This window comes from Mesoplodon mirus (assembly GCF_964341445.2).
Source record: "Mesoplodon mirus genome assembly, chromosome: 3".
Classification (NCBI taxonomy): Eukaryota; Metazoa; Chordata; class Mammalia; order Artiodactyla; family Ziphiidae; genus Mesoplodon; species Mesoplodon mirus.
This window is the reverse complement of record NC_138978.1, coordinates 173,486,421-173,547,368: the sequence shown is the minus strand read 5'-3', so window position 1 is coordinate 173,547,368 and position 60,948 is coordinate 173,486,421. Positions and strand designations below refer to the sequence as shown.

At 47.0% G+C, this 60,948-nt stretch overlaps 1 protein-coding gene across 9 annotated transcripts; it reads right to left on the bottom strand.

The window, feature by feature from the left end:
- Positions 1 to 531: 531 nt before the first annotated feature.
- On the bottom strand, positions 532 to 51,104 carry GPR161 (G protein-coupled receptor 161). 9 transcript variants are annotated; one of them, XM_082612464.1, is made up of 8 exons: positions 49,878 to 50,100; positions 48,556 to 48,680; positions 47,544 to 47,590; positions 23,605 to 24,022; positions 14,944 to 15,668; positions 9,067 to 9,171; positions 5,631 to 5,747; positions 532 to 3,329 (listed from the first exon to the last, which is right to left on the bottom strand). In XM_082612464.1, the coding sequence occupies exons 3-8, from the start codon at positions 47,566 to 47,568 to the stop codon at positions 3,064 to 3,066; spliced, it is 1,656 nt and encodes a 551-aa protein (XP_082468590.1). In that variant the 5' UTR covers positions 47,569 to 47,590; positions 48,556 to 48,680; positions 49,878 to 50,100; the 3' UTR covers positions 532 to 3,063. The 9 variants fall into 9 exon arrangements, with proteins under 9 accessions (XP_082468590.1, XP_082468592.1, XP_082468588.1 ...); XM_082612466.1 differs by lacking the exons at positions 47,544 to 47,590; positions 48,556 to 48,680; positions 49,878 to 50,100 and adding an exon at positions 51,064 to 51,104; XM_082612462.1 differs by lacking the exons at positions 47,544 to 47,590; positions 48,556 to 48,680; positions 49,878 to 50,100 and adding an exon at positions 50,842 to 50,946.
- Between the last annotated feature and the right edge of the window lie 9,844 nt (positions 51,105 to 60,948).

The window sequence follows — 60,948 nt, the reverse complement described above, 5'->3', positions numbered from 1 at the left end:
GAACTCCAGTCTTGGTGCGTCTGGCCTGGGAAAAGGCTAGGGATTGAGCGGTGTGCTCGGTGGCGTGGGACTCCGGTGCCTTCTGGGTCACACTAGCCCCCAAACCTGGTATCTGAGGTATAGCAATGGGGGGGCACCCGGTCAAGTGGCAATCTCTATGAAAGAAGCAGAGATGGGCAACAGTCCTAAACGTGGTCCTGTCAAAACCAGAAGATGCAGGACTGAGGTTTTTACGTGAACAAGTGGCCAAGTGTCCCCACCTGCCACTGTCCACGTGGCCCCCTCAGGAAGTCCTCAGGCTGCTGCTGCACAGCAGGATAAAGCTAACGGGCCTGGGTTCAGCGGGGGCAGTTGGGGTTCTGACCTTCTGCGCTAAGGACAGGGGTCCTCAAAAATCCTCTCAGAAACCTCAGCGTGTGTGGGGATGACGTCCCTGCCCCCTCCACCCTCCACCTCCTTTCGCTCTCCTTCCTCGCGCTCAGGCTGAATCAAGGAAAATCTGAATTCATGAATATGCAAAACATGGTTCCAGCTGCCAGACATCCTCCAAGGCTTGGCTCAAACAGTCACCTCCTACATGGCGCTACCCCTAACTCCTAACTGGAATTAGTCACCTCCCTCTGGAGCCCACAGTTCTTTCTACAATCACTAATGGACTTTGCAATTTATTAGCCTCAGACTCTCCCAGGTCTCTCCCTATATTAGAGTGAAAACGCTTTAGTGTTACTACTCACAGAGCCTAGCTTGGTGCCTTGCACACGCTGGATGTGCAGTGTCTGGTAGCAGAATAAATAAATGGACTTCAGTAGAAGAGAGGAAACGCACAGAATGCTTTCAGGAAGTGCAGTATTGCTAGACTGGCTTAGATTAAATCCTAGTATATCTGAGCTAGTATGGGATCAGCCAGTGAGGACTTGGGTGGGTGGTGTCTCAGGACTGTCTCCCTAGAGCCGAGCTAAGTACAGTCCAGGGGAAGCACTCTCCAGCCCCTGGGTTGCAAGTCACTTTGCGGCACTCAAAATGCCCTAAGGGGTGGGGGAGGGGTGGCATCCTGGGCTATTCCAACCTAGAGGTAAAGGTCCCTGCCCTGTTCCACCTTGGTGCATAGTAGAAGCTCAGGAGTACGGTCCCTTTAGAAACGAGACAAGGACAAGTGCTAGGAAAAATTACATGCAGAAAACATAAAATGCCCTCAGGTTTAGGAATGCCACCCAGTCATAGTCTGACTGATGTGCACGTCTCATCAGCAGAACCCAAGGGTTCTTCCCACTCCCGTCCAGAACGCAGACCAGTGGCTGGCACCCAGCGGACCCACAGGAGTTGCTGATGAGTTTTGATCACCGGGAAGGTAGCAGCCCCCAGGTCTCAGGAAGTCTTCTGTAAATTTCAGACCAGGGGACCAGCCAACCACTGGGTCTCTGCCACACAGCAAAGAGACACTGCCTCACTGAGAGCTAGCTAGACCCCAGTGGAACGCCACAGAAGTGATCCCCTTTCTGGGATGGCTGCCTCCTAGCAGACGCAGGTAGATCTCCTCAGAACGTACCCTCTGCTGACCCCCAGGAATTCTGAAGGTGGGGAAAGGCCTGCACTGGGCTGGTCTAATCACCCAAGCTGAAGGGCAGGCACAGGTGGTTCACGTCACCACAGCCACCGCTCCAAGCCCGCACGTTCAACTGCCATCCCAACTCCAAGGGAGGGAGATCTAACATACAAGTCACAGTGCGCGGCCCACTTCCGCCTCTGAGGAAGTGAGAGGCGCCCTCTGCCCCCATTTATGTGTCTTGCCGGCTGGCATCCTGTCAGAACTGTGCTCTAGACACATCGGATCAGCCCACGTACCCGGGCTTGCAGTGCTTCACATGCCCATTAGAAGCCACACTCAAAAGCTGTGCAAATGTTGGTCCGTGGGTCACTTTTTTTTTTTTTCTAACTTACAAATTCAGAGAACATCAAAGATCAGAGTTAGACATGATCCTGGCCACCATTCAATCCAACCCCTCACTCCCTTATCTTATTTTCCAGATGGCCTAGAGGTGACAGGGAGTCCCAATGACATGAGGAAGGTACGGCAGAGCCGGGCCTGCACGCAGGTTGCTGACGCCAGGTCTAGCGTTTCTTCAAGTGTGTCTCGTCTTACACTGCTCAGGGCGGGGAAACAGTAGCTGCTGCCTACGGGAGTGTTCCCTGGAGGCCAGCTAATCGAAACAGTCCATCAAACATCACAAGCAGAGTCTATTCCATGAGGTCTTCCTATGTGAAGGGGATTCCCTCCAACGATAACAGTATCTCTAGTTCCCAGCAGCGCTTGGCCCCATGGCCCGTTCAGGCTCAGTAACATCGTGGTTTCATCCTAACCAAATGGATTTTTTTGTTTTTTTTAATTCTAGAAATGAAACATCTGGTATCTGCTCCTTCCTCCTGTCTTTTACAGTGGTTTCTCCCTTCTTACGAAATAGCAAAGACTCAGTCACCAGGGAGGCGGCCCCGTCCTCAGCCACAGCAGCCCCAGGCCTGGTGCGTCGGCCCAGCGGCCCGTGAGCTGTCCCTACTAGCACCAGCCACCAGAGGCAAGGTCATAACCAGGACCCCAGGGCGCAGCACCTAGATCTGGGGAGCTCGGCTCCTGGGCTCTCCTCTGGGGACCATTTAGTGTAAAACGGACAGCCTCGCAGGGTCCACATCAACCACCCAGAAGAAGCGCCATCCTCCGAAGGGCACTGGGAAGGGCTAGCCTCCTGAGGCCTCCGGGACAGTGCGTGGCTGGAGCCCCAGGGCACAGGTTGTGCAGAGGAAGTGACCCACGCGGCGGTCTCCTTCTAAGCCGTGGTCTCTAGTTCCCCTCTACGGCCCACCTCCCACAAAGTCTCAGCCACACCTCCGTCGGCTTTGCTTTGTGTTCTAGATGCCTCTGGTCCCATCACTGGGACCTCAAGGAAGCCCACGTGTGGTCTCACAGAGACACGGAAGTCACTTACAGACACTGTTTTCAGTGTTTTTTCTGATGGCTGCACACCAGTGTTGCTCCCGGGCCCCGGCACAGATGGTAACGGGCATCCGCCCTCACGTCTGCTCCGCGGCTAAAACGTTCCCCTCTTCGATGCTCTGCAGCTGCAGCCTCTGACTCGCGAGAGTTCTGCTACCTCGGCGGCTCCCAAAGCCAACCCCGGGAACAGTCCGTGCTGCAAGCAAGACCCCAGGCAATGCCTCCTCCCCAAATAAGTTGACTTTGGCTTCAGCCTCTATGGCTTTGGCCAAGCTGGCTGCGTAACTGTCCAAGGACTTGTGCACTTCGGCTTTCACGTGAAGAATAGGGTTCTTGGCAGCTTCTGAGAGGGAAGGCAGAAAAAAAGGTTAGCGAGGGACCAGGACCATGGCTGTCCCGGGATAGGCCTGCTCTTGCTTCACTGCCCCTGGGAGGGGAGGCAAACTGAGGTGAAGGGTGTGGGTTCTGGAGTCACAGTCTGTAAGGTGACAATCCTTGACTCCCCTACTGACTATCTGGGAAATCTTAGAAGTAATTTAATCTAATGTCAGTTTCCTCATCTGTAAAGAGAAGATCATGGCACACCCCTTACATCATCGGGTTCCCGTGATAACTAGACAGCTCTTCCTAAGGTGCTTTAGCCTAGGTCTGGCTCACAGAAAAGGCTTGATAAATACTTTCTATTAATGACATTCAAATTTTTACATCTTTGAAAGAGTTCTCTGGTCTTTCAGCTCCCCGGAGTGTAGAATAGCTTCGGCTCTAAACTTCCACAAACCTGAATGTGGTCTCCGTCCTCTCCACCCTCGCTCAGAGATTCCCCAAAGCCATGGAGAACCTCAGGACTGGAAAGACATTAAAGGTTCGGGTGCCCCTTCCCCCAGGATTAGGACTCCTGACACCTAAAGTGCACAGGAGGGAGGAAAGGAGGGAGGAAGGGAGGGAGGGAGGGAGAGAGAGAGGGAAGGAGGGAGGGAGGGAGAGAGGGAGGGAGGGAGGGAGGGAGGGAAGGAGGGAGGAGGGAGGGAGGGAGGGAGAGAGGGAGGGAAGGAGGGAAGGAAGGAGGGAGGGAGGGAGGGAGGGAAGGAAGGAGGGAGGAGGGAGGGAGGGAGGGAGAGAGGGAGGGAAGGAGGGAAGGAAGGAGGGAGGGAGGGAGGGAAGGAAGGAGGGAGGAGGGAGGGAGGGAGGGAGAGAGGGAGGGAAGGAGGGAAGGAAGGAGGGAGGGAGGGAGGGAGGGAAGGAAGGAGGGAGGAGGGAGGGAGGGAGGGAGAGAGGGAGAGAGGGAGGGAAGGAGGGAAGGAAGGAGGGAGGGAGGGAGGGAGAGAGGGAAGGAGGGAGGGAGGGAGAGAGAGAGGGAGGGAGGGAGGGAAGGAGGGAAGGAGGGAGGGAGGGAAGGAGGGAGGGAGGGAAGGAGGAAGGAGTAGGCAACTTCCACCCCACGCTCCAGGAGGGAAAGAGGGGAGGACCTCTGCCCTGCCACTCACTCCCGGGAGGACTGACATGGTCTTAACACACGTGCCTGCCCCCTGCCCTGCATGCAGAGAAGGCACCTTTGGAACTGCCATCCCCCAACACGTAGGCTGGATGGGGCAGGCTTGGCCCTATGCGGGCTGGGTGGATTGTGGAGGGCTTCAATCCATTTTTTTTAACACGAGAGTAACATATTATAAAGCCCATGAAGCTGCTAATCCAAGCTCCGTTCTTGAATCCACTTTGCCCGTAAAGCAGACCAGCTGATATCTGCCTCCTTGACGTCCACAACCACCCCTCCATTCATCTGGAATCAGGGAGGGGGTGGTAGAAGAGATAGGACAAATTATGAACCTAAAACTCTGACCCAGCCCATATTTATTTTGGTACTCAGCATTTCTGAAGAATTTATATCTTAAAGTCCCTGGACTCTTCCACCACATCCACATCCGGCCATGTCGGTGGCTGTCCTCACCACCAGGTGGGATTCAGAAGAAAAGAGCTTCTTCCATCTGTGGGCAGCCTGGATGGCTCCTTTGTCACTCTTCTAATCAGCATATCTGGATGGGAAACTAGACCCCAAGTTCCAGAGGCACCGAGAGTGCTGAGGGTTGAATTCAGAACAACTGGAGCAGAAAAACCTAGGGACTGGATTATAGCAGAACTCATTCCTCTCACAGGATCCCAGCGCCCCCATCAGCTTCAGAGGCAACAGGCCAATCAAGACGGCGGCCTTTGCCTCCGGTGAAGTCGGCGCACTCATTGGGCAATTACTTCCATTTTCCACATGAGGAAGCTGAGGCTCAAAGAAGGCAGGTTCAGATTCATAACCACACATCATCCATAAAGGAAAGAAACCATGGAGGGCTCAGAAACTGTTGTATCCAGTCGGGCAACTTCCTGAGGGAGGAGATGGGAACTGTGTGTGTGTGTGTGTGTATCTGTCTGTCTGTCTGTCTACGTAGGCCACTGCTTGCCCAGTCTTAGATGCTGCTTGCTCTGAGAGTTGGAAGCCTAAGGACTCAAGTGAGACTGGCAGGTCGGGAGCGACATGGGGCTGGGCCAAGGTGGGAGCCCTGGTGTGCCGGGGATGGGAGCAGGCTGGGCCAAGGAACTTGCCTAAGATCCTTTCCTTTCCCCCGTTTCCCTGAAGACATCAGTCACAGAAACCAACCTTTGATTTGTTCCACTTCATCTTCGAACGTCACTGAGTTCCTCCTCTTGGGTGGGCAAGTGTGGGAGGGAGGGTGGTCATCCGACGTGAAGTCTTCAAGCAGCATGACATCTGTTCCTAAGACCAAGGGCAGATTGTGCGCCTACAACAGGCAACGCCAAGTCCTGCTCGCCACCTTTCTCGCCCTCGCTCACACCCCTGGCATCCCTCTCTCCCCTTTCATTTGTTCAAACCCACAGTCGGGTGCAACCAAGTGCCCTGCATCATTTGCCCAGGACACACACTGTCTCTCGTCCTATTTCAGGGAGTTTGCAGCCAGCCACTGGGGCTGCTTCAGACACACCAAGAATACAGCAGCGTTATCCAGGCGGACGGGTTACCGGCCACAGCGAGCGGACTCACACGTGATGAGTCTGCCAGACTTGGAGTGGGGAAGCGCAGTCGGGCTGAGCGGACGAGGGGGCCCTGTGAAAGGGGCTTGGTGTTCAGAGCGATTCTTCTTACAGTTTGAATTTCTATCATTTGAGTTAAAGTATGCTGTGCTAAATAAACATTTCAAACCTGAACATGTAAACTTCTTTGGGGGCCAAAAAGGGATTGAGAAATATGCCCCCCAAAAAGTGGGGAAAAGGCAGAAAGGAAGGAAGTCCTATGAGAGAGAGCTGGGCAGGCGGGGGCAAGGGGGACCAGGGTGGGGAACGGCAGGAGGGCTGAGCAGGACCCGGACCCCACACTGGGGCAGGCGCTGGGACCAGTCTGGTTCTGTCTTAGTCTCGAGCTATCAGTCCTTCAAGGCCTTGGTGCTCAGGAAATTAAGAAGAAAGGGGGAGCTGGGAGCTCCTCATATGTTTTGTTTGTTTTGTTTTGTTTTGTTTTTGCGGTACGCGGGCCTCTCACTGCTGTGGCCTCTCCCATTGCGGAGCACAGGCTCCGGATGCGCAGGCTCAGCGGCCATGGCTCACGGGCCCAGCTGCTCCGCGGCATGTGGGGTCCTCCCGGACCGGGGCACGAACCCGTGTGCCCTGCATCAGCAGGCAGACTCTCAACCACTGCGCCACCAGGGAAGCCCCCCTCGTGTGTTTTTGCAGAACAACCTGAAAAGGCGTATTCCTCTAGCGGACTTCACAACATGGTGGTTAAGCACACAGCTTCCCAAATCGGACAGATCTAGGATCACAGGCAGGATATTTAGTCCCTCAGCATCCTTCCACGTCTACAAAATGGGGATCGAAATTCTCTCTACCTCATAGCGTTGCTGGGAGGATTCTGAGTCGAGACGTGTGAAGGTGTGACACGTTGCCTGGCGCACAACAGGTGCCTCATCAGTGGAAGTCATCACTCGTGAGGACACGGCTAATAAACAGCGGGGCTGAAGCTCACACTCCGGTCTGGGTGACCCCGAAGCCCATGCTCTTTCTTCTGCCTACAACAGGGGTTCCCAAGCCCTGGGCCGTGGATCAGTGCCGGGCTGCGGCCTGTTAGGAACCGGGCCGCACAGCAGGAGGTGAATGGCGGGCACACGAGCGAAGCTTCACCTGCGGCTCCCCCATCGCTGGCATCACTGCCTGAACCACGCCCTCCCCCGTCCGTGGAAAAATTGTCTTCCAGGAGACCGGTCCCTGGTGCCCAAAAGGTTGGGGACCTCTGGCCTACGACATTGTCCCCTTACTCCTTTTTGCCTGGTCACCCCCTATTCCCTCTTAAGGTTTTAACATCACTTCCTCAGAGAAGCTTTTCTAACGCCACCCTCCCCCCCGCCAAGTTCTCCCCAACGGGGGGCACATACAACTCCGTTACGTGTCCTCACAGCACTCGGCTTCCCCTTCCATAGCTCTCATCACCCTTATAACCCTTATTAAAAGCAGAATTATTGAGGTATAATTAGCATCCCACACAATTCACCCATTGAAAGCACATGGGATGGCCGTCTTGCCCACCAGACGGAAAGCCCCACGAGGGCAGTTTACCACTACATCTCCAGAACCCAGCGCGGTGTCTGCTCAAAGCAAGGGCTTGGCAAGTAAATATCTGTTAAATGAATGAATGTCACTCTGCCTCTGGATTCCTGCTGGCTGTCTGAGAAGAGGGAGAGAGACAGAGACCCTCCTGTCCTTCAAGTCACAGCAGGGACTCAGGCCTACAAGGGAGGGTGTTACCAGTGGCTCAAGCCTCGGGGCTGCCAGTGGGAGAACATCCTCAGGGAATGTTCTGCCTGCGGGGAAATGCTCCACGACAGGAGGCCTGGTCTGGGTCCCTGCCCACGGCCGGTCCCCCCAGAATTCCGGGACACAGGCTCAGGCCAAGAAACACACAGGTCAAGGCAGAGAGGAGTTTTCCAAAGGTGCCGGCAGGAGACATGGAAGAGCAGGGAGGGAAATGCCCACAGACAGCCTGCCGTCGAGGTCCAGGATTTAGCACCCTCCCTTCATCCCAGAACATGGACAGACGGCAGCCCCGGGATGGGGTGCTTCGTCAGCTCCATGAATGACTGACGTAGGGACACCACCCTCACGAGTGATGACTTCCACTGATGAGGCACCTGTTGTGCGCCAGGCAACGTGTCACACCTTCACACGTCTCGACTCGAAATCCTCCCAGCAACTCTATGAGGTAGAGAGAATTTCGATCCCCATTTTGTAGACGTGGAAGGATGCTGAGGGACTAAATATCCTGCCTGTGATCCGAGATCTGTCCGATGTGGGAAGCTGTGTGCTTAACCACCATGTTGTGAAGTCCGCTAGGGACGTAGGCCTCTGCCCACGAGCCTCTCATCCAGTCATGAGCTGGCAAGCACGGGGTGTGGCACTTGGGTCCCCAGAGCGGCTGGCAGCAGACTGTGACATCACAGAGCCTGCCGCTGCGGGGAGGAGTCCTGGGCCGGCACCATCCCCTGGGCAGCAGCTACAGGGAGGGTCTGGGGAATGCCGGTGGAGATGTGTTTCTTTGGGGAGACCGAGTTCCCCACAGGCAGGTCGCAGGGCATCTAATGATGGTGACAAGGTATCCAACCTGGCTGGAACTGCCCTTGATTGAGGGACGGCTGCCCCAGCTCACAAATGGAGAAACTCGAAGGTTTAGAAAGAGACTGAGGAGCTGGTCTGAGATAACACAGCTCTTAAAAGTCAATTTGAGACTGAAAACCAAGCAGGTGGACTCCGGAGCCTGCACTGGACGATGCTTATTATAATTCGAGTAACAATGGACAATCATTTAGCATTTTAACTTTTCAAAGGCTTTCACTTAATTTGAATCTCACAACAACCCTGCACGGCAGAGAGAACAGGAGCCGAGATCCCCAGTGTAGGGAGGAGGAAACTGGGGCACAGAGATGCTGAAGAGCCGTGACTCTCGCCCCTCCACACCCTGGGAGACATCCCTCTCCCCACCAGCTCCCACCCGGCAGGCCCTGGGGAAACGCGACAGGTGAGGGGCTTACCTGAGTCCTGAGAGCAGCTGAAGCCGGTGTCTCCCGTGCTGCTGCTATTCCCCAGGGGCTGCCCGCCTGCCATGAGTGCCGTGAGGTGTGGGGACAGGCCCAGGTCTGCAAGGCAAGGTCGGCACTGACTGCACAATCCACGGCCCGCCCAGTCCCCAGGGGCCTTGCCCCGGCGCCCCTGGCCGCCCTGTCCCCCTCGCAAAGCCCTGAGGACACGAAGCTCGGGGCCGCCCTTCCTTCACTTCGCCCCTTGTTCCAATCCCGGGGAGTCGGTGACAGGATTCACTGGGTCCCCCCAGAGGGGAAGCGCTCCTGACAAACGTCAAACACCAACAAAGCAGGTGGGAGAGAAAACGAGGTGAACAGGCCTGGGAGAAGACCTTCCAGTTAAACACGGGTGCGTGTTTAACGCCTGAGATCCCACCTGAATACCAAAAGGGGGATGTTTTTTGAAGACGCCGAAACCCCCAAATGAAGAGGATGTTTGTAAGTTGGAAGGTGGGAAGTGGGCAGTGAAACTGGCCCAGGACAGAGCTGAGGCTGGCAGAGGCGGAGGCCTGGAAGGAGGCCCCCAGAAGCTCAGGAACTGGATGCCCGGAGTCTCTGCAGGCAGGTGGGGCTTGATGGAAAGGCTCTACAGGAAGCAGTGGGTCCCCTCCACTGCTGTTCCCAGCTCGGGGTCCAGGCTCCTATTCCCCATGTTGGCAGGAGAGCAGACAGAGTGAACTGGGGGACTCTGGCCTTAGCGACACCAGGCACATGGCAACGTGGCAAAAGCCGAGGGAACAATGAGAGGCTACATAGTGACCAGTGGGGGCCCCGCCCCATGGCCTCACCTAACCTGGGCAGGAGACCAGAGGCCCCATCCCCAGGGAAATCCAGCCAGCCAGAGAGAAAAGCCCCGCAGACCCCAAGAGGCGGGCGCCCCGTGAGATGGCCCAGTCCCACCACCGCCCAGGGCTTCCCGCCGGCTTTCCTGGGCCGACTTACTAACCGTGAGGGACAGCGGAGATCACCGGATACTTAAGGAAAGGCACTAGCAGGGATGGGGGAATCAAAAAGGAAGGGAGGAAGGAGAGAAGGGAGGAAACAAGGATGTCTCGGGAGACGATGCAGGGAGCTTAAGAAAACAAACAGAATTCTAACTGGGTGCCCTTAGAAAACGGAGAAAATAATGAACCCATGAACAAAAGAGCTGGAGCCCATAAAGACCATGGAGTTAACAAAAAAGGCACTCTTAGCAATCAAAAAAAAAGCACAGAAAAGTCAAACTCCTCTGATCTCACGAGGAAGATCTACCTACCTGCCACGAAGGACCACCAGCGTTCCCCCCCACAGCAAACCTACAGACAGGAGACACCTCCAGCCTGTACCTTCATCCTAATTCTTCTGAGGGGACAAAGCAACATGACACACATGCTGTCCTTTCTCCTTCAGAGCCACGGAGGAAATGATGGGGGGTGAACCCGTGCAGTCAGAGCACGCTGCTCTCAGAAGCCCCTGTCATGACCTGTGGGGAAAGCACTTCTGCAAGGAGCCTTCCCCTCTCCTGGGGCTTGGTGTGGAGGTCTGGGGCCAGAGGAGACCCCAAACATGATCGCCCACCTCCAGGGTCTTGGCCTCAGAATATGACTAGGTCTCAGCTGGAAGCCCAGCTTGCGGAGGGGTGGGCCGCTGGGGGAACATCCACTGCCAACCGGGACGGCCGAGGCCACAGTGGGCTCTGGACACCATCTCTGAGGCTGCAGTGAAAGCGAGGCACGAGTCCTGGTCTCTACCAGTGGGAGAAATCACTGGAGCCAGACCAATGTACCTCGGCTAAGAGATGTGGAAACAGGGCAACCAGGCGGCAACTCTCTATTCTGTGTTTATCCAGCATTTTACCACTGGGGAGTACACTCAGTTACCCTGAGTTTTTTCACGTGAAACAACAACACATCTACTGGGCTGGGCCCAATCCAACCCCTTACACAAAATTTTTTTTTAAAAAGAAAGAAAGAAAGAAGGCACAAAATGACAGGCATGGGGATCAGATCAGAAGCCTGGAGTGGCCAGAACAGTCCTGAGTGCCTTTGAGAGGCTAAAAGAACAGAGTGCAATTCTGGGGTGACACTGGCACTCTGAAGTAACCAGAAGACCTCTAGGTGGCACCAGGAAGGGAACTTGGTAAAGCAAAGCAGGAAAATTCAAAGGCCCCAGGGTCTCCTTCCTTCCCTCCAGCCCAGACCTCACAAGGGCCCTGAGGTGGGGCATTTCCTCTGAGCAAATGGGAGTCAGCGTCCTTCTCTGCAGAAGACAGCTGGGAAGGCTCTATTCCCAGTTCCAGGAACTTCGAGCATCACACGAGTGCAGCATTTGGAGAGGCTGCCCTCCCACCATGCGCAGGCCTCCCGCGAAGCCTGGGTTGGGCTGATGTCTGGGCTGTCCACCCCAACTGGGTTGGCAAATGGCAGAGCTGTTGGAGAAGCCTGTGGCCCTTTCTCCTGAAGGCCCCTTCTCTGCTTCGACCACCTGTAGCCACCTGTCAGCTTCGGATTTGTAGTCTGGCCTCCCAAGACCAAACGTAAGCATTTAGGTCACCTTTCAGCACTAGAATCAATGTCCACTCCAGGGTTGACCTACCCACCATGAAGTGGCCCTGCCTGGCAAACCCCAGGGAGGCCAGAGATCTCAATTCCTAGGGGAGCCCCATGGGAATCTGCTAATGAGACCTCACAAGCAGAACGTATTGTGGTGGCCCGGGGACAGCTGGCACCCAGGGAAAACCCAAGCTGCTGCACTTCTTCAGTTTGGGGCTAAGAGAATGAGAAAACCCAAATCCATGGTTTATGGCTGAAATCTGTGTATGAAATAAACATGACTGCATGGGTAAAACTCCTGGCCTCCCAGAGTCAGCAGGAAAGCTCCAGGTGTCTGTGGAATGCCACTTCCCTGCACCTGCGTTCACAAGCACTGTTAGGAAAGTTTATAATTCTATGTACTGAATCCTTTGGTGAAAACTTTGCAGATGCCTATGCAGACGGAGAGGAACAAAACCGAGACAGGCCCTCCGAGCCTCTTCTTGCTTTGGAACAAATCCTACCATCCTTCTTACCAGGGGTGCGAGGTGGAGGGCAGAGTTCTCCCTCCTGACCAGAAAGGCCGTGGGCATTCCTGGCGTGGCTGGAGTGGAGCGCGGAGCTGGGGTGGGCACTGCATTCTGCTCTTTCCAAGACTCCTGCTGATGCTGTTGCCCACCTCCTGAAGTCAGGACGTCCCGGGAAGACACAGCAGGGATGCCCCCGGCTCCCATTCAAGGGGAAGGTCAGCACCTCAGAACCCATCATCCCACAGGCTCTTCAGCCCAGACACATCCCACAAGACTGCTTTTCCCTCAGTGAGGAGACTGCTCACCGTCTTGGACTTGCCGACCCAACCACAGCGGGTGTTTTCCGCCTGTTCTCACAGCCCCACACACTCTTCCAGGATAATCTCAAGTGGCTTGCATGGAAAATCTTGGCCCCCAAAGCAGATGTTTCTTTCTGTTCTATCTACCCTCTCCTTCTCCATTCTCCTTCCTCATTTTTTTCCCTTCCTCATTCTTAACTTCATTGGAATCGAAAACATTTAATTTTTTTTTTTTTTTGCCTAGAAGGTAAGTGATTTTACAAAATCTGAACAAATAAGTTAATCAGTGAAATGAAACCAAACCCTGAATGTACTCTTCCTGGCTCACAAGTCACACTTGGAATCATGGTCTTGCCAGTGGCAGGGCGTGGGCATTTCAGGAATTAAAATACTGGGGTCCTGAGAGATTTTTTTTCTCCTACAGTCAAAATAAAAAGTCCCAGAATTCCTTCCTTTCTCAAGAAGGAACACGCCATCAGTCCCTGAGATAAATCAGTGACAGTGGTGTGTTTAATTGCCACATGGAAAAGACTCCTATCATCACTACCACTGAATATTCATGATAATTAAGAGTTGTTATTTCTTTCCACCCTCTTGAGAGGGTAGGTGGAAGACCTATTTCCTGAGGAGGAAAAATTATCTCGAGCAGCCTGAGTTGCCCGAAGTCATCTGGCAAGAGACTAGAACTGCAGTCTGAACTGGCGCTTTCCTTGAATATGGTCTGATAAGTGCCCTCAGAGTCTCTCTTCCAACAGCCTGTCCAGATGACAGTCTCCCTCAGACAACACGGTCATAACTGCAGGGGCAAGCTCCACCAGTGCATGCTACAAACGGTGGGAGCCTCAAAATATCTCCTATGTTGTACTTATTAATGACAATGGAAAAAGAAGTGAATTTACAGTGGGGAAACCCGGCAGACGCCACCTTAACTGTAGGGACTGAAATTCATACACTGGAGCCCTAACCCCCAATGTGATGGGATTCAGAGGTGGGTCCTCGGGAAGGTACTGAGGTTTAGCAGAGGTCACGAGGGTGGGGTGCTTATAAGAAGAGACTGGAGAGCTTTCTCTCTCCTGTCCCTCTCCCCAACCCTCCGCCACGGGAGGACACAGCAAAAGGACAGCCTGGAAGAGGGTCCTCACCAGAACCCAACCATGCTGCCACCCTGACCTCAGACTTCCAGCCTCCTGAACTATGAAAAAATGAATGTCTGGGGTTTAAGCCATGCAGGCTACGGTAGTTTGTTGTAGCAGCCCATGCTAAGACATCAACCAAGAGATCAGGGTAAAAACTAGCTTGTAAGAAGACCTACTGACATACGTACCCCTGGCATGCTCATTAGGAAGAGCACATCACCCACCCAGCCTTGCCTGCCAAAAAGGTATTACCTCACTGTGACCCTGAGAATACATGAGCTACATGCAAATTGAGGGGCCTTCTACAAAATCCCCAATCAGGACTCTACAAAAAGTGTCAAGTCACGGAAGACAAGGAAAAAAAAAAAAAAAAAAGACTTGTCAAAGACTGAAGAAGACAAAGGAGATGTGACAACTGAATACAACGTGGGATCCCGAACTGGATCCTGGAACAGAAAAAGGACATCATTGGGAAAATGGGTGAAATCTGAGTCAAGTCTGTAGTTGTTAATAGCGCTGCACCCCTGGCGATGTCTTAGGTTTGACAGCTGTGCTACGGTTAATAGCACTTAGGTTTGTTAATGTCTTAGGTTTGATAGCTGTGCTACGGTTAGGCAAGATGTTAGCACTAGGAGAAGCTAGGTGGATGGGTATTCTCTGTACTGTTTTCCCAAATCTTCACTGAGTCTAAAATTATCTCAAAATAAAAAGGTTTTAAAAAAAAAATCTATCCCCCACTAGAGTAATTGCTCTGGGTCTCATCAAAGGGGATGGGATCACGTCCAGAAACTGTTAGTTCTGAAATCAATTACCAAATGGAGGAGCAGCTGTACACACACCAGATAGTGACATTTCAATGAGAGAGTGGAGGTCCGCCATCAACACGTCCTGAATTATTAGGGACAATACAAGGAAACCACTGACCCATGAGGAAAGGCCCAAGATGGAGTATGTCCAGGAGGAGAACTGAGGAGGGGAGGAAGTGCTTTAAAGAGGACCCTGCCTTCAAGGAACACTGAAAGGTGAAGGTAGCCTGGTCCAATGCTTGGGTTCTTTTTTCTCTAGATAGATCTATCGATATACTCTCCAGGCCAGCAGGCCACGGCTGTGGTCCCAGAACACGGATTTCTGAACTCTGGTGTACCCTGCCTTCAACTGCCAAACTCAGGAAATCTGCTTGGGAATCACAGTGGACACTCTGGGATGTTCCTTCCCCAGAGGAAACCTGTGTTTTAAGCCCTGAAGCAGCAGTCAGTCTGAGACCTCGCCCATCAACCTGCCCAAGCGCCTGCAGGATCACAGGCTCCACCCGCCTGAGGGTGGGCATCCCTTCCCTGACAAGTTCCCAAGTTACCTGTGATCCTGTTGGAAATGCTGAAGAGCCTGGAAGTCCTCTGCCGCTGCACAAACGGTTCCCGGTAATACCGATCCCCAAAGCACATGCCCAGTAGTTCCTTGCGAACCGTCTTGTTCCAGAGTCCGTAGATCAGGGGGTGGCAGATGGCACTGGTAAAGGACAGCCAAGTGGCCCAGGTCTCCAGGGTTGGGGAGACACAGTTCTTCCCCCAGAGGGCCTCAGAGGTGATGACGACCATGTAGGGGCCCCAAGTGACCATGAAGGCACCAAGGACCACCAGGATGGTGATGAGCGCTTTGCACTGGTTGGCCGAATAGACCACGCCCTGAAAGGCGTTCTTCCTACTGCCCGAGGAAGAGGTGGAGGTGCTGGAGTTCTTCCTCCCGCTCCTGTGCGCGTCCTCCTCCCCGAGGACCACGGTGCCACAGTGCACCTTGCGTGCCTTGACCCTGGCCACGCGGAAGATGAAGCCATAGCACACCAGCATGACCACGAAGGGGAACAGGGCACACCAGATCTGCCAGAAGGCGGTATAGCCAGGCTCCCGGTGCCACGCGGCCACACACATCCACTTGAACTCATCAAACTCCACCGATGACCAACCAAATAGAGGTGGCAGGCAGCCGATGAGGGAGTGAAGCCAGATGTAGGCAAGCGCCACCACGGCTCGGTTGCCTGTGATCTTCATGGGGTACACCATGGGGTACAGGACAGCGTAGTAGCTAGAAAAAGAATGGAGGCAGGTGAGGCAGAGGAGTGAAAATAGAGAAGACACACCAGGAGGGGCACCCACTGCTTTCCTAGGTAGCGAGCTCTGCTGGACTTCTCTCATCCCACACTGCCGTGGGGTGAATGCTTCTAAAAGTAGCACCTTCTCTCAACCCTCCCCGGATGAGTCACAGACTGGCCATGTCACACAGCTCCGCGGAACTCTTCATCGGAGAACGGCTGGACGCCAGGAAGAACAGAGCTCAGGCGGCCCTGTTTCCAGAGCCCACTCATATTTGGGGGTGTGGCTAGTCTTCAGGCATCTACAGGAGTTCTAAGGGATCATGCATCAAGCCAGATCACTTCTGTGTTTCTGACAGTAATCCTTTTAGATCTGTTTTCAGAGGGTCCTCAGAAACCAGAAGAACATCTAAGGATTATGGGATACATTCATTCAGTGAACGTTTACGGAAGGCCTGCCACATGCCAAGCACTGTGCTATGCACCGGAAATACAGGTAAAGAGGTGCAGGGGGAGACAGACACATAAGCAGAGTACGAGGCTCTGGAGCAGAAAGGGCTATATTTAATCCTCACAAGAAGTCTTTAGAGTGACTGGCATTATCATTATCCGCATCGTCACAGCAGAGAAAGGATAAATAATCTGCTCTAGATAAGGAAGGGGAGGAAACAAGATAAAACCCCAGGCAACCTGACTCTACAGTCCCCAGCGCACACACGCCAGCAATTCCCTGCAAACCGCCCTGTTCTGGAGTCCACAGACCAGGGGTGGCTCCTAACCCCTCAGCTCTGTGAAGAAGGAGAGAGGCCTGGAGAGCTACTGATTCATGTCAACGGGGCCTCGGATCCAGACTGCAGGGTCAGGGCGGACTTCCTGGACCAGATGGCACACAAACTCAGGCCTTGAAAGATCAGGGGCACTGGCCCAGGAACAGCTGAGGCAGAACGCCAGCCCTGGCGAGACGCGAAGATGTACCTGAACACCGGCTCAACGAGGAAGCTGCCTGTAGCCCAACCAGGCAGGCGCGGGGTGATGGTGCGCGGGGAGAAAAGGAGCCAGGGGGCCGGGGCGTGCCGAGCCTTGCCAGCCAGCTGAGCTCTGACCCTTTAACTGGAGTGGGTGGGAAGATTTAGACCATGGGGTTGAAAGTAAACCACCAGCCTCCCCACCGGGACATTTTATCCAAAGGAAATGTTCTTTAATGATGGGGCTTCTGCAGGAGGGCAACGTGTGGCAGGGCAGGGGTGACCACACTGAGGCTGCCTGTTACAGGCGGGACCTTAGGAGACGACTATGGCTATGAGCCTCACACACCACCTGTGAAGCCACCTGCTCCACCAGGACCTTCCTGAGTCACCCCTGGGCACTAGAGCTCAGGGACAGGGGCCATGGCCTGAATTACCACCTGCTGCCTGGGGCAAACTCTCACGGAGGGGCCCCTGTAGGAAGGGCCTTCCAAATCAGAGGCAAGACGGGGACTGCTGGTCTCAAGCCTCGAGGCCCCACCAAGGTTTAGCCTGGAAGGAGTGTTTCTGAGCGTGGAGCCTGATGAGAGGGAACCACCGTGATTATGGTATGGATTACAGAACCCCTGCACAGAGCCTGGGGTAAAGCAATTCCTGTCTTCTGCGGACATCTGGGTTCGCGTCTTGCAAAGGCCGTGCAGCCCTGTGAAAGAGGCATGCCTTTGGAGTTGGCGATCCCTGGGTTCAGATGGTGACTCTGCTGCCCACTAGCTGTGTGACCTTGGGTAGCTGATCTAACCTCTCAGAGCTTCAGTTCCTTCACCAGGAAGATGGGAATCACAGAACATCTGGCATAGATCTGCTCCAAGGACAGACTGGGCTCGAGTGGGGGGAAAAGGCTGGATGGGGCCTCTCTTTAGATGGCAGCGGGGACAGAGCTGGGACATTGTGCGCTGACCTTTCCCCCTTCCTCCTGAAGACAGAATCCCTGTCTTGCTCCTGCAAAGCTGCTGTGACCACAGGGGACGCTGGGCCCTTCTAAGCACCAGGGGATGAATCAGGCCATGCTGGTGGTATCCCCTTCCCTTGCCAGGTGACCAGCTGAGGCACTGACCTGGGTGACATCATCTGGCAAATGAAATGTGAGGGGAGTTTGCTGGGGTGGGATTGGGGGCACTTCCAGGAAGGTTTTCCTCACTTTTAAAAAGAAACAAGGTGGATATTTCTACTTTCTTCTGCCCATTTAAAACTCATGCAGGCCCTCTGACCTCAGGCAGCACTTCAGGAGCAAGTGTACAGGTAGGTGTGGGAGGCCAGGCCTGGGGGACATGAGCTGTCCCCGTCTCCTCTGACTGGCCACGTTCATCAAAATCATTACGACGAGGCTTCCCTGGTGGCGCAGTGGTTGAGAGTCTGCCTGCTGATGCAGGGGACACGGGTTCATGCCCCGGTCCGGGAAGATCCCACATGCCGCGGAGCAGCTGGGCCTGTGAGCCATGGCCACTGAGCCTGCGCATCCGGAGCCTACGCTCCGCAACGGGAGAGGCCACAACAGTGAGAGGCCCGCGTACCACAAAAAAAAAAAAAAAAAAAAAAAAAAAAAGGCATTACGACGAATCAGTTGTCCTCTGCAACATAGCCTTCTGGCTAATCTCAACACCGATTAGTATTATTATTCAATGGCAAAACTTCTTTATTGTAACAAGTGGTATTTATATCACTCACTGTCTGAGGTTCTGGGCACCAGCAGTTCCTGTGGGATGTGACAGTGATTTCTCCCAACTGAGTCCGGAGGCCCATCGGGACGCCTGGGCACGGGGTTGGTGCTGGCTCCTGAGAGCTCAGTCTCCTAACATCAGAAGAGCCCCCCAGAGGCCAGAGTGTGCTGCCTGTATATATCCGCACCCTCCAGGGGTTGCTTTGGTTTTAGGGTTCTTTTGGCTAAATGTATATACATTGCAATGCTCAAATCTACACCTTTATCAAGATATAAACATACCGGGCTTCCCTGGTGGCGCAGTGGTTGGGAGTCCGCCTGCCGATGCAGGGGACGCGGGTTCGTGCCCCGGTCCGGGAGGATTCCACATGCCGCATGGCGGCGGGGCCCGTGAGCCATGGCCGCTGGGCCTGCGCGTCCGGAGCCTGTGCTCCGCAACGGGAGAGGCCACAACAGTGGGAGGCCCGCGTACCGCAAAAAAAAAAAAGATATAAACATACCAACATCTGTCCACAAAAAGAATTTTTTCAATGGGTTTCATAGATTTGAAACTTCATTTTTTAAACTTAAGCCTCATTTAGGCCTAGTTGCAGGTTCAAAGGAAAATATAGAACAAAAGCAACTCCCTATTCCCTGCAGGTTAATACAGGCCAAAACGGAGGGCTTTTCCTTTGTTTTCCGTACCCTTAGTTGTCTTCTGAAGCTCTCGATCTCTTCTCCAACAACTCCTTTTTAGACACCAGCCCAAGCACCACCCTTGGTCCCAAAGAGCCTACTGTGATGTCACCTGTAACTTCAAAGTGGTAATGCCCGTAGGGGCTCCAATGCTTAGCTCTCCTGCCACGAGATCACCCACTTAGATAACGACCCCTGTTTTTTAATAAGATGACTTCACTAAAAACGTGAACAAAATCTAAGCCAACTACAGCTACCTTGGAGTGAACATGTTAACTTAACGTTGAAAAATGTGCCGGCTGCGCTATAACTAACCATTCCATAGTGCTAGCTACTTTCATTTAAAATACTATTTTTAGAGCTGGAGTTTCAATCCACGCTGGTGTGGAATGAAAACATTAGAAATGTCTTAACAGGACCTGAAGCACTGGCAACTTCAAGGCTAAGCCAGAGGTGACCACGTTGGACTCAGAGTGAAAATCTTCCCGGGTCGAATGATGTTCCCCACCTGGACCTGTTTCCACATGGCTGCTTTAGGACACTGACATCTCGATGGTGAATTTCACTCCAGCCAGCTATTCTTTTTATGCTCTGCCTTTGCTCTGCCTTCACGGGGCTACAGGACGGACTCTTTTGGCTCATCTGCCAACCAGTCTGACAGATTTCTTTAGGTAGCGTTCTTAACTGGGGCCGTGTGGCAACGTCTGGAGACATTTTGGGTTGTCACAACTGGGAGGTGCTGTTGTCATTTAGTGAGTAGAGGCCAGGGATGCCACTCAACATCCTACACAGGGCAGCTCGTCACAACAAAGAATTATCCGGTTCAATAGGTCAATTGTGCTAAGGTCAAGAAACCCTAAGCTAAAGGAACTGGTTGTTGGATTTGACTGACAATTGACTTCGCATATTGTGTAATGGTTAAGAGCACAGCCTTTAGCATCTCAGAAATTGGGCGAGTTGCTTACCAGCCATGTGGACTTGGGCGAGTTTGCAAAACCTCGCTAGGCTCATCTGCAAATTGAGCTATTTGTAATGAGGTGGATGGACTTAGAGTCTGTCATACAGAGTGAAGTAAGTCAGAAAGAGAAAGACAAATACCATATGCTAACACATATATATGGAATTTAAGGGAAAAAAATGTCATGAGGAACCTAGGGGTAAGACAGGAATAAAGACACAGACCTACTAGAGAATGGACTTGAGGATATGGGGAGGGGGAAGGGTAAGCTGTGACAAAGCGAGAGAGAGGCATGGACATATATACACTACCAAATGTAAAATAGATAGCTAGTGGGAAGCAGCCGCATAGCACAGGGAGATCAGCTTGGTGCTCTGTGACCACCTAGAGGGGTGGGATAGGGAGGGTGAGAGGGAGGGAGACACAAGAGGGAAGGGATATGGGAACATATGTATATGTATAACTGATTCACTTTGTTATAAAGCAGAAACTAACACACCATTGTAAAGCAATTATACTCCAATAAAGATGTAAAAAAAAAAAAAAGAGGACTGATAGGGTCGTTGTGAGGATTAGCTGGGATAAACATTTGTTAACAGCACAGTGCAGTGCCCGGCAGGTGACTAGCACGTAACACATTCCAGTAGAGATCATGCCCCCGCCTTGTTTTCTTCGACTTCCTTAACAGGTTCCCATCTCTTTCTTCCACCCCCATTCTCTTATTCTTCTCTCCTCACTTATCTTTTACTACTGCCTGTTTCCCTCCCTCCCACTCTCCCTTCCTTCCTCCCCACCCCCTCCACCTCTGTTTCTCCCTCTCTTTCTCTCTCTCTCTCTCTCTCTCTCTCACACACACACACAGACACAGACACACACACACAGCTGCATCTTTAGGTTTCCAACATAGAAGGCAAATATGTAACCTTCAAAATCACTAACATCAAGTAAATTTAATTCCCTAAAATTAATGGGGACAGGGGAAGGGGTGTTTGAAATCCTGATCAGATGGTGATCATTTATATGAACATGACCCATTCACTGGTCCAGTCCATTTGTATTTTTAGCCGCACGAATGACCAATAATAAAAAAAAATTAATCGCACCTGCCATGAAAATATTTGAAGACACCAAATTTTACAGCAGTCTATATATTATAGTCAAAGATCCGGGCAAAGCACTGTGATGGCCAAATCCACCTTGCTACACTTGCAAGAGGAAATGATCTATTTTCCAGAGACAACCAGGCCTTGGTGACTTGTCATCGCAGGGAGAGGCAGAAGCCCTTTCTCGACTCACGGCTCTGTCACTGGGTGACCATGGCGCAGGCTGCGGGGTCTGGGGTGCCTGGATTAAACCTCTAGTGAGATGACCTGTGACGCCAATTTGTTCAGGTGCATCACCTCTTCCATGACCAGCTGTTTCCCCTGGCCTCCAGCTGTGTCCCACGCGCCACGCTTTTTCACCACGTCCGGTCTCGCTCCCTCCTCTGCGTTCTCACAGCACCCTGAACGCACTGGCTCTACGTACACATCACATGGTCCTAAAATTACCTGGCCACATGTCTATCCCCCCAGCACTGTGAATTCCTCAGCGTGTCTGTTCATCTCCTTCAGCTGCGCATTCCCAGCACCAATCCCCTTGCCAGGAGTACGTTAGGTGCTCCATAACTGTTTATCAAATGAATAAATGGAGGCGGCTTCTTCATTCGGAAGGGCCCCTGCAATCCTATTCACTGTTAGGACTTAGCTCAAATGCCACCTTTTCCCCGGAGCGTTGCAGGCCCTGCTACCAGAAGCAGCCACGGGAGCTGTTATAGCGCTTAATTCTGCTTTGTGTTCACATCAGCACCCACGGGTCAGCCTCTGCCATGAAACTGTGAACTCGTGGTGGGCAAGGGCTGCGTCCTGCTCATGCTGTATCCTACCATCCGAGGATTGAGCACAGGGCCTTTCACAGAGTAGACACCCTGCAAATATTCCCAGCGTGAAAGAGCGAGGCATCGAAAGAGGCAAATGCTCTCTCGTTTGATGCATTCTGATGGCATGATTTGAGAATCGGTCATGCTTGCTGGTGAGAAATCCACAAACATACATCTTCATCAAAGTGCTATACAAAATAGTAAGCTAACAGGGGACTGTAAAAATAAACTACAGTCCATCCAGAGGACGGAATACCATGTAACCATTAAAAATCATGTTCTCCAGGCATAATCTGCAAGTGGGGAAAATGCTCACAATCACTTGTTAAGTAAAAAAGCAGGTCACAAAACCACATGTGCCTTGAGCCTATTTTCTAAATTTACTGCATGCAGCCAAAAATCCCTGGAGGCAAGTATACTAAAAAAATGTAAACAGTGGTTGCCTCTGATTGGTGGGATTATGGACATTTCTTATTGTACTCTTTCTATTTTTGGTATTATTTTTTTGTTGCTGGGGGAAAGAAGATATTTGGAGAAGCCACCTGATTAGCTCTGACCAATGGCTTCCTTCATTCTAACCCCCCTCAGGTGCAGAGGGCCGAAAGGATTCTGGCCTTGGCCCTAGTGGAGGCCTGCACCTTGGGTGGACCATCCAGCCACCACTCGTCGGCTCAAAAATGGACGATCCCAAGGGAGCCAGGGGACTTGTGTCACCCAGTGACGACAGCCCTGGGGAACCCCTCTGTGTTTTCCCTGACTCCTTCCCCAATTCTACAAATCACAGAGAATCTGAATCTCCCCCCTCTGCCCTTGTACAGTTGAACCCTTGTCTAGGATGAATGAAGTGACCATTGGCAAAATCCTAATAAAGAAGACTCCAGGGGTCGGAAACTCGCTGTCAAAGCCTGCAGGACTTTCACAACTAAATCTGACAGCCTAACGCAGGAATCTGGAAGAACCTTCTAGATAGAGCTGAGGGGCGTCAGCAGTGCTATTCCTTGCTGTTAGAGCCAGCTATGCCACAAGAAGGGACAGCCCAGACGTTTTGAAGCACACACTGTCTCTCCCAGGTGCCACCATCTTTACTCCCTGCATTGTCTTCCCTTCCCCTGCTCTCCTTCCATCCAGGACTGAGCTGACGTTCAGGCCCTTGCACTGTGGCGGGTAGAGAGTATTTCCTCTTTGGGCTGCCCCGGTCCAGCTCTGGCCCAACCCAAAGCAACAGAGAGCAGGCAGCACTTTGGGCAAGACATGGATCTGATACCTCCTCTGCCACATCACCTTCCTCAGCTTCTGTTTCTCACCTATCCACTGAGAAGCAGAAGTTAATAGAACTTTTTTTCTAATTTGTTTTTCTCATTTTTTTTTTGGCCATGCTGCACAGAATGTGGCATCTTAGTTCCCTGACCAGGGATCGAACCCTCGTCCCCTGCAGTGGAAGCGCACAGTCTTAACCACTGGACCACCAGGGAAGTCCCCAACTACATGCAAGCTAGACCAGATAAAATCAGAGGCGCTCTGGTTGAGGGGATAGGAGAAGAGGCAGAACTCTGCTTTCTCACCCTCCCCAGCACAGACCCGACACCCTCCCGGGGAACCGAGGCAGCTTGGAAGGCACAGCCCACATGATCTCTCAGGTCCCCCCTTTGCCCACACTCCTAAATCCTTCCATTCTCTGAGCGTGACGCAAACTTACCGGTCGACAGCGATGACCCCGAGGGTGAGCATGCTGGCCGAGCTGATGAGCAGGTAGAGGAGGGCCGAGAAGTTGCACCAGACCACACCGAAGATCCATTCCCTCCGAATGGAGCTGGTCGCCACGAAAGGCAGCACCAGCACGGACAGCAGGAAGTTGGACAGGGTCAGGCTGAAGACGAACTTGTTGCTGAGGGTGAGGAGGTAGGACTTCCTGTACAAGGTGACCACGATCACCAGGTTGCCCAGGCAGACGAAAATGGTGATGACGACAATGGCGACGAACTCGGTGACGACGACGCCCCCTTGGCCGCCGTCCTCCTCGGTGAGGTTACTCAGCTCCTTCCTGTGGCCGAGGGAGGAGTTGAGGCTCATGGTCAGCACGCCTCGGCGGGGGGTGGGCAGAGCATGCTGGACGACTGGGAAGACAAGACCCAGAGACAGGAGAGCAGGCATCAATCCATAGTACATGCACTTTACAGAAGAGCTGCAGAGGCCCCAGGTCACCCGGCCAGTCGTCCCCACGCAAGCTCTACAGAAGTGGCCAGCTTTCTACAACCAACTTTCTATGTGACTCACTGTGTCCCTGTGAAGATGTGTTCCCCCAATCTATCTATCTATCTATCTATCTATCTATTTATTTAGTTAACTTTTGTCTGCGTTGGGTCTTCGTTGCTGCGTGCGGGCTTTCTCTAGTTGCAGCGAGCAGGGGCCTCTCTTGTTGTGGAGCACGGGCTCTAGGCACACGGGCTTCAGTAGTTGTGGCCCACGGGCTTCAGTAGTTGTGGCTCACGGGCTCCAGAGCACAGGTTCAGTAGTTGTGGCGCACTGGCTTAGTTGCTCCGCGGCATGTAGGATCTTCCCAGACCAGGGCTCGAACCCGTGTCCCCTGCATTGGCAGGTGGATTCTTAACCACTGAGCCACCAGGGAAGTCCACTCCCACCCCCCTGAGTCTAAACCACCCTATCCATTCTCCCCAGGACCAGTGGTTCAAAAACCTTTAATGTGCCTAAGAATCACCTGCAGTACCTGCTCAAAGAGCTGATTCTTGGGCTCCATCCCTAGAGATGTCTGGTCCCAGAGAACAGAGGTACAGCCTAGGAGTCTGCATTTTAGACAACCACAGGGCAGGTGATTCTGATTCTGTCCACCTGGTCTAGGCGGACTGCTGCTTTTGACTCCTGCAATGCAGAGTGGACCCTGAACCAGCAGCATCAGTATCACCCGGCACTTACTAGAGATGCAGAATCTCATGCCCACCTCTGAGCTGCTGAATCAGAACCTGCACGTTAATGCCGTCCCCAGTTGATTCATGTGCCCATTAAAGTTGGACAATAAGGCTATCATAGGAATCATTCTGAAATCCCTAAGCAGGGTTTAAACAAGTACAGTTCATACTGAGGCATCACTACTGCTCTCATCAGCCACGGTGAGGGAGGGCAAGGAGCCGACACTAATGATATATGGGTAAGAGGAGGCACAGTTTGAGGTCTTTGCCCACAAACACCGTTCTCAACAAGGGTCAGTCCCTGCTCTTGGGACGCTGGCTCCGGATCTTGCTGAAAACTCAAGGTTGACACATTTTAACATTCAATCCTACAGACGAATGTTTCTCCAAAATTTTCATCTACTTGAATCAGCCAAAAAAATCCCACAGATCACTTTCCCCACCTGCTCTTGTTCCCAGCAAAGAGAATACACTGGAAAGGAAGGAAAGATTGCTTTCCCCGAGCCAGAAAGCAAGAACCCTGGTGCCTAGACTGCCTACACACAGCAGCAGAGCCTTCCCTGCAGTGCCCGCCTGACCTGCACCCCTGTCCAGACCTGGCACCTTTGGCCACAGGGAGCTGGCAGGTGAGGAAGGCAGCTCTTCCTCTTCCCAGAAGCCCTAAAGGCCAGTTAGAAAGTCTCCCTTTACCAACAGGTGCACTTGTAGGTCACAACCACAGATGCTGCGAGCTTGAGTAACATCAAATAATTCTAATCCCTCCTCCCCTTGACAGCCTTCAAATACTTCACAGATTACTTGCTTTCTTTTCTCCAGATTAAAACTCCCAGGTTCCTGACGCGACTTCTAGACTCTTTACTGACTCAGACTCCCTGCTTTGGACTTGCTCACAGATGTCAACGACCCTCTTGATTTGTGGACCCCAAAACTGAACGTACCGTTCTGGACATGGTCTAGTAAGTACATAAAGGGGCAATTTTCTCCATGATCAGGATAATCTTCTGATACTATTCACTCTAGGAGTGCATTTTCTTTTGGCAACCATATTACCCTGCTGGACTTACATAAATGTGTGGTCAGTTAAAACCCAAAGTTTACACACATTTGAGTTTCTGTGAAGGCAGGTGTCCCCAGGCTTAAATTTATGGCATTAGTGTGTTTAAGCCTAAATACAAAACATTATGTCTACTAAATTTTACTTTGTGCCTTTTGACCCGTATTTCCAGGCTGCTAAAATATTCTGAATTTTGATTCAGTTATGCGATACGTTAGGTACTCTAGCTTTGTGCAGTAAATATACTTTAGAATTATACCTTCTATGTCTGTGTCTTTGTAAGCTTATTTCTGGGTTTTGCTTTTATGTTTTGAGTTCTGAATTTTGTTCACTCTTATAAGTAAATTATTAACTGGTGACTCAAAATAAAGTCCTACATAAGCATGTTATACTTAACTGCCTAAGTGATAACAGTGTGGTAAAGAAAACAAATTCTGAGTCATTAGACAAATGACAAAATGGGAGAAAATATTTAAAACTTATATCACAGAAGAACTAATCATTCTAACTTAAAAATAAAGAGAAAAAGATAGAAAAGTGAGTAAAAGACATTTTAAAAAATTGTAACTATATGAGATGACGGATGTTAACTAAATTTATAGTGGTAATCTTTTTGCAATATACACGTATATCAAATCATCATGCTGTACATCTGAAATTATACAATGTTATGTCTCAATTATATCTCAATAAAACTAGAAAAAAAAGACAGAGTTCACAGAAAAAGATATACCAATTGTACTTAAACACATGAAAAGATGCCCCATTTCTTCAAAATAAGAGGAATGAACTTTAAAACTACACTGAGGTACCATTTCTTTCCTTTCAGGCCACTAAAGATTCAAAAGCTTGGCAACAGTCACTGCCGGTGCGGCTGTGAGGAAGCAGGCATTCTCCAACGCTCCACATGGGAACGCAAAATGTAACAGCCCTAGGGAGGGGGATTTGGCAATACCTAACCAAGCTACACAGGCACAGAGCCTTTGATCCAGCAATTCCATTTTAGATATTTATCCTGAAGACATAAGTTCGTAATATTAAGTAACAGATGCCCACGGTTATTTTATTCATTGAGGCAGTAGGTGTTATAAAAAGAAAATATGTGAGAAAAAGGGGGAAATAAAAATACATTTGCCCATAAAATATACATAAATATATGCTTACTTATACAAAAAGAAAAATAGGAAAGATAACCAGAAACAAAGATACAGATGGAAGTGGACTTCTCTCAGTATGTTTTTCCAGTTTTGCCTTTTGAACCAAGTAAATATTTTACATACTAAAAAGGTTAAATAAAAAATGGATGCAAAAAGTAGAGATAAAATTGATTGCAAACTGAAAAAAAATAAGGCTAAGTATATATTAGATTGATAACATAATCATACAGAGAAAAGAATTAAGTCAAGTAGCTTTTAAATATGATATTTTGACTGTAAACTCTTAATGGTACGTATTGTAAAGACAAGAGAACAACTAAGTTTACTTAGTAGGTTAGATGTTGTTAATGGTGTTTTAAGTTTACAATTCTTTTGAGTGTACAGCAACTGAGTATACATGCTTATGTTGGGAAACACATGTCTAATCATGGGAGAAAGGAGATACGAACTATAGAATAGAGAAAGGTGAAGAAGGACCCTGTGGTGTTAGCTTGGTTATTGCAGGCATCAGTATGAACTCACTCTTCAAATATAAATATAAAAACAGGTTCGGGGCTTCCCTGGTGGCGCAGTGGTTGAGAGTCCTCCTGCCGATGCAGGGGACACGGGTTCGTGCCCCGGTCCGGTAAGATCCCACATGCCGTGGAGCGGCTGGGCCCGTGAGCCACGGCCACTGAGCCTGCGCGTCCGGAGCCTGTGCTCCGCAACGGGAGAGGCCACAACAGTGAGAGGCCTGCGTACCGCAAAAAAAAAAAAAAAAAAGAAACAGGTTCAAGGAAATTTCCCAGAATGCAGTCAGAAAATTAAGAAATTAAAAATATAATATAGAAGGCAAATGAGAGAATGAACAGAAAGTACTTTATAAGGTATAATTACTTTTTCCGAGCAAAGCACAGTGTTGCCCTAATATGTCTTGTAATCACCAGCACGCTCCTCTTTATCCCCAGTGGACTGTTTGCTCCCTGGGAGTGAGGACAAACCATGCCTTTCATAAAAAACACAGTACAGTTAAATATGGTTAAAACAGTATGTTTTATATTATGTGACTTTTACCACAATAAAAAAAAAAGAATGGGGCTTCTCTGGTGGTGCAGTGGTTGAGAGTCTGCCTGCTAATGCAGGGGACACGGGTTCGAGCCCTGGTCTGGGAAGATCCCACATGCCACGGAGTGACTAGGCCCTTGAGCCACAACTACTGAGCCTGCGCGTCTGGAGCCTGTGCTCCGCAACAAGAGAGGCTGCAACAGTGAGAGGCCCGCGCACCGCGATGAAGAGTGGCCCCCGCTTGCCACAACTAGAGAAAGCCCTCGCACAGAAACGAAGACCCAACACAGCAAAAATAAATAAATTAATTAATAAAAAATTCCTACCCCCCAACATCTTAAAAAAAAAAGAATGTAAAAAAACCTTACTTTTATTACACTAAGTGAAATAAGTCAGAGAAAGACAGATACTATATGTTATCACTTATATGTAGAATCTAAAAATTAAAACAAATTAATGAATATAATGAAAAAGAAGCTCAACTCAGATATAGAGAACTAGTGGTTACCATGGGGATGGGGAGGAGCAGGGCAATATAAGGCTATGGAATTAAGAGGTACAAACTATTAGGTATAAAATTAGCTACAAGGATATACTGTACAACACGGGGAATATAGCCAATATTTTATAATAACTATAAATGGAGTACAACCTTTAAAACCATGAATCACTATTTTGGACACCTCTAACGTATATAATATTGTACAGCAATTATACATCAATAAAATAAACACAAATAAAAGAAAAAAATTTTAAATAAAGCAAAAAGGCAAATGAGACAGTGAACAGGAAGTACTTTATAAGGTATAATTACTTTACCCAAGCAAAGCAGTGTTTCTCACTTATTATGGGAATCTTTTCTGGGAATGTGGTTAACTCAGCTGATGGGAACGCCTTTCCTACTCCAAATTCATAAAAAGGCTGGGTTAGATATGACCCAAAATTAAAAAAAAAAAAAAAAAAGCCAACCTTGGACAAAGAAAGGGAAATCCATAGGTAACAGAAACGGAGAGAAAACTCAAAGCCAGAGTTGTAATCTCACAACTGTGCCCAAAAGGGTATTAGACCTAGTTCAAGACCCCTAGGGCTGACGTTTTTTATGTGGGAGGATGACTTTGGGTTCCACAAGGCAGAGAACTGGAACCAATATCCTGCCTAAAGAGTGGGTTCTAGAAGGGCTGCCTCCTCCATGAAAAAGAATCAGAAAAACTCCTCTTACTGGCAAAGGGAAATGGCAAAAACAGTCATTTACCTGAAGCTCTGGGTGGAGCACTAAAGTTTTTTTTCCATGAGAAATCAAACATTGAGACATGTGCCATGCTGATGAGGGTACCAAGTTTATAAATTCTGTGTGGTGCAGAAATCCAAGCTAATAAATGCATGCAAAAATTAGTGCTGGCCAAAGTAAACACAAAATGGCTCTGTAGTGAATTTCCACACTCACAAAACAAACATTTAATGAAAGTGAGTGAACAGCATTTGCCATGAGGGAGAATCCACAAAACAAAAACCAGGAGAATTGACATGCCCAGAACTTGAATTAATAGAAAAATATAAAAGAGACCATAATATAAATACAATTAAAAGCTTTAAAAGGAAAAGAGGTAGAAACCATAATGAAAGAATAAGACATCATGAAAAAAATAATAAGCAATTGTGAAAAAGAACCAAATAGAAATCCTAGAATTAAAATTTTAGCTAATAAAATGTAAAACTCAATGGGTATGAGAACAGCAGATTTGGCTAAAGACAAAGATGGTGAACTGGAAAACAGCTCTGAGGAAGTTACCCAGAATGCAACAAAAAAAGATTAAGAAAATGAAAATATGAAATAAAAGTCAAGATACATGAAGAGCAGGTTAAGAAGATTCAACATATGTTCAAAAGAAGTGGCATAAGGAGAGATTAGAGAGAAAGGGTAGCAGATACTGTTGGGTGCCTATCCAGCAACCAGTGTCGGGTTTTTTCCCTTACTGGCAGACCTCTGACTTTGTTTTGGTGTCCAATCCTCCTCCAGTGACTCAGAGAAGGCTGCTCGAATCCCTGGTTCTCAGAGTCTTGAGTGGGCTAAACAAATCATTGTGTTGCCTTTCTCCTTGGAATTCTGGCATATTAGTCAGGAGGAGAAGTCAGTGGATTTCTGGGAAAAGCTGCTTTGATCTCACAAAGGCACTAGAAGGAAAATCTTTTCCTAATGGCCAAGAGAGCACAGAGCTGTGGCAGCCACCTTGGGATCATTAGAGGTGCTAGGCCAACATGCTGAGCATGGCAAAGAAGAAAGCCTGGATCCTTGAGCTGCTTAATCAACAAATCTGGAAGTCACCTTCATCCTGGCTTCTGGTTATGCAAAGTAATACATTTGTAAAAATTCTTTTTAAAGCTATTTTCAGTTAGGTGTCTGTTACTTGAGTCAAAAGCATCCAACTTACATTAGGGTGGACCTACTATACTGCCTACAAGGTTGATGCATTATTTAGAGGTATAATTGAACATTTTCTAAAATTAAAGAAACACATGAGTCCTTAGAACAAAAAAGCATATCAAGTTTTAAGGATAAGTCAGAAAAAGTCTATACCAAGGTGCATCAGAACGAAAAACGACAAACACTAAGATAAAGAGAAAATGGTAAAAACAAATTTTCCTATAAAGAAGTAACAATTAGATAAACAGCAGACTCTTCTTTTGAAGAAAACAGTGGAATAATCTCTTGGAAGTGCTAAGGAAAAGAACTCTTGCCTTAAAGTCCTATAATACCATTCAAGAGAGGGCACAATCTACTTCTGAGGCAAGCAGAGACTGAATGTTCACTAATCACTCCTTAATGAAGGATCCCCTTAAAGGTAGAATTCATGAAGGAAACTGAATCCAGAAAAAGGAAAAGAAAATGGAAAGGAAAAGAAAATGGTAAATCTATGGATGAATCTAAAATCAGAACTGCAAAAAATTAAATTTTAAACGTTAAACATCGACAACAAATTTTATAAAAATAGCTAACTTGGGAGCTTTGGAAACAAGATGAAATTAAAACACTAAGCAAAATGGAAGCTCTTAGAGGTATGACTGGAGTAAAAATATTCCAAGTTAGTTTGTACTCAGGGCAGACTTGGTTATGGCTGTTTTCCCAGCACCTAGACAAGTGCCTGGCACACAGTAGGTAACTCAATAATTATTTGTTGATGAATGACCTGCCTTCAAAACTTGGTCATTGTTAAGTTGAATATGAGTGTTAACATGATAAAGGTAGCCGCTAAAAGAATAAAAATAGGATGCAAACCTTTCAATCCAAAAGATGGGGCGGCGGGGGGTGGGGGGGGAATAAAGTATTACTTGACCTGGTGGCTCCCTAGTGGCCCTATTAGCAGGGACACCAGTGAACGCCAGAATCAGAGAGCCCAGGGCCGAGTGCTATCCTTGAGGTCCTCGGCTACAACCCTCTCCAGGAGGCGTGGGGAACATGGTCAAAGAACTGACCACCCAGGGAAATCCAAAGCCCCAGCCTCTGCCAGGAGGCCTGGAGAGGGAAAGGCACAAGCCCCAGCAAATTCCCCAGGGGTGTACTTTAACAAGAGAGAGGATGTGGAATGTCCCAGCCAGGGAAGGCTTCCTGGCAGGCGGCCAGCTTACCCAGGGCCCGTTGAATGGAAGCAAATTCAAGTGTGACTCACAGTACCACTCTCCTGGCCAGTACGGCTGCCAGACACGAAGGTGTTTCAGACTCCCACACTCCCCACGTCCTGCCATGACCAAATAACTCACTTGACACCACTGGAACGTGACTGAGGTTTGAATAAATGTATCAGAAATTATTCCTGGGAAAGAGAGCCAGCCCTCTCATTCAGGTCACCAGGGAAGGTCACCAAGGACGTGCGTGTCCTTGTCTTTACTGTTATGGCTCCAAGTGTCAGTCAGTCCTCTTTGGGAATTGCCTTCAGTTCTCCTGAATATTCCCACAGACGGTGACAGGTCTGCTGGATCAGACCTACTGTCAACAGCTTCAAGTCATTCAAAGCCACATCTTGTCACTCGAGGGAGTGATCAATATCATTTTGGGTTAACAAACAAGGCAACACTGTAGAATATTGAGACAGGTATCTATTGTGTTTTATAAACTGGCCTGCATGCTAATTCCCAAGAAATAATTCTAGAAATGCCTTGCTTTGCAAAAACAGAATTACTACAATATAAAGATGGATGCCCTCGCTTTCCCTTATTTAATTGTATAAATTTGGATATGTTCTAGTCACACCTCATATTTTTACCTAGAACTCTGATTTTCATTGACCTATAGTGGACTTTTTTCCTGCTCATATTGCTGTTACCCTATACTTGTCAGAGGTTGTGTGGCATGGTGGTTAAGTGTATAGACTCTGAAGTCAGCCTGGGTTTGAAGCCCAGCTCCTGTAAAAAAGAACAGTGTGTTTATTTGTATCAAGTGCCTAAAATAGCGTCTGGCACACAGTGAGCCTTCACTTCATACTATGGCTTCTATTTGAAGCGTTCACCCTGATTTTACTTTGGGAAAGGACCCTTCTCGTAGTCTTGGGCCATGGTCACATGACCCAGGACTTTGGCTGGAACAGCCAGAGGACAGACTAGCCTACCATGGGGTTGGTAGGCTGATACCATGAGCCTGGGGCTGCAGCAGCTGGCCATCTTGGGACACTACATGGAAAGTGCTTACAGGCAAATAAAGGTGAGAGAATAAGAGAGAGAGGGAGAAAGAGGGAAAGAGAGAAAGAGAGCAAGAGAGAAAAAGAAGGGGGCAAGGAGAACATGCAATGAATCCACTCACAAATGCTGATGAAATAATGTGTGATTCTGAATTTTCTTGTTCTCCTCAGTTATATGAGCCAGTGAATTTTCTCCTTCACTTATGCTCATTTGGCAGGGTTTCTGTCACTTGCAACTTAAAGAATCCTGACTGATACTCTGATACACCATGATCTGCATACAACACATCAAGACCCCACCTCTTTGGACACTGGTACCAGGAACCTTCCCTTTCTCAGGATTAGGCCGACTCCTCAGGCACAGCCCTGCCTTCCTCAGCCTCCTGCTCGAGACTTTCTTATCCTTTTCTTCTCACCACGGACCACACCATGGAACCATGGACCCTAGTATGGTGGAGTTCCTTCATATGGAAGCATAGAGAAGTTTTTCACCCCCCAGAGTATATATAGTCTCTTGGGGATCAGGAGGTCCGTGACCCAGTCAATAAGCCACTGCAAGGAAAAGGAGGCCTCACTCACCCACACAATGCCCATTACAAATGGGGCCATCAAAGGGGCGGCCTGAGAGTCCACAGACAGCAGGCCCAGGCTTGGGTTTGTGTTGGGAGACCATGCTGGTCAGAGGATGTAGGACTCTTGGCACCTAACAAGGGTGCTGGACACAACAAGACATACCTGACCTCTTCAAAAGTCTTCTCCAGGGCTTCCCTGGTGGCGCAGTGGTTGAGAGTCCGCCTGCCGATGTAGGGGACGCGGGTTCGTGCCCCGGTCTGGGAAGACCCCACATGCCGCGGAGCGGCTGGGCCCGTGAGCCGTGGCCGCTGAGCCTGCGCGTCCGGAGCCTATGCTCCGCAACGGGAGAGGCCACAACAGTGAGACGCCCGTGTACCGCAAAAAAAAAAAAAAAAAAAGTCTTCTCCAGAGCAAATTATTTTTTTTAGTGTAAGGTTCTCTTCTCATATCCTTAAATATACCCAATCAGGGTAGTGGCTCACTTCCTCCTCTGCGGCCTCCCAGCTGAGTACCCTAAAAGTTGGCACCACCAGATGCCCTCTTCTAAAGAAATCACATGCCAACAGGTAGGTACGTTAATTTGCTCAAATAAACAACTCTCCAGGTGAGGAAGTGTTCCTAAAACACCACTTCAGATAAGTTCAGGTGAGGTCACTGTGATGCTGTGTTGGCCATATTCTCAGGGCTCTTCATCTCAGCACCTCAAAGCATTTTATACACATCAGTCACCAGCTGGAGCAGTTGAGGGGGTGGAGTTGGGAGGAAGGTTCAAATAACCATTTGATTTGTACTAAGGTAACTGTGAGAGACAGTGAATCCCCCATCCCACCCAGAAACCAGACCACACAACTCGCTGAGAGCCGGAAAGAGATCACAGAATCCCCGGTCTCCTTCCCTGCATTCCCTCCATCCTTCTCTGGCACACACATGAAAGTTGTTCCAAAGATGGTGGGTGCAGTGACTCAGCCTCTGCAACCCCAGAGGGATGTGCCCACCCAGCCAGTCCAGGGTCTGTTACAACGTACAGTGCTTTGATCTTGTCCCCACAAGGGCACCATAAACCTAGTAACTTCCTGGTTTGAGACCTTTCACTTCACCTGTAAAGCTGGTCCAAGCCCTGGTCTGTTTGGGAACATGCACCAGAAGACGGAAAAGAAGCTACAATCAGAACCCTAGTGGCCTTATGGTCCTTGTCTGAATTCTTGGTTTGCCAGTGGGAGAGACCTGGCTTTGGTCCCTTCTGTATGTACATTATCAACATTACCAACCTCCAAAACTTCCTTCATCAGGGACTGAAAGTCTGGAGGCCGGGGCTCTTCACTGACCATGACCCTGTCCACAAGGGCGTCAGCCATGACTCTGTCAAATGTCTTTCCAAAACCAAGCTCTTGCTCTCAGCAAAAGCATTTCCCAAGGCTCAGTCCTTGATCCATTCCTTTCTCCCTATGTCCTTGAGAATCTTACCCATTTCCAAAGTGTTGTTTAATTATTATTAACTAATGATAATCAGTATTGGCAAAACAGTGTGCAACATACAATGTACTTTTACATACATTGTTTCACTTCATCTTCTGAATAACTTTTAGAGGAAGGAATTACTCTTCTCCCTGTTTCAGAAAAGCAATACAACATGTGGTTAAGAGCATGCACTCTGGAACTAGAGAGCCTGGGTTCAAATCCCAGCTCCACTACTTACTGGCCTCTGTGACCCTGACATGTTACCTAACCTCTCTGGGCATCAGCTCCCCACTCTGTCAAATGGAGATAATACTCCTTGCTCAGGAGTAAGTACCTCATAGGGTTGGTGGACAAAATCGATGAGTTAATATTTATACAGTGCTTAGAATAGAGTTTGGTACCACATAAGTGTTTGTTAAATGAATAAAATGGGGACACAGAGGCTCAGAAAGGTTAAGTGCCCAGTTCAACAGAGCATTAGGTAGTAGCTCTCCAACTTGGTCCTATGACTGTGAGACTACCTTCAATCCATCTACTCACCACAGCAGATAAGGTTCGACATGGTGTGGCCTCATCTAAATTCCAGACTTCTCACCCACCAGCCCCTTCATGTACGTTCCCCTCCAGCCAGCTGTGCTTATGTGCTTCCATTTCCAATTTGCTCTGACTTCTGCCTATTCTCTAGTCAGAGTACTCTCCCTGTTTGTGGAATGAGTGAATAAAGATTTACGAAGTCTAAAGTGTGTTACTGATCTATTGGTCTAATAACTTGATTGAAGAGAGAAAGAAAGAAAGAAGTGTGTACAGGCGGTGAGGCTTTAAAGCAATACAAAAAATATAACAAGTCAGAACATTGGATTTGGCAATGATTTCTTGGATATGACACCAAAGGCACAGGCGCAAAAGAAAAAACTGACAAAATGGACTTCATGAAAACCTTTTAAATTTGTGCATCAAAAGATACCATGAACAGAGTAGAAAAGCAACCCACAGATTGAGAGGAAATATTTGCCAATCAAATATATGACTAGAAATTAGTGTTCAGAATATATTGAGAACTCCTAAAATTCAACAACAACAACAAAAAACAACTCACATCCAAAAAAGATATACAAATGGCCAATAAGCACATGAAAAGATGCCCAACATCAATGATGATTAGGAAAAGGAAATCAAAACTACAATGAGATACCACCTCACACTCATTAGGATGGCTACTGTCCAAAACCAAAACCAAAACCCAGAAAATAGTAAGTGTTGGTGAAGATGTAGAGAAACTGGTACCCTTGTACACTGTTGGTGGGAACGTAAAAACAGTATAGCCATTGTGGAAACCGTACAGCAGTTTCTCAAAAAATTAAACTTAGAACTATAATATGATCCAGCAATTCCGCTTCTGGTTATATACCCAAAATAATTGACAAGATCTCAAAGAGCTATTTGTACACCATGTTCATAGTGGCATTATTCACAGTAGCCAAAACATGAAAGCCACCCAAGGGTGCATTGACTGATGAACTGATAAGCAAAATATGGTATATCCACATAAAAGAATATTATTCAGCCTTAAAAAGGAAGGAAATTCTGACATATGCTACAACATGGATGAACTTTGAGGACATTATGTGAAAGTGAAATAAGCCAGCCACAAAAAGACAAATATTGTATGATTCTACTTATATGAGGTACTTACAAGTAGTCAAAATCATAGAGATGGAAAGTTGAATGGTGGTTTTCAGGGCCTGGTGGGAGGGGGACAGGGGGAGCTGTTTAATGGGTTTAGTTTCACAAGGTGAAAAGAATTCTGGAGATGCATGGTGGTAATGATTGCACCATATAAGTGTATTAATACCACTGAACTGTGCGCTTAAAAATGGCTCAGGTGGTAAATTTTATGTTAGGTATATTTTACAGCAATAAAAAAAAGTTGGAAAAATATACCAGGGTACCTTCTCTTTAACTTCTCTCCCCACAGGGTTTGGAGAGTCATGAAATGAAGGAAGTCAGCTGACTTCATGGCATCTCACCCGCTGATGAAGAAGAGAAGAACCTCAGACGACACGTAGAGTAACCTTTTCCTGCATCGGATAAGGAAACACAGGTTGCGTCTGCCCTGGATTATTCCTCACTAGGGACTAGTCCGGCAGTGACTTCCAAGGTAAACCCACTGAGTAAAATGATTCATCGTGCTGCACTGTCCCCAGATGACATGGTAAAGCAAAACTCAACTTTTTGTTCATCAAACTTCTCTGGTGCAGTTTTTGTCGTAGAATGTGAGGAACACTCAGTACTAAGCCAAGCTGGACTCTGAGCCATGGACTGTCTGTTGCCTTTTTTCAAAGGGCCACTGGCCTCTCTCCCAGGCCTCCCCCAGCAACACTGAAAGCGGCCATCATTGCCCTTGTGTTTCCCGGTGAACACGGATGGGGAGGGTCCACTTCGGCCTCCCAGAAAATCCACAAAATACCGGCTGAAGTCACGATGAAGACAACTCACTCAGGGGAGAGTCTTAAGCCCCAGCAGAAAAGCTCTTTAGGGAAAGGGAGAGAAAGCAGTGGCGGGCTGACCACAGCTCTCTGGGGAGGCCTTAGCAGCCTGAAGGTCGGGCAGGATCTCACTACAGAAATAGCTTTCCCAGCTGCACGCGAGGCAGCCATCCTTTGCCAGCCACTGGACACCCAGCCTGGACCACGCTACTCCCCTGGGTGGGAGAAGAGCAGAAATGCCAGCTTTCCCAGGGCAGGCTCAGAAAAGCCTCCACCTCCACAGACTCTGGCCCATGGCCAGCCTGCCTGGAACTGGGATCCCAGCAAATCCCAAAGGCAAAGCTGGGTTGGACCAGGTCAGACCTGCCCTAGGCTGTTCTAAGTCCACCTGGCGCTGATGCCAGAAGTGGCTGTGGTGCTTCACGGGGCAACTGGACCAAGGGTCTGGTTAGGAGGCCGTGCTCAAGCAGAGAAGCCAATGCCGTTCCCTGGAGCTCCCAACTGGCTACTCAACATCTCCACTTGGATGGCATGGGCACCACAAGCCTAACATGTCCAAAACCATACTTCAAGTCCTTTGCCTCTCAAACATGCTCTTCCCATATCTCTTCATCTCATGTTACGGTACCCCCATCCTTCCAGTGGCTCAGACCCTAACTTTGGAGTCACTCCTGACTCCTCTCACATCTCCTATCTGGTCCATTAGCAAATCTACTGGCTCTGCTTTTGAAATGTGTCTAGAATTCAACTATGTCTTACTATCTCTGCTACCATCACTGTGGTCCAGGTTACATTATGTCTTCTCTGGGTTATAAGAATAGCTTTCTCACTAGTCTACCTGCGTCTGCCATTGCCCCCCTCCTCAACGCATCAACCAGAGTGAGCTGGTTAAAACAGAGGTCAAAACACATGAACAAGTCACTGCTTCACTCAAAACCCCAAAAGGATTCTCATGTCACTCAGAATAAGCCCTGCAGCTTCCTACATGATCTGGCTCTCCATTACTGGTCCAACTTATAATAAAAATTACCTTTTTTACTGCCATTCCGATGACACTGGCCTCCTCACTATTTCTCAGACACATGAAGCATGTGTCTACCTCAGGGCCTTTGCACTTGCTGTTTCCTATGCCTAGAATGGCTTCACCTCACATATCTTTGTAGGTTGCTCTCTCATTTCCTTTAGGCCTTAATTTATATCACCTTTGCAGCAAAGCCTTCCCAGTTCACACTACCTGACATTTCATACCCCATACTTCATGGCCCCATTCCCCTTTTTACTTTTTCTCTTTAGTGCATATGTGTGTACTTATTTATCTTGTTAATGTCTTTCCCTTTCACCGAACTGTAGGCTCCTTGAAATTGAGAAATTTTTGGCCTGTAAATTTTGGGGTCAGCATTTAGAACAGTGCCTGGCAAACAGTAGGAGCCCAATATTTGTGATAAATAAATGAATATATGTATAAAAAATGGGACACTGAACATCTTGGCACACTAGGCATTTCTTGCCTTCAGAGAATTATTTTTGCAGATGTAGCAAACTATTAAACTAATAAACTATTAAACTATTCATTATCCAGTCAATATCCATTCTCCCCTTTCCCCTATCAACAGAACTATGACTTGATGTGGGACATCAAACGCACCTACAAAAATAAACTCACTTGCACAGAGCTTGCGTGGCCATTAGATCCAGTTCCAGTCAACAGAAGTCTACAAGGTGGCGGGAAGCTATCCATTTCCTGACAAAAAGACACAGACTCAAGCTTTGGCTTTTGCCCTTTTCCCTCTCCCTTTCTACTGACTAGAACTCAAACCCAGTGCTTGAAGGTGAAGCAGCCATCTTTTGACCATGTGGCTGGATATCCCATGCAATGCAGAGCAGAAAGACTACAGTAGCCCAAATCACCTACTGAGTTGTAAAGCCACTGTGCCCAGCCACGGCTAGTCAACCCCTTACTGGCTAAGTCCTTGGAATAGGGTTTCCTTTACATGCTGTGAAAGCTATCCTAACTTGACACTTAGGTCAAAGGTGAGAAGGGATGCTGAGGAAGGCAAACCGTGCTGTGCATAAATATGATGGTGCAAAAAAAAACTGCTGGTACAGATTGGTGCTATAGGGTCTCCACTTATCCACCCATCCCCTTCTCCCATCTACCCCTGTTGCATTCCCCTTGACCCTAAGGTGCAAACAACCCCATAACCCTAACTTGTCCACCCTTTTCCATGATAACTCTATATACAATCAAAGATTCTAATCATTAGAAAGAGAGGGTCTCCATAAAAAAGAATGAAACATTGCCATTTGCAGCAACATGGATGGACCTAGAGATGATCATATGAGCGAAGTAAGCCAGACAGAAAAAGACAACTATTATATATTACTTACATGTGGAATCTAAAAAAAAATAATACAAATGAACTTATTTATAAACTAGACTCACAGATATAGAAAACAAACTTATGGTTACCAAAGGGGAAAGAGGAGGGGAGGGATAAATTAGGAGTATGGGATTAACAAATACACCCTACTCTATATAAAATAAACAGCAAAGATTTACTGTATAGCATAGGGAACTATATTCAATATCTTGTAATAATCTATAATGGAAAAGAATTTGAATATACATATATTGATATAACTGAATCACTTTGCTGTACATCTGAAACTAACACAATATTGTAAATCAACTACACTTCAATTCAAAAAGAAAAAGAAAAAGAGAGGGCCTCCAGTAACAACTTCCCCTCCAAAACTGCACTAAAACCCAAGCTAATCCTTCGAAATGCCTCATTCTGGATAGGCAAGTTTTATAAATTGGTGGGGCTTTATCACCTTAAAACATCAAAACTTTTTGTTTCAAGCCTTTAGGCAAAATTCATGAAAATCCATCATACATTTCCCTATATTTTAAAACAAAGTATACAAAACGTAACGATTTTCATGATGACTCAAGGTCATTTACATGCCAAGATAAATGAAATTTTGACCTTACAGATCAGTGCTAATGTAATTGCTTTCATTTAAAATCTTAGAGAAGACTGTTCAGCTTCCCACTCAGCTGGTAGGTTATCACTGTGAGACTTTCATGATTTGAAACACAGTGATTCCCTCAAGTTGGATAAGGGTAATGTTATTTCCTATTGTACCAAGTGTGCCTTGCATATTGTTTCTTTTTGAAACTTTCTCTGCAACTTGTTTCAACCTTTGGTGGTCCTTTTCCCTATACAGAGTATAATTACCTGTAGTTTTCCTTGCCAAGCTAAGGAAAGGTCTGTGTAAAGTAGGGGCTGATACCCTGATGGGGGGCTTCAGTGCAAAGTTCTCCAGGTATGGCTTCTGTCATACAGATGTCATCTCCTCCTGCACCTTTGGGAGGGTTGCTTTTCTACTTCTCAGCACTCTGCCAGATAAGTGACATGCTAACTGTATTTATATGGCTCAAGTGAGTAACTGTGGCATTTTCCAGAAAAACAACGACCCTTGAAACAGCTCAGAGCTCTCCATTTAACTTTAATATTTTGTTAAGTGGTAAGAGGAAAACTGCGAATTTAAAAGCAAGATTGTCGAGTCCTATTGGATTTTATACCACCAGAAAGACAGATATGTAAGTGCAGACAAATATGTTATATACTGAAGGACTGACATTAGAATTTTCCAAAAGGCTAAGTCTAAGAAATATGAATTTTGAAGAGACTATAGCTATATTTGCAGAAGATATTTGCACAGGCGTGCATAACAAGGTAGAGTATTACTATTTCTCAGCTACCTTGCTTCCCTCTTATTTTTATTTCCTCTATAAACTATCCTATCACACATCCTCTAAGTCAGGCATTCCCAAACTCCAGTTGGCAGTTACTGTTTGTAGACCAGATAAACGATGTCTCACACATATGTCAACTATTATTCTTCAAATGTCTATATATGCTGTTGTGGTCAATAAAATTTGAATTCATTTTTTACATTGTTATTGATTCACAGCAGCTTTCTGTAATTAAGCATTTTCTTTTCTCCAACTGAAGTGATACTGAAAGGGCAGGTGGACCCACATAGCCTGGCAGAGCTTGGAGACCACTATCATAAGCCCAGGCCACCTACCCCCTCGTTGACACTTATATGAATAACATCTGGCTGCAGGTCCTTGCATCTACCGTAAGAGCAAAAGTCTCAAGAAGCCTTTCTGGAACATTCCATCCCCACAATGACCCTGACCACACCTTATATCTAGTTCTTCTTTTATATTATCTTTTCAGACACGCATGTCTTAACACAAGTTTTTATTTTAGGTGAGGATGCTTTCCCCTGCAGATGGATTATAAATTCTTCCTCAGTTTCCCCTTTGAATTCCCAACAGCACTTTGCATGTGGGAGAAAATAAATATTTTATATTCCCCCTACTCATTAATATCTACTTTGATCTGATAGTCAATAGAAAGAACATGTTTTTCGGAATCTGGACTGAACCTAGGTTTGAATTTCACATGACTGTGTATGTCCTAACCTCTCTGAGCCTCAATTTCTCCGAGAGGAAGAAGAGAGTGGAATGAACCTACTTCATATAATTATCAAGGGGAGTACATGAAGTGACACATGTGAAAGCAGCTAGTGGAGTGGCTGTCGGGAGATAAACTCAAAAACTGTTTAAGAAAGTTATTTAAGACATGGAAAGAAAACTCAATTCTCTTTTCCCCAAGAGGTTTCATTTGGCCACTTAAGTGGATAAAACAGAGGAGAGGGGCCTCCCTGGTGGCGCAGTGGTTGAGAGTCCGCCTGCCAATGCAGGGGACACGGGTTCATGCCCTGGTCCAGGAAGATCCCACATGCCGCGGAGCGGCTGGGCCCATGAGCCATGGCCACTGAGCCCGCGCGTCCGGAACCTGTGCTCCGCAACGGGAGAGGCCACAACAGTGAGAGGCCCACGTACCGCAAAAAAAAAAAAAAAACAGAGGAGAGAAAAGCTGCATTGCAAGAGACTGCAAAATGGAAGCATCTCTGATTCCACTCGGGGGCTCAGGGCCTGAGAGCTCGATCACCGCAGAAAAGCGCTCAGCTCAGAACTGTGCTGCTCGGTAACCAGTAAGGCAGGTGCTCGCTGACTGAGAAACATGACCAGCTGACTGAGAAACGTGCAATTTTAATTTACCTCCATCTGAGATGAGGGGAGCTGACCTTCCATGCCCACAACCCTTACCCTGAAAGAGCAAATCTCATTTTTTAAAGCTAAAGAGGGAATCAGGATGGCTGGGAGGGTCTGAAAATGTCCAATCAGAAGACTCTAGATAACAATCAGACTCAGTCACTCCCCCAATATTCTACATCAGTGGTTCTCAAGGAGGGGCGGTTTTGTCCCCACTCCCACCTCAAGGGACATCTGGCAATTTCTGGAGACATCTTTGGTTGTCACATCTCAGGGGATGCTACTGGCATCTAAGGCCAAGGATGCTGCTAAACGTCCCATAATGCACAGGGCAGCCTCTCGCTCACCCCCAGCAAAGAATTACGCAGCCCAATATGTCAGTGGTGCTGAGGTTGAGAAATCCTGTTCTATAGCAGTAATTGAGTTCATTCTATGTTTTACTATTTATCCTTAATAAACAGATCAAGAAAAATAAAACAACTCCCTCTATAAACAAATTCACATAGATGCTCCAAGGAGACAAGAGACAGAAGCTATGCTGAGACTTAAGACTGAGATGATTACTTCTATCACAAGATAAACAATGATTACTATGCTAATTGGTTTTACCCTTAATTATTTGTTTTACTCATTATCCTCATAGAGCCCAGCAAACTAATTAAGCTCATATTGTTAAAATTGAGAATAATATTTTTAAATGGCTTAAAGTGGTATTCCTTCTGAATACATTTTTTTCTGATGACCATGTCTAAGACAGATGCCATCATCTACAGCCCTGAAGAACAGGGGATGTCCCCTCCCTCCCTGACCCCATTGCCACTCGTTCCTGGACACTGTTTACTTCCCCCTTCTCATTCCTCACTCAGCTACCCCCAAAAATGTTTAACGAATACCTATTTGGTCCCAAGCTCCACTTTGCAGCTGGGACACGGCACTGAACAAGACGCCAAAATCTCTCCTCTCCTGGAGCTTATGTTCAGGGTGCAGGGGACACAGACAGCAAACAAATAAATAATAAACAGTAGCAACTTGTGGTTATAAGATTAATACTAGGGATGTAATGTCCAACATAATAAATATAATGAACACAGCCATATGAAAATTGTTGAGAGTAAATCCTAAGAGTTCTCATCACAAAGAAAAACATTTTTTTCCTATTTATTTTGAATCATATGAGATGATGTATGTTCACTAAACTTACTGTGATAATTATTTCATGACGCATGTAAGTCAAATCATTATGCTGTACACCTTAAACTTGTACAGTGCTGTACGTCAATTGTATCTCAATCAATCTGGAAAAAATATGAAAAGAAAGAAATAACCTGATAAAATAAATTAAAATCTAAAAAAATAGACAATAAATAGGTAAAATAATTCCAGAGAGTGGTGGGTGCTATGAAGATAAGTAAAACAGGGTAAAGAGGTGGAGGGAACGGGTGGGTGGGCTGGGAGTGAGGAGTCAGCAAAGTCTCTCCAAGGAGCTGACATTTGAGACCAAAACTGATGCAAGGGAATTTCAGGCCAGGGGAAGAGCCCTCGCAAAAGCCCTGAGCCAGAGTGACTTTGGCATGTCCAAGGAATAGCAATGAAGCTGGAGAGGAGTGAGGGAAGAGGAGAACGGCAGACATGGAGACGGTCAGCGGCTGGATTATGCAGGGTGCTGTGGGCCGCGGTGAGGAGGGTGGATTAGAGTCCACGTGGGATCGGAGGCCCCTGGAGTGATGCATCTGACTCAGGTTAGAAGGGTTACTCTGTTCCTGGGTGAAGAAGGAACTGCAGGGATCAAGCATGGAGACGGAGACAGAGACACCAATCAGGAGGCTGCTGCTACAGCCCAGGTGAGAGATAAAGGCTTGGACCAGGGCTGTGGGAATAGAGATGGTGAGAAGAGATCAAGTTCATTAATCCCCAACATTTGAGAGCTAAACGAGGCCTTAGAAGTAACTCCTTCTAATTGTGTTATTTTACAGATGATGAAACTTGAAGGTCCAAAGAGGTGAAGTGAGTTACACAGTCACATACCTAATTACTGACAAACCCCAGTTTCCTGACTGTCATCACGACACCTCTGCCCTTACCTGGCCATCCCCAGGCCTGGGTGGGGAATGCAGAACACATGTAGGAATATGAACCCTCTAGAAAGTAGTCCCAGTCAAGTCTAAAATAAATGACTACCTTTGCTGAGGGCAAGATCACCAATGATCTCCTAGCCGAATCCAATGGGTCCTTCCTTGGGGTCTCTCCAGCATCTGACACCTTTGACAACTTTCATTTTTTCCTGAGACTCCCTCTTCCCTTGGCTCCCCTGACCTGGCTCTCTCCTGCCTCTCCCCGCTTTGTTCCCTACCAGCCTTATACCTACCTGGAATCATCCTGTCCTCTAAGTGTTACTGTTTCCCAAGATGCCATCCGGGGCACTACTTCTTCCTTTCATCTGCAGAGGAAATTAACTGTTTATTTCCCTTCCTTCTCTTCCCCTTGCTCTGTAGTTGCCCCTGAGTTTCCTCTGAAGAGTCATCCTTTTCCTCCTCTGAGCTCATGTGCCTTCATGGATGTGACACACCATCGACACCTGGTCAAGAGCACATTCCAAGTCCCTCTGACCAAATCAGTTTATGAGACATAAAAGGACTGTTGCTGGGATAACTGGGAGAAAGACAGCTTCCCCCATCCATTGGATCTGAACCTGCAGCTTTGCCTAGCCATCATGAGAGGAGAGCATGAGACAAGAGGAGGTAAGAAAACAAGTCCTGATGAATCATTTGAACCCTGAACCCATGCCTGAAGCCAAATACACTCTTGAGCTTTTTATGATAAGAGCCAATAACTTTCCTTCTTGCTTACGCCAATTTGAACTGGATTTTCTACCACTTGCAGAAGAAGAGTCCTATTTGATACCTCATCTCTCTGTGTGCTCCCTCTCCAAACTCACCGAAACAATGATAACTCCAAAATCTCCATCTATAGCCTAGACAACTCTTGGGGGCTCCAGATTCATATCCACCCACCTAGTAGATGTTTTCCCCCATATGTCACACCCAGGCACCTCAGATATAACGTGCAAAATGGAATTCATCATCTCTGCTTCTATCATCTCAATATGCTATTCTTCATGTTTTTCTCTACCCTAGAAAAAAAATCACCACCCACCCAAATCACTCAAGACAGAACCTAGGACATCCTAGACCACTCTTGTCAGATAATCCTGATGGGGCTAAGGCCATGAATGACACTTTCTGTGTGACCTTGGGTAGAGTAATGGACATACCTGAGCTTTGGATTTTCATACAGAATTGCTAGGATTCAGTGAGGTAATGTACGTAGAGCAATAAATGTCGGTGGCTTCCATTCCCTATCACAGACATCTCGTGCACCACTAAATCCTAACTCAAAACTTCGTCCTCACTGTCACTACCCCAGCTCAGAGCCTCACCATCTTTCCCCTGAATGACAATCAGATGTTTCTATCTCATCTTCTTGTCTTTGATCTCACCCTCACTCCAATTTGTCCTCCCCACTGCTACAAGACTGATCATCCCCTACACAAACCTAGTCATGCTATATCATTCTTTGGCATCCGCAGAATCTATTCTTTTACAGGACTCTCCACTTCAGCTATACTGAATAAATCACAGTTCTCCAAGTATGCACTGCTGTTCTCCAGTTCCATGACTTTGTACCTGACAATGGTTCCATTGTCCAGAATGCCCTTTCTCTCTCTATTCTCCCACCTGGAGAAGAGCTCATCCTTAAGACTTGGTGGAAAAAGTCACTGTAAAAACGGAAGGAAATAAACATGCTACACTGGCTAAAGAGGCTCACCGGCAAATTCAATCCTTGACCTCCCCAGTGTCAGAAAGGAGGGAAACTGAAGAAAAGTAAAAGATATAATTTTAAATATTTTTGGATGAAAAAAGCAAAGTAGGAACGGAGAGGAAAGAGAAAATTTAGGAAAATTTAATTTTGAGATAGAAGAGGACTTCCTAAATAAAACAGAAAACTTGCAGTCATAGAGAAAAGTCTTATAGATTTAACCACATAAAAATTAAACACTTCTGCACAATCAAAGGTACAATAAGCAAAGCTGGGAAGACAAAAAAGGCAAGATATTTGATTTATTAACAAGAAAAGGATTAAAATCCAAAATTTAGAAAAAGCCTCAAAACTTGATGAAATCACCAACAATTCAATGGAAAAATTGTTAAAGGATTTGTTGGGCAATTTGAGGGAGTGTAAATTCAGTAAGCTTTTTTGTTGTTGTTGTTGTTTTAAGGGTAGACCTGGAAGAATCTATCAGCACTTAAAGTGCACATAACTTTGATATTGAATGGTCTCCAAGATATGTTAAATTTTTAAAATTCCATAAGCAGAATGGGGTATTTAGCATACTACCATATTTATTTTTTTAGAGGAAGAAAACAGAAGGTACATTTAATTGGCCTACAGATTCATGGACTGTCTCTAGAAGAATACACAAGAACTGGCAAAATTAGTTGTACCCAAAAAGGGAAATAGAGGGCTAGGGTAGGAGGGAGGTGTTACCTTTTATAGCCTTTGAATGTCATTCTTTATGCATACTACCTATCTCCAAACAAGTAAACCTAAGTAATTAAACAAATTCAATCTCTTTTTCTGCACAGTCTCCAGATCCCAATACACACAGGGAATTCTGCTTAAATAAATGTTTCAAATATACATTCCCTTTGACCCACCAACTCCACTTCTAAGAGTAACTTTTATCCAGAAATACTCTACAAGTACACAGAGACTTATGTACGAGGATGTTCACTATAGAATTGTTTATAATAGATGAAGTTGGAAACAATCTAAAAGTCCCTCAGTAGGAGAATGTTTAAATGAGTTACAGTGAATCTGTACTATGAAATACTATGTAGCCATTAAAAAGAATGATGTATCTATGATATTGATATTGGAAGACATCCAAGTCTTACTGTTAAATCAAAAAAGTAAGTCACAGATCATATAATTATATATGATCCCCGTTTATGTATTTTTAAAGGTATATCCAATATACTAAGGTTGGTCCTAAAGTTGGAAATGCAAATAATATTTTTATCATGTTTTACAATATAACATCAATAAACTATATATTATATATTCATATTCACCTGTATTTCCAGACTTGGTGAGCATTTATTTCTGCATTGAAAAAGACCTAGAAAATAATACATGTACAGTGGTTACCTTTCAGATGGAGAGAGGGAGTTGAGGTGAGGTAGAGGGAACTTTAAGTTATTTTCCTATATATTTTTATATTTTAAAAATCTTTTATAATAGCTATACTTTTGAAAAATTACTACATTCCTGGCATGCTTTCCATTATTTATCAAGGTCACAGGTTTGTAAGTGGCAGGGCTGGGTGCAGGCTAGCTGACTTCAGACTGTGCTCTTAATACGGTGCGGTCTTACCTGTTACTTGAGTATAAATCAAACACAAACCCAAATCAAATGCACCTCCAGGTTTTACCTCTGGCCACACTGAAAACTCCTTCCTTTATGCTCTCATCGTTCCCTGATCATATCTGCCATGAATGCCATCCTCTGCCCTGCTGCGCACATAAACTGGCTAGTGAAAGAGAAAACAACTAGTGTGAGCACTCTCTTGGTCTAGGACTAGAATCACAGATGAGATTAGTACTGGCTGAATGAATGAAGTACTGAGTCATCAGGTCAATCCTTCTTCCAAACTCCAGGTAGCACAGAGCGCTATCTCCAACTTGGTTGATGTTTCTTGCTCTCCAAGCAAAACAGCAAGAAGACACCACGTCTCCCCTCCAGTCATGCTTTATTGTATCTCAGAAGGACAGCAAGTACTTCCCAAGGTTGCAAGCTGGCAGTCTGCAGGTCACAACCATACCGAACACCTAATTTGGTTGCCTGGCACATTTCGAAAAATGTTTTGAATTAGTTGCCAACTTTACAAACATGAAGCTTTCTTCCATGAAAGTTTGCAGCTTCCCCCCAAATTCAGATCAAGCAGTGTGCTGGAACCTTGGCCCACCTGCTCCTGTCTCTTTATGGGAAGGCATGCTCTACACACAGCCCCCCAGCACAGCCCTCCTCCTGCACGCAGGCTTCCTGACGGGCCCCAGCCGCAGAGTTTACATCACAGAACTGTACCTCCTTTGGCTGACGTTTAGATCAGTTCCAGCTCAGCCCATTCGGTCCTCCACAGAACTCAAACAACGAACGCCGCCCCTCTGATCACGCGGCCAGGCCTCGTTCCTGACCCCCGCTGCACAGGGCTGCAACACCAAGAGCATGATTTGACTACCTGAGGCTTGGACTTAGTTTCTAAATGCCAAGCAGGCCTCCTTGGGAAAAGTTCCTGTTCTTCCCGGCACGGCGCTGCAGCAGTAGGGTAAAAGAACATCCTGAGCTCCAGGAGCCACCTGTGTGATGGAGCCCACGTGAGAAGCACTGCCAAGTCAAAAGACCTGAGTTCAGTCTGGGCTCCTTCCTTGCTGAGCAGGGCACTTCCCTCTTGAGTCTCAGTTTCCTCGCCTGTAAAACGAGCTCACACCATCTCACAGGGCTGTTACGTGAATGAGATTTTAAAGTGCATATAAAAGTGCTTGGAAGCATCTGAGAAGTATAAAATGAGTGGAGACTAAGACAGGAAAAGAGGGGCACTGTGGAAGAAGTGACTGAAATGGGTGGTTGGATCCCAGTTAAAGAGAGCTGGATGAAGAACCCCTGTCTGTACGATCTGAGGTACCTCCCACCTCCTCTCTCTGCTTTGGGGGCCTAGGAAAGGCCTTTCCTAACCTGTCTCGGCGGCCGCAGTAAGAGGGATGATAAGGGAAAGCCACCTAGTATTTCCCGACGCAGTAGCTCTCGGAAGCACATTTCCAGGTCCAGGTCACTGGGGAAGAAGAGGCTAGGCGGAATCTGCGCTGGCTGGATGGGGAGGGCGCACGGCGATGCCCATTCCACCGCCACCCCCCAGCCCCCCTCCCTCGCCGGGTGTTATCATTATCCCAATTGGATACATCAAGGAGCTGAAGTCCTTTCCCTCCAAAACCACACCACCTTCACAGGCAGGAGGATCAAATGACCCGCTCTTGAAAGCACTTTGCCAAACAGATGAAAGGTACAATAAAAAACAAAAATAGTCTCAAAGATGTGAGATAAAGTGATGCCAACACACCACTGTGTGGTTACTGGGGACCAGACCCTTCTGAAGCTCCCCAGAGCATCCCAGTTAACCAACAGACAATTCTCATCCCACATGCCTTTGTCAAAAGGTTGCACAGGAGTTAAGGTCTGGCCCAGAAGGCGGGCCAAGTGCCCCCAAAGCTAACCCAATCTCCCTCTCGAAGACCTGAGGAACAGAGACGCCTACCCGGCGGCGCTAAGGTGGGCCGAGCGACTTCTGGGCGCATCTTCCACCCTGCTCGAGAGACAGCGCCCTGAGCCCCGACAGAAAGGATGTAGCTCACCTGGTCCTCATGGATTTCAGCTGAGGGTGGAGGCCGCTTTGCCCCGCACACCTGTCCCGGAGCGGGGCGTAAATCCCCTCGGCCCGAGGAGGCACGATCCCTATCAGCTGGGTCGCGGGCCCGAACGGAGATCTTCCCTTTCCGGGGGTCTCAGAATGGGGCTTCGGGCGGCGCCGGAAAAGCGGGGCGGGCTAGTGGGAAGGGCCTCTCAGAAGCCCCTGGCCGCAGGGGAGGGGCGCGCCCCCAAGATCTTCCCACAAAGAGCCCCGGCTTCTCGAAGCAAGGCGGAGTGCGCCCAGGAGGACAGTCCCCTACCTCCAAGGGGTCGCGCAGAGAAGCAATGCGCCGTGGGGGCGGGGAGGCGTGGGGGAAGAGGACGCAGAGACCCCGCCGGGCCTGTGCCCTCGCGCCCTCCCGCCCCGCACAATGAACTCGGCCACGCTCCAAGCCTGCCAGCGCCCCCCTCCCCGCCCGTGCCCGCGCCCGCGCCCCCGCCCCCGCCGGCGCTTACCCGGGAGCCGACGCCGCGGCAGCTCAGGGCCCCGCCTGGCCGCCTCCCCTCCTCGGCCGCCGCCGCCGCTTCCTTCCTCCCGGCCGCGCTCGGGGACCGGAGGTTTCGGGTTTCACCCCACCGAGCCCCGCTTCGCTCCTCCCGCCGCCCCGCCACCAGCACGCGGACCCTGCCCGGGCGCAGGCCAAGTAACTTTGCGGCGCTCGCGCCCCTCCTCCGCCCGCGCCGCCCGCCCCTCCTCCGCCGTCCCGGCCCCTCCGCCCGCCGGCCACCCCAGTCCCCCGGCGCCCCGCACCGCCCCACCCGAACCCCGCGCGCCGCCTCTCCTCCCCGCCCGGGCGCCGCCGCTTCCCATCCCTCACGCCCCTTTCTTCGCGTCTGCCCTCCCTCCCGGCCACTGTTCCATTTCTTCCCACGATCGGCCTCAGCTGCTGCTCTTTGTCTCGCCCCTACCCTCTCGGCTCGCACCACTGCTCTCCCGTAAACCTTTGTGGTCCCTCCTCGGGCCTTCCCCGATCCCGTTCCTCCGTCCCAGTTCCAGACGTTGGGACGTCCCCTTTTCCATTTGTCTCTCCATCACGCTTATACTTTCGGATTCTTCCCGTAGGCTCCACACAGTCCCGTTCTCCTCCTCCAGTCTCACCGTGGACTCCTGGCATTGCCTTTCCTGCTCACCTTTCATTCACGTAGCCAACGTGCCTGAGCGTCTGCCTGGTGCCAGGCAGTGTCCTGCGCCCTGGGAATATCACAGTGAATCAACCCGCGAAGCCAGCCTTTGAGGAACCCACAGCCCCTGGGAGTGGGAGGGTGGATGTAAACAGATCAATACAGTGCTACTCTACTCTCCCTCTGAGCCAAAAGGCTGGGGAGCAGTAATCACCGTACACAAACCAGGGTGCTGCCAGTTCAGAGGACAGAACGCTTCCTTCCCATATTGGTTTTTCTTCCCCCCTTCCTCACTACCCACGTTCTATACCAACCCTAGCCTCCTGCGTTTTCTGTGGAGCAGCCTCAATAAGGGGACAAAAAGTTGAAGCAAACAATAGAATTGCTTTAAAAACGAAGGGAGAGAAATGGGGCAGCAAAAGAATCGGGTAAGAAGTTATAAAGCCCAGTTCACCGAACTCCAGCAAAAACTGATGCTATGCCCAGAGCAGGATTCAAATTCCTCTGAAATCCATCTGCTTTGATAAATGCATTAGTTATTCCCTTGTCTACACATTGGCACTGTGGGAGTCGCTTCCTTATTATTATTAGGACCCTGAGGTACCCTTTAGAATGATAATTTACTATCTAGCACCTGCCAAACACCCAGCTTGTCTTCAGGGACAAATGGGATAATGGGGACACAAAAAGTCAATGGATGCCTTAGTATTCCTATGGGACAGATGCTCTATTTGGTCAAAAACTGGAAACTGAAACTCCTCTCAGAGTCTAGGTCACCAGCAAGCCAGATGTTTGAAGGAGCTTGAAGCAGGCTGTTCTAGAGCATATTTTAGACTTTTATTCTGAAATCCCTGTTTATTTTTTTAACTTGCATTGACTCAGACACTGGCTAAGTAAGCTTTGTGACCCTGGGGGAGTTATTTAACCTTTCTGAATCTCAGCTTATTCATATATAAAATAGGCATACTCACACCTGCCTACTGTAGAGTTAAAAAGATGAAATGAGAGAATGTAAGTAAGTCACCCAATGCCATAGAGAACTAAACCCTTTTGAAAGCTGGTATTCAAGAAAGGTCTGGTAATATATGCCATAGACTGGCATGAGAGAATGAGAATCAAAAACAGTTATGGCTCTTTCAGCTCCATATCCACCCATGAGGCAAGAGAGGTCCTTCCCAGACTTATTCTATTTCATTTTGAACTCTTCAATTGAAAACATTTTTTTTCTCCTGCTGCGTATTATCAAATATATTATTTATCACAAAGGCTTTTCTTCCCATAGCTCATAAGCTCAGAACTTGCTGTGCATTCAAGGATAGAAATTGTTGCCAACAAATGCATTTTTTCAATTGCACTCAAAATTTTTTTCTTCTTCTAAAGCTAGTCTTGAGCTGTGAGGAGTATTCAGTCAGACACAGAGAAAACACAGAAAAAATATTAATTATTTTACTATATATCACTCTATAGATGATACTGAATAGATGTCATCTATACATCTATACTGCAGATGACAGTCGTGTGAAAACATGACATTGCTTTTGTGCAAGGATTAATTTTTTTAAACAAAAGATATATAATAATTTTCTTCTCCCAAATCAGTTTCATAAGCCATTTCCTTTGGGGTCACCCCCCAAAGACTTCTGAACTAAGGTAATGCGAGGCCTCATCCAAATGAATCCGAAATGCTGGTTGAAGAATCTACACATGATAAGACATTGTTGATATAAAATATCTTTTCAATACAGCAGTTCACATAAAACTAGTCAAAGCAAAACTGGGAAGTATATTGCATGTTCCACATAGAATATTATTCCCTCACTCTTCACACACTGAATCCCTTTTACCCTTGACAACTCAGCTTAAATGTCCTCCCTGACCAATCTAAATGACATTTTCTAACCTCTGCTCTCTCTCAGATCCCCAATATAAAATATATCCCAATTTATTATACATATATCTTTTTTCTGTGTATTCGTTTATAGTATACCTCCACTTGTAGACATAAATTCTATGATAATAGGAACCCTATCTGTTTTATTTACCATTATAGGACCAGGGCCAAACACAATAAAACATTTAAAATATATTAATGAAAAAATAAAAATAAAGTATATCTTCAGAGGCCTAAGGAGCCCTTGGAGGTTTCTTAGATACAACACCAAAAGCACAAGTGATTAAAGAGAAATTTGATATGTTGGATTTCATAAAAATCTAAAACTTTAGTGCTTCCTAGAACACCATTAAGAAAATGAAAAGACAACCCACAGAATGGGATAAATTATTTGCAAATCATATATCTGATAAAGGACATGTATCCAGAATATATAAAGAACTTCTACAACTCAATAATAAAAAGGTAAACAACTCATTTTTTAAATGGGTGAAGGATCTGAACATACATTTCTCTGAAGAAGATATATAAATGGTCAATAAGCACATGAAAAGCTACTGGACATCATTAACCATTAGGAAAATGCATATCAAAACAACAAGCTTCCACCTTCCACCCATCAGGATGGCTATAATGAAAAATACAATAACAAGTATTGTGGAAGATTTGGAGAAATTTGAATACTTGTACATTGTTGGTGGGAATGTCAAATGATGCAACCACTTTAGAGAACAGTTTGGCTGTTCCTCAAAATGTTAAACATAAAGTTACCATATGACCAGTAATTTCACTTCTAGATATCTAACCAAGAGAAATAAAAACATACACCCACACAAAAACCTGTTTATGAATGTTCATAGCAGCCTTATTCATAATAGCCAAAAGGTAGAAACAACCTAAATGTCTGTCAATGGATGAATAGATAGACAAAATGTGGCCTATTCAATGGAATATTATTCAGCCATAACAAGGAAGGAAGTGCTGACACATACTACAACATGAATGGACCTTGGAAACATTATGTTAAATGAGAGAAGCTAGACACAAAAGGCCACATACTGTATGATTCCATTTATATGAAATATCTTGAATAGGTAAATCTAAAGAGAGAAAGAAAATTCGTGATTGCCTAGGGCTGGGGGTGGAGTGGTCTGCGAGTGATTGATAATGGGGTACAAGGTCTCTTTTAGAGATGATGAAAATGTTCTAAAATTTGATCATGTGATAGTTACACAACTGTGAATATATTAAAAAACAGTGGATTCTACATTTTAAATGGATGAACTTTATGGTATGTAAATTATGTCTCAATAAAGCTCTTTTAAAAATCAAAAGAATCCCTTGGGAAATTTGTTAAGCTGCTGAGTTTCAGGCTGCATTCCCAGAGAGAATGACTCTTCAGGAGTTGTGGGTAGCTGCTGTTTGCTGTTCAACATCCATTCCCTTTCCTGCAGGCAGTGTACCCTTAAATTTCCTTCGGGAAACCATTGCTTCCCCCTGGGGGTCAGCCATGGGGTTTACATAGAATTGACCTCTCCTCCAGCTCCAGGATTGGACTCTGATTGTCAGCATCTCCCATCCTTCTCAACCACAGAATTGGTTCAGGGGTGGAGACCAGTCAGATTGAAGCCTCAAGGACATTTTGCTGACAATGCTGGGTGGAACCAAAGCTTAGGAAACAGAGTACAGAAAGGTATGTGTTGGTGGTGAGAATAGGAGAATTTAGGCCCTGGCTGAAGTATTTGATCCTGGATGAAGCCTTCCCTGAAGTTGATGTACCCCTGGACCCATCAGTTTCAGGACCCAACAAATATTTTTTGAAGCTTATATGGGTTTATTTCTCTGTAACTTGGAACACAAAGCATCGAACTGAGTGGTTCTCAATATGACATTTTGGAAATCTGTGGGAACATTTGGGGGTTGTCACGATAATTAGAGGGCACTCCTGGCATTTAGTGGGTGGGGGCCAAGGATACTAGACATCTTGAAGTATGTGGGACCGTCCTAGGCAAAAAGAACGCTGTGACTTTTGAAGGACCCACAAAAAAAAAACCTGTTTACCATTTTCTGAGTCTAGAATCAAACTATCTTAATCTGATCACAAAGGTGTTGTTTGCTTTGTTTTGCATGGTTCTGTTATACACCAGTTTGTTCAGGAATGCCATTACTGTGTAAACTGAGGGAAGAGTGTATTTTGATCTGTTCAGACTTCACCAAGATTTGTTCATCAGTTTGGAAAATCACTGTCACTTAAGGTATCAGATTTACCAATACAAGTTAGGTGACCAGGTCTGCATTTTTATATGTCATGTTCATGGTGATGCTATCTATGACTGCAAGTGTCTGACCACTTTATAGTGTCATCTAGTAGGGTTAACATATTGAAATGAGTATAATTTTGTTGTTTATTCATTCATTCATTCAACAACTGTTTTCTGAGTACCCACAATATGCCAGGAAACAAGAAAGAAATCCCTGCCTTCATGGAGCTGATATTTGGATGGAGAAGACACAATAAAAAAGCAAAATATATTCTATTTTAGGTAGTGATAAGTACTAAGAAAAATAATAAAGCTGAGAAGGGAAGATGAAGTCTCAGAAGTAGGGATGGGGCTTGAATAAGGTAGTCACAGAGAACTTCCCTGAGAAGGTATCTTGTGAGAAAAGACTTGAAGGAAGTGAGGGAGTCAGCCAAGTAGACATCTGGGGAAGAGAGTTTCGGGCATGGAGAAGAGCCAGTGCAAAGGCCCGGAGGAGGCAACATCCTTAGGTTGTTAAAGGGACAGTGAGACAAGTGTGGCTTGAGAAGCATGAGTAAGAGGTAGAGAAATAGAATCTGAGTTCAGAGAGGAAACAGGAGGCCAGATGTCTTACAGATCCTTTGGCTTTTCTCCGGGTGAGAAAAGTTATGGATAGAAATGTGAATTAATCACTCATTATGATTATTAACATCAAGGGTATCATTTTGAAGTTTCAAAATTCCATATGTAAGTAGATTATGTTATTATAAATTTCATTTCAGGATACTAAAAGGTTGTTATCAAATATTTGTTCTTTGTTTAAAAGGGTATGTTAGACTTGAGAATTGTTCCACTAACTAATATGGCAGGTCTGGGAGGCACTCTAGGATTCTGCATCTTGTCACATACCCCCAGGTGATTGTGATGCACATGGCCGGGACCCATTAGTTGGAGAACAAGCCTTCAAACCTCCAGCTCAGTTCTTTCTTCTTTTGTGATATCTTGTACGTAAGCAGTTTTCTCTTCTGCCTTTGCATTGTGCCTGCTTCCAGAACATGTTGGAGGAGTCTTACAAAAGAAGACATGGACACAATATGACTGAAAAAATAGCTCTAGAAAACTGAAAACCAGGAAAGGAAGAGGGAGCAAGTGTTCCCACAAGCCGGTTTCTTGGGGGTGGGTTTTACTCTGGGTTGTGTCTACCTGTGAGTGAAGCCATCCATGATTCTATGGGCTGCAGACCTCACCTGCAACAGTCTCACCTTGCAACATTTGCTCTGTGTTTGTGTGCTTGTATAGGATGGAAAAAGAGAAGGGAGAAGAATCTGTCCAAAATTACAGGAGATACGGGCATTTGAAAATTTCTATAGAAACATTTTGCTTTTAGGATGGTGGATTATGTGTGTAAAATTGTTGGTTAAACCCAGGCAACTTTTTCTAAAGATGGTCTGTACAGAGTACACAGATATTCAGATCTGACAAATATATATTGGGCTCCTACTATGTTCTGATGTCCCTACTGGGCATTTTATTTGTATTATTTCATAGTCCCATTATGACTTTTGAGCTGTTAGTTGACAGAGACCTCTGTTCGTCAAATTCAAAGGTGAGAACTTCAATTCTGTAATCAGTCCTTTCTCCCACCCCCACCAGAACATTTTATGTAACTTTTCTCTGCCTCAGTATCCACATGTGTAAACTGGGGACCATGCTTGTACTTAACTCACTAGATCCTTGTGAAGATTAAATGAAGTAACAAATGAAAATACCACACATAGTAGGTGTTCAATAAATGCAGGTGTGTGGGTGCACTTATATGTACTTATGTGTACCCACACATACACTTACACACAATGCAATGGACTGAATGTTTGTGTTCCCCAAAATTCACATGTTGGAGCCTAATTCCCAATATGATGGCATTCAGACGTGGGGCCTTTGCAAGGTGATTAGGTAATGGGGATGGAGCCCTCATAAATGAGATGAGTACCTGTATAAGAAGAGATGCAAGAGATCTTGCTTCTCTCTCTCTGGCTTCCATCTTGTGAAGATACAAAAAGATAGCCATATGCACACCAGAAAGCAGATCCTCACCAGACCCAAGACCTTCCGGCACCTCGGTCTTGGACTTCCCAACCACTGGATAAGTACCATATGAACTGTGTTCCACCGTGCTGCCTCTGCAGCCTTGCCATGCTTCAGTCAGACCTGTATCTGCAGTGTCTATCTCTGGGTACAGTAGAACAAGGAAGCACAAATGCGGTCATCCAAACAGCTCTGACCTTACAGTCCCAAACTAGTTTAGTAAATGGTAAAGAATGGCCTCTGGTTAATATATATAATATATAGTTTCAAAATAAATGGGCCTTCTCTAGTATGACCTTTGTTAGGTGGTAATATAAAAGTACTTATTTTCTGGGCTTCCCTGGTGGCGCAGTGGTTGAGAGTCCGCCTGCCGATGCAGGGGTCATGGGTTCGTGCCCCGGTCCAGGAGGATCCCACATGCCGTGGAGCGCCTGGGCCATGAGCCATGGCTGCTGAGCCTGCGCGTCCGGAGCCTGTGCTCCGCAACGGGAGAGGCCACAGCGGTGAGAGGCCTGCGTACTGCAAAAAAAAAGTACTTATTTTCTTAAATTATCTGTTCATTGGTAATACTATTTACAAATGACTTTTCTTCTGACAATTTATTTATAGGTAAAGGTAAACTGGAACAATCTCTTTGCCAAATATCTCAGTTCTCAAGTTAAAATTGATGACATTTTGCTAGAATTAAACTTTAGGTAATAATCATCTCCACAGACCAATGACTTCATCATTTAAAAATATCTTAGCTATCCACGCAGTAGAATACACGAGACAAAAATAATGAAATAGATTTATCTGTGCTGAAATGGGAAGCTGCCCATGATATAGGAAATTTAAAAGTTCCAGGAAATATATAAGTAGTAAGATCTCATTTTCGTAAACATATATGTGTCTGTGTGCATGTTTGCACGTGCACTAAAAAAAGTCTGGAAGAGTATATACCTGTTGACCTTAAAAAAGAAACAGTGGGTTATTTGACCAGCAAAAATGGGCTTATTCAGGAATAGCAGAGAATTGCAATTCAGGACAAGCAGGCCACAGCAAAAACCACAGGGAAGTCCAACAGACAAAGGAGAGGAACGTTATTTTATAGAAAAAAAAAAGGGGGGGGTACTTTCCTGGTGGTCCAGTGGTAAAGAATCCGCCTTACAATTCAGGGGATGCAGGTTTGATCCCCCGTCAGGGAACCCCACATGCCGCGGCAAATAAGCCCGTGTGCCTCAACTAGAGAAGAGAAAACCCACATGCCACAAGCCCATGCACCACAACGAAGAGCCCGCGCGCTGCAACGAAAGACCCCGCATGCCTCAATGAAGATCCCACGTGCCACAACTAAGACCCAACGCAGCCAAAAATAAATAAATAATAAATAAATAAATCTTTTTTTTTTTTTAAAGGAAGTTGGGAGGGGTTGTTTTGAATGACAGTCCATTGGAGAAAAGTGAGAATTCAGAGTAATGACCGTTTCTCATTGGCTGAATTGCTGGGGTAGTTGATTTCTTAGGAGATACAATGTTCATCTTCCCCTGTTGGGACCTGTAGGTGATGATGACTTCCTGTTGATGATTCCTCTGTCTGTAATTGACAATTCTTCCTGTGATTGAGGTATAGTGATTCTGCCTGAGGGCTCCTCCTTATGGCCTCCAGAATTTATTTAAGTGAGGTTTCCCTTTATCAATTTTCACACACCAAACCAGAAACAGTGATTACATTTGAATGTGGATTAGTGGAAACAGGCAGTTTTACTTTTTACTTTATACACTTTCTGTATTGAATTCTTTATGGAAAGGATGTATTAGTTCATTATTTTCAATATATAATTTTAAGACAAAAATGCAGTTAAACACTTGATAAATATATCCAAATATACATATTAATACGTGTTTTTATCTACAGCAAGTATGTGTTGAGCACATATCAAGTACTCTTGAGATACATCAGTGAGCAAAACAGACAAAGATTCCTGCCTTCAAGGGACTTACATTCTAACCAAAATTAGAGCAGGATAAGGAGGATCTGCATGCAGAGGACATTAAATAGGGTGATTAGGATAGGGTTTATTGAGAATTTGATACCTGAGCAAAGACCTGAAGAAGGTGAGGGAGAGAATCATTAGGATGTCTGAGAAAGGACATTCTAGACAGATGGATCAGCTAGGGCAAAAAATCTAAGGCAAGAGTGTGCCTTGCATCTTTAAGGAACAGCAAGTAACCTGGGGAGGCTGGAGCAGAGTGAGCAAGCCAGGGGAACAGTCTGAGACAGGGTCAGATAGGTAAGAGATAAGAGAGAAGAGGGGATTCGTCTAGGGCCTCACAGCTCATGGCAAGGACTTTGAATTTTACTAGGAGTGGAATTGGAAGAAATTTGAACAGAGGATGATGGTGTCTTGGACCAGGATGCAATCAGTGAAGGAGGTGAGAGAGAGTTGGATTCTGGCTGTATTTCATAAGTAGAGGTAATAAGAGTTCCTTATTTGTTGGATGTGGGGTATAAGAAAAAAAGTGTCAGGGTTGACTCCAGGGCTATTGTCCTGAGCAGGGGGGAAGGATGGAGTTGCCATCAACAGAGATGGAGCACCCTGGAGGTGGAGGTAAGTGATAGAGGTCAGAAATTCATTCTGGACACATTGAGATTGAGATGTCTGTTGGTTTTCCAAGTGGGGGTGGGAAGTAAACAGTTGAAAAGAAGTGTGAGCCACAGACATAAATTTGGGAATCTTCAGCATATAGATGGTTTTTACAGCTACAAGATTGGGTGTGTTAGTTCCCTAGGGCTGCTGTAATAAAGTGCCACTAACTGGGTGACTTAAAACCAAAAATAGTTGTTGACTTACAGTTTCAGCGGTTAGGCATCCCCGAACAAAATGTCAGTAGGGCCATGCTCTCTCTGATACCTGTAGAGGAGAATCCTTCCTTGCCTCTTCCTAGCTTCTGGGGGTTTGCTGGCTCTCCTTGGCATTCCTTGGCTTGCAGCTGCAGCACTTTAATCTCTACTTCTGTCATCACATGTTGCTCTCCCCCATGTATCTCTATTTCTATGTCTCTTCTTCAAAGGATGACGGTCATATTGGATTAAGGACCCACCCTACTCCAATAGGACCTTGTCTTTGTCTTAACTGGTTACATCTGCAATAACCCTATTTCCAAATTACAAGGTCACATTCTGAGGTACTGGACTTCCACATACCTTTTGGGGGACACAATTCAACCCATAACACTGAGGATAGTATCACCAAGGGAGTGAGTGATGGTAGAGAAGGGAAAAGGACCCAGGACTGAGCCCTGGAGCACTGCAACACTGAGTGGTTGAGAAAAGGAGGACTTGTTCAGGGAGGCTGAGACGGGAGGTGTCCTGGAAGCTAAGTGGAGGAAGCATGTCTGGGAGGAGGGAGTGTTCAGCTGCACACAGGTCAAGGATGAGAAGGCTTGAGAATTCATCTCTGTATTTCATAAAGGTGCCACTTGACTTTGACAAGAGCATTTTGGAGGAGTGTGTGGGCCAGAGCCTGACTGGAGTGAGTTCAAGAGTGACAGGGAGGAGAGAAATCAGATGAGTATAGAAATTCATTTGAGGAGTTTTGAAGCAAAGACATCAAGTGTTGCCTGGCATGGGAAATGGAGTCCAGAGAAGTTTTTTTTCCTCTTTCTTTCTTAAATAGGAGCAGAAAGAGCATAGTTT

Coding starts and splice junctions, on each gene's coding strand:
- GPR161 (XM_082612464.1), bottom strand. CDS start 47,568: ATGCTCACCAAGTCTGGAAATACAG. Junction 9,172..14,943: donor CATTTCCAACAGGATCACAG/GTAACTTGGGAA, acceptor CTTGCCTTGCAG/ACCTGGGCCTGTCCCCACAC. Junction 3,330..5,630: donor TGAAGTGGAACAAATCAAAG/GTTGGTTTCTGT, acceptor CTTCCCTCTCAG/AAGCTGCCAAGAACCCTATT.